Below are 72,089 nucleotides of genomic sequence, written 5' to 3'. Positions count from 1 at the left end.
ATCATAATTCTACTGTTTTCACTGATAAGCCCTTAAGTTTTTGAAAGAGCACCAAATAACAATCTCATACCATTTCTGTATCAATTGTCTATTGACACAATGATGCTGCATAACAAGCCACCCAGAACACGGTGATCTATAAACTAACCATTTATTATTGTACATATCACTTTTAGGGTTTGGATTATTTTGGATGAACTTGTCTGCTCAATTCTTCTCTTTTCCACTTGGGTTCATTTATGTCTTATCACTGGATGATTGTTGGCTGATCTAAAATAGCTTCAACTAGGATGACAGGCTCTGTTGCATGTCATTCTGTATCAGTCCAGAAGTTCAGACCAGGCATCTTGTTATGGAACACTTGATGGAGAGACAGGGAGAGAGACAGAGAGAGAAGAAACATGTAAATTCTTTATAAATTTTCTGCTTGTATAAAGTGTGCTACTACTCCTTTGCCAAAGCCAGTCATACATACAGAGTCAGTATGGGAGGGTACCACAAAGGAAGTTGATATAAGGAGGTATAAAAAATTGTGACCTTTATTTGAGTTAGTCTATTACACATGATTTTACTCTCTACTTTGAAGAATTTCCCCAGCTTTCCAGCTTCTGATGTTGTTGCTATAAAGCCAACTGACATGCTAAGTTTTGTTCTTTTGTGTATTACAGTTTCTTTTTCTGGTTGCTTTTAAGATCTTCTCTTTCACTTATGTGTTCTTCAGTTTCACTAAAATATGTCTAGATAGGGATTTATTTTTATGATACTTGAAATTTGGTATTTTGAATGTGAGGATTCATATTATTTCTTTAAGGATAACACTGAACCATTATTTTTTCTAAAGCTTTTTGATTATCTCCCCCACTCTTTTCTTTTCTCCTTTGGGAAGGATGACTGGAGGAATGTTACAAGTGCTAGTTTTGTTCTCCATATCTCTTAACCGCTCTTTCCTATTTTCCATCTCTCTATCACTCTGAAGCATTCTGAATAATTTCTTCAAGTATACCTTCCCAAAACTGATCTCATCAGGTACATCAAAAATAAAGATGGAAGTTCGTATTCATTTATTTGTTTGTTTGTTTATTTAGTTCGGTACCATGTAGATCTGAGTATTTTCAATTGTATTGTTTACAGCTGCCAAACCTCTTTAAAATCCCATCAGTCGGATGCTGCCAAATGTGTGCTTATTTTAGACAAAACTTTTAAGTAAATAATACTTTACATGGGCACTTCTGGTGTGTGAACATAACCACAAACATATTTTCTTTTAGTTATTTTGACTGTAAATTTTAATCTGCATCTTTTTATACAGGAATATTTACTATATGAATTATTCTTCCCATTATGGGGCAGTTTTTAAATGTTTTCTTTGGCTTTATTTGCTTTTTCTCCATGCATATAAATCAGCCACTATATAAACACATTGCTCCTGGAATTAGTAACAACTAAGCATTAAATGTTTTATTTTTTAATATTTAAGTCATGGTGCACTAATCTGTACTTTTTTTTTTAATTGAGAGCCTTTCGCCACAAGTTGCAAACCTTAGAATACAAGGCTGATTTTACTAAACAAAAGTCATGTTAACAAGGTAAATCACTGTCCCTTTAATTTTTGCTTTTCTTAAATTTGGTATGCTACACTATTCCAGGAGCAACAAGAGAATTATCTTCTGTGCATATCTTTATTAAGCCACATTGGTGGCTTGGGTTTAATTAATTAAACTAGTAACTTTTTTCTTTACCTGAGAGGAAGAAATTTCAGATTTTAGTACAGTGATTCAGCATGATAGATAAGCTGTGAGTACAGAATGACCAAATGTAGCTTGTGTCAGAAAAAAATAAATAGGAGGGAAATTAGTTTGATTATAATAAATAAATATGTCATAATAGTGAGTTAATCTGTGATACATTCATCTAATATGTTTTCAAAATGAAGGCAAGTGTACAAATGATATAATTTAGGGAGGAACAATTTTTAAATTTGCTTAGGACTTTGTTTTAAGTGAACTTGATTGAAGTTTTTTTTTTATTATGATATGTTAGTGACCATACAGTGCATCATTAGTTTTTGATGTAGTGTTTCATGATTCATTGTTTGCATATAACACCCAGTGCTCCATGCAATACGTGCCCTCCTTAATACCCTTCACCGGGCTAGCCCATCCCCCCACCCCCTCCCCTCTAAAACCCGCAGTTTGTTTCCCAGAGTCCACAGTCTCTCGTGGTTCATTTCCCACTTCATTTTCCCCTTCCTTCTCCTAACGATTTCCCTGCTATTCCTTATGTTCCACAAATGAGTGAAACCATATGATAATTGTCTTTCTCTGCTTGACTTATTTCACTTAGTTTTATAGAAAACTTGATAGGTCACATATAATTTTTACAATAATCAGCTATATAAGGTCCTATGTTATAAGCCCTTGCTGGGCTTAAACTGTATTTTGGGGAACACTGAACCAGCAGAGGGATTCAAACTGTCTGTATTCATTGTTTGGTCCTTAGGATCACAGCTGTTTTGTACTAGAGATGGCCAATTTTCAGTCTCATGTTATAGAATCTCTCACTTTGGACTTCTTGCTCACTTCCTTTTGAAGCACTCTTTTCCCTATGTTTCTATTACACTATCTCCTGATTCTTGCCCATCTTCTTTCATTTCTTCAGCTCCTTTTAACTGAACTCCTTCACACTCTCTTCCCTTAAATACTGTGTTCTTCAATGTTGCATCATCATCTCTCTTCTCATTTGATCTTCTCTCTCCCTGTGATATTCCCCCTGATTTCTCATACCATTCACATAATAGCAACACCCAGTATGTATCTCCAGCAATTTCTCTTTCCTGTGATCTTGATTCATGCATCAGTTACTCTCTAGATGAGTATTCCTATATGTTATATAAATATTTGTCAACATACCCTAAACCAAACTCATTATATTTTCTCTTTTCTACTCTTCCATTTTCATTCCCTTTATTGACAGATCTTATTACCTTCCTGTTTTTTCTATCTTGATTAATGGCAGCATCTTATCAACTAGGTCAGAAACTCAGAATGGATCTTCAATCCCGTTCTTTTCTTCCCACTCACAATTGGTTTGTCACTCTATTAGGCTCCCATTGTTCCTGTAACAAATTAGCACAAATTTAGTGGTTTAAAACAACACAAATTTATTATCTTACAGTTCTGGAGGTTAAAAGTCCCTTACTGGGTCAAAATCAAGGTTTTGGCAGAACCATGTTTCTTTCTTGAAGATTTAATCAAGAATCAACTTTCTTGCCTTTTTCAGCTTCTAGATGCTACTCACGTTCCTTGGCTTGTGGTCTCCTTTGGTCTTCAAATCAAGCGATGGCTGGCATAGTCTTTCTCATATTGCATAACTCTGACACTCTTCCACAGTCACGTATCCCTCTAACTCTGACTCTTTGGCTTTCTCTTCTACTGTTTAGACCCCTCTGGTTATATTGGGCCCACCAAGATTATCCAAGATAATCTCCATATTTTAAGTTCAGCTGATTCGAAGCCTTCATTCCATCAGCAACCTTAATTCCCTTGTGCTATTTAAGATAACACAGTCACAGGTGCTGGGACTTAGGACATACGTATCTTTTGGGGACCATCATTCTGTTCTACCATATCACCAAATCCTGTCGCACTATCTTCTGAATCTGTTTTTTATTCTGTTTTTCCTGTTACTATTTTAGTTCAGACTTTATAAATTATCACCCCTATTAATGCAATGTATTCTAAACTAACTTGATTCTATACCTCTGGTAGCTGTCTCCTCTGGCTCATCTTCTACATAGTTGTAAATTAACATACTATAACACAAATCTGATCATGCTGTCCCTATTTTAAGACCTTTAGCCTAGCATGAAAGACCATTTATGACACAACATCTGCTATTCCCTTTCCCCATCCTCACCACCTACTACACTCAATCATATCAAACAATTTACCTTTCCTTATAATTTTTTGTTTCTGGATTTACTTCTTGAAATTCTTATCCCCCAATTGCCCTCCAACTCTTTTATTTATCTGCTAGCATCTTCACATCTTTTATCATCCATCTCAAATATCTCTTCTTTCATGTGTTCTTGCCAGTAAATCAATATGTCATTTCTGATTTTCTATCATTGAGTAAATTCATTTACTCTTATCCTATTGAATTGTAATGATTTACTTACACTGACCTATAAGCTTCTCAAAGAAAGGGACCAAGTCTTACTCATGTTTTCTCCCTGAACAACTACTGTGGAAACTTTTATTGGGCGTGTATTATATACTGGATTATGCACTAGGTCCTTTTGAATACAGTTTCTCTTTTGATCCCCCACATCCACTGGGGGTAGGCATTAAAGCACAAGTAAGTCTGGGATTTGAGAAGTTAAGTGACTTGTTCAATTGCATACAAATAGGAAGTATTGGAGCTGAAATTTGAACCAATGTCTCTGTGACTCCTAGGTTATTTCAACCTGAGTTAGGAAAATTTTTTATGATCTTAATGTGGGATGAGATGACTTCATGGAAAGCCTGAGGGGTAATTATGCCCTCAATGTTATTCTCAGTTTCAGCAATGTAAATGTGCCTCAGTTGGTGCTGTAGGCTTTTGCCTGAAACTTTGGAATACTGTAGAATGATCAAAGCCGCTCCATAAAAATTGGGAGTATTTAATAACCACTTCTTTTTTTAATTTCTCAGGCCATACTGTGCTAACCAATACTACATCTACTTCAGGTTTTGGTGATTTATTCATTTTCAAAATGTATTGAGAATATCTTTGTCAGGGACTATGCAAAATATTAGGAATGCCACAATATTCCGATGTGGTAGGATAGAGTTGGTCTGTGTTGTCTTAGTGATTACTGGGGCATATGGATAAGTATATGCTATAATGAGGGAAATACAGGATACTGTGCAACTACAATAAGAGGGTCACCTAACAGATATTGGTAGTGATGGGTAGCATTATGGAGGAAGACTTCATTGAGAATTAGATGTTTAAGCAGAGATTTGAAGTATTTGAATAATACTCAAAAATAAAGATAAGTTGCAAAGAGGCTGGGGACAAAATAGTAGTTAAGGTAGAGGCAGTAGTATGTGCAAGGGGTCTGGGGCCAAGACAGAACTTGACACATTTAAGGGACTCAGATGTAAGGGTGATCCTGAGAGGAAGACTTACTTAGAAAGATAATTACTGATATAACAAATCTCAGAATTAGTCTTGACTAAATACCCAAGATCTGTTTATTTAGACCAATTGATATGATGCAGGCAAAGTGAAAAATTAAATAAATTTTATGGTTATGTGGTCTACTCAGTAGCATTGGTATTTGGTAAGGTCCAGAGTACTATGTTTGGTTAACAATCCTTAATGATTATTCCAAAATTAATCTCATGTATTGAGTATTCCAATTCTATCAAATTCTACATAGGGTGTGAGGAGGCAAGACCTGGGGGAGAGTGATTTTAATGATGGACTTGAAAGATAGTATTGTAATTAATTTTATTTGTCAATATACTTACTGCCTTCTTTCTACCTCTTATGTGCTATGTTCTAATTCTCTTTCAGCTGACTTTTGCTTCTTTATTTCTTTTTCCCTCTTTTTCTTTTGTTTCCCCCAATCCTGATTATTCCCCACTGAGTACTGAACAGGCAGTCAACTGGGCATGAGAGTGAGGAAGGGAGAGAGAAATCTTCCCTTTTTTCTCTCAATCTAGTTATTGCTAACAGTGCTCTTTGGCTTCTCTGGTCCCCCAAATCATGAAGCATAAAAATTCACAGGCCTAAGTAGAACAAGTTGTATCTTCATTTGAGGCATAAATATGAAGAGCCAACAGCCCCTTTAGTCAGCTGGAGTTTTCTTGAGGTTTTCTTGTTCCATGGAGAAGGTATCTCAGGCTTAAGACTTTGAGTATAAATTGCCAAAGTACGTTGTGAATGAAATGGGCAGAAAATTCACTAGTGTCATCTGAGTTGCAGACTGTTATGAAACATGCCAATTTTATGTTACTTGCTTACCATCAACAGTAAAAATGTAGACCCTTGATTTTGAGGAAATATATGCTCCATTGAGGGTTGTCTCTGTATGTCTTAAACATCTTAACACAAGGACTAGCAATTTTAGAACTTGGCTGATTCCTCATTCCCACATGGGAGTTTATGGAGCAAATTAAATGTGATTTTCAGAATTAAAACCTTTCTAAAATTGAGATTATTATATGTTTTTTACTTCTTAAGCCTTTTTTCTAATTCCAATATACTTAATATACAGTGCTATAATAGTTTCAGATGTACAATATAGTGATTCAACAATTCTATACATTATCCAGTGCTCATCATGATAAGTGTACTCTTAATCCCCATTATCTATTTCACCCATTCCCCCACCACCTCCCCTCTGGTAACCATCAATTTGTTCTCTATAGTTAAGAGTCTGTTTTTTTTATTTGTGTTTTTTCTTCCTTTGTTCATTTGTTTTGTTTCTTAAGTTCCACATATGAGTGAAATAATACGGTATTTATCTTTCTCTGACTAACTTATTTCACTTAGCATTATATTCTCTAGCTCCATCCATGTTTTTGCAATTAGCAAGATTTTATTCTTTTTATGGCTAAATAATATTCCATTCTCTATATATACCACATCATTTTTATCCATTCATCTATCAGTAGACACTTGGGCTACTTCCATAATTTGGCTATTGTAAATAATGCAGCAATAAACATAGGGGTGCATATTCTTTTTGAATTAGTGTTTTCATATTCTTTGGGTAAATACCCAGTAGTACAATTACTGGATGATAGAGTGGTTCTATTTTTAAAGTTTTGAGGAAACTGCATACTGTTTTTCATAGTGGCTGCACCAGTTTGCATTCCCAGCAACAGTGTATGAGATTTCCTTTTTCTCCACATCCTCACCAACACTTGTTTCTTGAGCTTTTGTGTTAGCCATTCTGACATGTTTGAGGTGATATCTCATTGCAGTTTTGATTTACATTGCCCTGATGATGAATGACGTTGAGCATCTTTTCATGTGTCTGTTGGCTGTCTGGATGTCTTCTTTGGGGAAATGTCTATTCATGTCTTCTGAACATTTTTTAATTGGATTATTTGTTTTTGGGTGTTGCGTTGTGTAAGTTCTTTTTTTTTAAATTTTTTTATTATGATATGTTAGTCACCACACAGTACCTCATTAGCTTTTGATGTAGTGTTCCATGATTCATTGTTTGCATATAACACCCAGCGCTCCATGCAATATGTGCCCTCCTTAATACCCTTCACTGGGTTAGCCCATCCGTCTACCTCCCTCCCCTCTAAAACCCTCAGTTTGTTTCCCAGAGTCCATTTTCTCTCATGGCTCATCTCTCCCTCTGTTATATATTTTGGATACTAACCCTTTTTCAGATATGTCATTTGCAAATATCTCCTTCCATTCGGTAGGTTGTCTTTTAGTTTTGTTGATTGTTTCCTTTGCTGTGCAGAGGCTTTTTATTTTGATGTAGTCCCAATAGTTTATTTTTGCTTTCATTTCTCTTACCTCAGAAGACATATCTATAAAGATGTTGCTATGGCTAATGTCAGAGAAATGGTTGCCTGTACTCTTTTCTGTGATTTTTTTTTATGGTTTCAGGTCTCACATTTAGGTCTTTATTCCATTTTGACTTTATTTTTGTGTATAGTGTAAGAAAGTGGTCCAATTTCTTTTTCATGTAGCTGTCCATTTTCCCCAACACCATTTGTTGAAGATACTGTCTTTTTCCCATTGGATAGTCTTTCCTGATTTCTCAAAGAATAATTGACTATATAATTGTGTGTTGTTTCTGGGCTTTTTGGCCTGTTTCATCAATCTATGTGTCTATTTTGTGCCAGTACCTTACTGTTTTGATTACTACAGCTTTGTAGTATAACTTGAAATCTGGAATTGTGATACTTCCAGCTTTTTCTTTTTCAAGATTGTTAACGCTATTCAGTCCAGGAAGTGCTCTCCTTCACCTGGCTTTCCCAGAGCCAGGGACACCATGCAACTGAGGGCCACCAGCCAAGATGATCATGCTGCAAGAGGACCCAAGGATCCTCTCTACCCACCCCCCAACATGCAGGGGAAAAGCTACCACAATAAATGTCCAACCAGGGAATCACTCTTCATCTTGTAGTATAGAGATTCTCTTTCCCCACCTAGAGGCACAGGGAACCTATCCTGGGGAACTTTTTTCTTCCCCCTGAAGCAGCCTCAGCAGAGATCATTGAATTTAGGAGCCAACAACATGAAATACACCAAATAAGCCAAAATGGTACTACTCAACTTCTGAAAATTAGACTGTTCTTGGAACCACAGACAACAAAATTAGTCTGGGACCTTTGTTCCAGACCTAAGCAAGAAGATTGCCTACTAAAATAAAAACAAATAAGTAAGATGCAGGTCCTCTAACATATTAGTCAAAATGTCCAGGATTCAATAAAAAGTCACCCATCATACCAACTATCATGAAAATCACAACACAAATGAGAAAAAGCAATTGACTGATGCCAACATCAACATTAGTCAAATGTTGGAGCTTTCTATCAAGGATGTTAGAGAAACCATCATGAAAATGATTTGAGAAGCAACTAGACAATAATTTGAAATAAACATTTTCAGAAAAGAAATGTGTTATTAAAAATCAGTGAGGGGTGCCTGGGTGGCTCAGTAAATTAAGCGTCTCTCAGTTTCAGTTCATGATCTCGTGGGTCATGAGATCGAGCCCCACTTGGGCTCTGTGCTCAGCAAGGAGTCTGCTTGAAGATTCTCTCCCTCTGCCCCTCCCCTCACTCACACTCTCTCTCTCAAATAAATAAATAAATAAATAAATCTTTTAAAAAGCCAGTGAAAATTATGTAACTGAAAAGTGCAATGACAAAAACAAACACAAAAACCTGTCTGGAATGTCTCAGTAGTAAAATGGGAAAGACACAGTATAAAATCAGTGAAATTGAGGACAACTCAATTGACTTTATACAATTTAAATAACGCAAAAATAGAGTACAAAGTGAACAGGGCCTTTGGGACTAAAATTTAGAAATCCAACATTCAAATAACCTTTGTACCAGAAGTAGAAGAGAAATTAATTGGGACTAAAAAGTACTCAATGAAATAATGGCTGAGAAATTACCAAAATGGTAAGACATGAACTCATGGATTCAAGAAGATGAGCAAACATGAGGGTACATGATGTAATGAGCACTGGGTGTTACATGTAACTGATGAATCACTGAACTCTACCTCTGAAACTAATAATACATTATATGTTAATTAATTGAATTTATATAAAATTAAATTTAAAAAGAGAAGATAAGCAAACTACAAATAGGATAAACCAAAAGAAATCTGTGCCAAGGCACATCATAATTAAACTTCAGAAAACTAAAAACAGAAAAATATCTTGAAAGAAGCTAGAGAGAATTAACACATTGCCTACAGAGAAATAGCAATGGATTTCTCCTTTGAAATTATGGAGGCCAAAAGATGTACAGAGAAACTACTCTTTAGAAATAAAAGGAAAAAGTAGACATTATCAGATAAAAGAAAACTAGAATAATTTGTTTCTAGCAGAACTAACCTTGAAGAATAGCTAAAGAAAGTTATTTAAACAGAAAGAAAGTGATAAAATGAAGAATTACAGCATCAGGAAGAACAGAAAAAGAAGACATATGGGTAAATACAATAGACTATCCTTCTCCTAATGAGTTTTTTAAATCATATGTGATGATCGAAACAAAAATTATAACACAATTAGGTACCCATGATGATGATATGTAAAAGTATGAAGGGTAAAGGGATCTAAATGGAAGCAAGGTTTCCATATTTCACTTGAAGTGGTAAAACACTGGCATCAAGTAGTCTGTGATAAGTCACAAATTAATATTGTACTACCCAGAGCAACCACTAAGTAAACTATACAAAGTCATAAAAACCCAAGACATTATAAATAATTCACACCAGACTCCTAGAAAATGTTGAAGTAGGCCACAAGTAAAGATAAAACAAATAGAAAACAAGGCAGAGGAAACAAATGGAAACCAAATAATAAAAATGACAGTATTAAGCCCAAGGATATTCATAATTATCTTAAGGGTAAGTGTTTTAAATGCACTATTTGAAAGGCAGAGATTGGCAGAGTAGATTTAAAAAATACAACCCAACTGTATACTGTTCACAAGAAACTCAACTCACATTTAACCACATGCATAGGTTGAAAATAAATAGTGGAAAAGATATAGCACATAATCAGGAATCAAATAAAGCAGGAGTGGCTATATCAATAACACGTAAAATAGACTTAAGAGCAAATAAAATTGCTAGAGTCCTAAAGAGCCAGGTGTGAGATGAGATCTCATCTTGACAGGTGTGAGGTGGTTTTGATTTACATTTCCCTGATGTTATGCACCTTCTCATGTACCTGTTACTCATTTGTATGTCTTCTTTGGAAAACTATCTATTCAGGTCCTTTGCCATTTTTAAATATTGGATGATGATTATTATTTTACTATTGAGTTGTGTGAGTTTCTGATATTTTTTGGTTATCAACCCCTATCAGATACATGATTTGCAAATATTTTTTTCCCATCCTCTAGGTTCCCCTTTCATTTTACTGGTTCTTTCCTTTGCTGTGCAGAGACTTTTTAGTTTGGTGTAGTCACACTTGTTTATTTTTCTTTTAGATGGTTGTGCTTTTGATGTCATATCCAAAAAATTATTGCCAAGACCAATGCCACAGAGCTTTATTCCTATGTGTTCTTTCTAGGAGTTTTATTGTTTGAGGTCTCAGATTTAAGTCTTTAATCTATTTTAAGCTGATTTTTGTAAATTGGTTGAGTCCAATTTATTTTTATGCATATGGATATCTGGTTTTCCCTGTATCATTTATTGAAGAAACTATCCTTTCCCTATTGTGTATTCTTGATGCTCTTATCAAAGGTAGATGGTTGACTATACTATACATGGGTTTTTTTTTGAGCTCTCTATTCTGGATCATTGGTTTATGTATCTGTTTTTATGCCAGTACCATATTGTTTTGATTCCTATGGCTTTGTAATGTAGTTTGAAATCATTTTGATGCTTCCTGCAGACACAGGGCTGCTTCAGAGTTCAAAATGGAGACCAAGCTTTGTAGGCTTACCTCTCTGGGGGCTTGGACTAGTTTGTATCCTGCCAGGTTTCTGGGCAGCCAAGACTTCTGCTGTCCTGCAGCTGAGCTGGGCTAGAGCCAAAACATAGGGCCGCTTCAGGATTGTAGTCAGACTGGGGGCACAGAGGAGCATCTATCCTGCCAGTACCCTGTGTTGAGTGTTTCAGGACCACGGCTGAGAGGGGCTAGAGCTGTTACAGAGCCATTTCAGGATCGCTTTTGGACCGAGATCAGCAAGCTTGTTACTCAAGGCACGGGCAGGCATGACTCCTCTGGCGTCCCCTGGCAGATGATGGTGGTGGCCAGATCAAGGCCAAATGAGGTTCTAGCTGAGTCCACAAGGGGTTAAGTCTGTTTTTGACCATAGTCAGTGAGCCTACCACATGGTAATGAACCTGCCTTCTCAAAATGGCCCTCCTTGGTCTTGGACTCCATTGGAGTTTCACAATCTATCTGAATCCCAGAACTCCCACAAAGGCAGTTCTGTTCATTGACAGCTGAAAAATTATAGTTGCTGAGGGGGGATATGAGTAGGGGATCTTCTATTCTGCCATCTTGCTCATGTCACCTCTCTCAGTGTTTTATAGTTTTCAGTGTAGAGGTTTTACACATTTTTTATTACATTTATTCCTTAGTATTTTCTGCTTTTGAATGCTTCTGAAAATGGTATTTTAAAAGTTTATTTTGAAATTTTGGTTGCTAGTAGATTAACAACTACAGTTCTTATACTGACTTTGTGTTTTGTAAATTTGCTAATTCACTTATTAATTTTATTAGTTGCTTGTAGATGAATTAGAATTTTTTTATATAAACCACCATATTGTCTGCTAACAAAATTTTACTTCTGTTCCCAAATATAAACCTTTATTTAATTTTCCTGCTTTATTACATTGGCTTGGCTAGGACCTGGAGTAAAACTATTTCCTTTTTGGAAGCTTTATAGAAAAATGTTCAGTGTTTCACAATTAAGTATGACATTAGCCATAGGTTGTATAGATTCCTTTTATTGGGATGAGGAGGGTCCCATCTATGTCTAGTTTATTAAGAGTTTCTAAAATCATGAATGAGTGTTGAATTTTGTCAAATACTTTTACTGAATCTATCCAAATGATCATGTTTATTGTTTATTTATTTTGTTAACATGGTGAATTACAGTGGTTGATTTTTAATTGTTAAACCAACTTTTTATTCCTGGGGTAAATCTCACTTGGTCATTGTTTAGAAAAGAGTTAACATTGTGGTCTGGAGACTACTATCATTAGGAAGACTTGCTTGCATGGGTGGCCACTGGCTGGTGTTCAGGAACTTGGATTTTGGGAAGGCTCTCTCTAACTGATAAAAGTGGCTTACTGTGCTTAAATTGCTTGTACAAATAATGTAGTTATGCTGAATGTCTGCTTTCTTCTTTGGAGTCTGGAATTTTGATATGTGCTAGGCAGAAGGTGCCTACAAGATCAGCCCCCAATAAAAAACCATGTCATTAAGTCTAATTAGAGACAGAATTTCACATACTTTGTTAACAGCTCTCTGCAGGAGTTACACATATCTCGTGTTTAATTTCCAGAGAACTCTTGGAAGCTTGTGCCTGGTTTTCTCTGAACTTTGCCCCATGTGACTTTTCCTTTTGCTGATACTACTTTGTATCCTATGCCAATGTTTGTACATGTATTCATGAGGGATGTTGATCCTAGTTTTCTTTTCTAATAATAGTCTTGACAGATTTTGATGTCAGAGATATGCTGGTCTTCTAAAATAAGTTGATAAATATTCTTTGCTCCTCTACTTTTGAAACAATTTGTGTAAATTTGGCATTATTTCTTCTTTTTTAAAAGATTTTATTTTTTAAGTTATCTCTACACCCAACATGGGGCTCAAATCCACAACCCCAAAATCAAGAGTCACAGTCTCTGCTGCCTGAGCCAGCCAGGCACCCTGGCATTATTTCTTCTTTAAATGTTTGCCAGTGAAGACATCAGAGCCTGGGTGTGTGTGTGGGTTGGAGGATATTTTTAAAAATTACACATATATTGTTTATTTACAAATTTAACTTTTAACAGAATTGAGACTATTTCTCAATTCCTTCATATGTAAAATTTCATAAGTTGGATATTTCAAGTAATTTGTCTTTATTTCATCTGTCTTCAAATTTATTTGCATAATTTTTTTTATATTCCTGTATTATCATTTTACTGCCAATAGGATTTGTAATGCTTTCCTCTCTTTCTTCCCTGACATTGGAAATTTATGTGTTCTCTTCTTTTTATTTTAATTTTATTAAAGATGTATCAAGTTTATTACTCTTTTCAAAACCTCTTTGAATCCTTCCTTATCATAACATAAAGCAGAGATCTACATGTTTTTATGTGTAGGTTTTTGTTATTCAATTCTAAGTGTTTTGTAAATTCCAATATCATGTGTTTTTTTTCTAATACATGAGTGATATGAGAGCAAGTTTCCTACGTCCCAAACTTTTAAAATACTCTTAATTTTCAATTTCTGCCTTTGTTACTTTTTTCTTTTTTGTGGCATGAGATCTGTAAGACATCAATTTTTAAAAATTTTTTGAAATTTTCCTCATGACCTGAAACAAGGGTTAAGTTGACAAATTAAGGCCTGTACAGTATATTCATCTGGCTGCTTGTTTTTGTAAGTAAAGATCTTATGGCACACAATCACACTCATTCTTTTAGGTATGGTGTATTAGTAATTTGGTATTACGATGGCAGAGTTGAGGACTTGTGAAGGAGACCTCATAACCCACAAAGCCTGAAATGTTTACTAGATAGCTGGCTCTTTGCAGAAAAATTTGCAAACCCCTGACCTAACACATAGTCAATTTTTGTAAATGTTCATTGTGTGCATGTAAAAAAATCTCTCTCCCTTACCTTATCTCTCCTTCTTGCTCCTCTCCCTCTATTTCTTTCTACATACACACACACACACATAGACATATGCATGACCAAGCATATTAACAGAATTGTTCAGATAAGTTTTGTCATTTTATTTTTGTATTTTTCAGCTTTGAAGAGAATTTGTGTTAAAAATCTACCCTATTGATTTCGCTTTGTGCTTTCATCAAATTTTGCTGCCTGTATTTTCAGACTATGCTATCCAGTTCCCATAGGTTCAATCTAGGTGGATATGATTTTTACCATGGTGAAGTGTACGTCTTTATATCTGTCAATCTTTTATGCTTTAAATTCAATATATTCTGATATTAATATTGGTATATCAGTTTGATTTGGTTAGTATTTACCTAGCATTTCTGTTTATATTGCTAATTATTTCAACCTGTTTGTTGCTCTCTGTTTTGCTTTTAAGTACATTTTTTTTTATTTTACCCCTAGCTTTACTTTATTTTTTTAAGATAAATTTCCTTTATTTTTTTAAAATTTTTAATTTTAATTTTTTTTTTGATGTAAAGTTCTATGATTCATTAGTTGCAGATAACACCCAGTACACCATGCAATACGTGCCCTCCTTACTATAAGCAGTAAATAGCTGGACTTTTAGATTCTAATATAATTATCTTTCTTGCCAGGTGAGTTTAATCAACATTCATTGTCATTATTTTTGTATTCTTGGACTTATTTATATGATTTTATTTTATTTAGTTTACCATACTTATTTGATCTTTTCTACTTATTTATTTTGGAGGATAAAGCTTTTTCCTTTACTTTTATTTTTATTCTGTTTTAGAAATTATAACTTATATGTCTATATTTCTGATGGTTATTTTTAAATTTTTAGCCATAGTGACTTATATAGTTTTTCTACTAAATTCTAAAGTCGTTCAACATCCTCAGCTTCCTATAATGCAAGAAAGAGGTCTTAGAATGTTCAACAAACCATTGAATCTCCACCTCCTATTACCTTTGTTATTGCTTAAAACTTAAGTATTCTTTGGTAGGTACCAAGTATAGTTTTTTTACATCCTCCTTTCTAAGAGCAAGGGGCCTCTCCCAGATTCAGCTTCAACAAATGATCTAGTTTTGATCCTCTCTCATATGCAGGGTGTTTTGGTTTCTTTCACCTCAGAGGAGCCAAATGAGTCTCTTTTTTTCTGTGCTGTAACTTCAGCCCCACTTACTCATTGTTATGGGGCTTAATTGTGTTTCTCCTCACCTCCTACTACAAAATTCATGTGGTGAAGTCCTAGCCCCTGATATCGCAGAATATGAATATATGTGGAGATAATTTACCTTGATCAACTCTTTTAAAGGTACTAAGGTAATATAGGTAGGGCTTAATCCAATATGCCTGACATCTTCATAAAGAGAGGAGATTAGGACACAGACAGGCACCTAGGGAAGATCATGTGAAGACAAGGCAGTGAGAGACATTTGTAAACCAAGAAGAGACACCTTCAGAAGAAACTAACCCTATCAATCCCTTAATCTTAGGTTTCTAGCCTCCAGATCTGTGAGAAAATAAATTTCTGTTGTCTAAGCCACCCAGTCTGTTGTTATATTTTGTTATGGCAGCCCTAGCAAATGAATACACTCACTCCATATTTCTGTTTCAGTTTTATTTTTTTAATCCAGTTATACCTTTTTATTTAAAATAAAAATTTGATTGTTTCTGTGTGTTTAAGAGGGTGGGGATGGATAGTTTTTAACTTGAACTCCCAGAGGCATTTTGATATAATCTCAGCCTTTCTTCTTTGTCTATCTTTCAACCTGGATAGTTAATGTAATCTCTGAGTAAGATGGTATTATTAGGACACATTTTAGGCAACATCAAGAAGGCAGGAAACATCATGGTCATTTTTTTATCCCCCCATATGCCTAACACATTGCCTCATATCATTGGTGTTCAAGACATCTTTGGTAAATTGGCTGATGGGAAGAAGACTAGACTGGGAATCTGGAGATCTAGGTTCTATCATAGCTGTGTATCTCACTAACTGGGTAAGTCAGTTAACTTCTCTGGGCCTCATTTTTGTTCTGTACCATGTGGGTTTGGGTTAGGTCCTCTTGGGTTAGAATTATATAAATCTATATATGCCTGAAAAATATATCCAATTTACCCAAGGTCATGTAGATGGACATAAAAGTTCCTGGAGTGCAATTATTCCCTTGGTTCTCCCCACTTACTTTGAAATCAATAACTGGTCAAAGTACTCCTTAGAAGCAAGTCTGTAGCCCACATTAGTCCCCAATTGATGAAACAAATCTAGACTTAATAAAACTTTTTTCTAATGGCAGGTAATGGAAGAATCAGAATCTCCCAGGGACCACAGGCTTCATTTCCCCTCTTACTTTACTAACGGGATCAGCAGTTACTGTGTACTTGAGCTGTCTAAGGCTAATAACCTTAAAGTTGAGAAAAAAATACCTCACTTACTCTTTTATAGCAGTCACTGTGTGATAATCACAAAGTGGTTTCTGGGCCATTATGCGTCCTCAAGGTAAGACCAAAATGCCAGGCTCAAATAATAGGACAATGGAGTACCTTAATAAAGAGCTTTCTATAAAATGCTCAGAGGCACTGGTCTTAAAATTGCAACAGATTTTCTTTTATGCCAGCTCCTACCTAAACTGGGTGATCTTTGACATATATTTATTTTAAAAGTGTAACTGAATTCCACTGATATTGGTGGCAAATATAATATTTGAATGCTCCCATTAAGGTAAATACTATTAAATGACTTATGAAGATGTGTGCAAAGACATATATATGAGCTTATATATAATTTTATATGTATATATGATTATTGCAAGAGCCTTTATTTTTACCTGACGTGTCCTTTTTTTTGTCTAGTGATGTGTTTTTTTTTCATTCATTCATTCATTTATTTTAACAAGCATGCAAGACTGCTAGAAGAAGGCTTGGAGTTAGAAAAAATTGATCCACAAATGGTTACAGATCTCTACTGTGTGTAGAGCAGCTGGCATCCTGGCCTCATCTGTGCCTCAAATCACACTGAAACTGGCCTCCTGTGGAGTGCTTCCCAGAACAAGAAAGAGCCTTTTGCGTATCCTGCGGAAGGCATTCTCTCATCCAAGTGGTGTTTATTTTTGAATTAATAGCATTTCATAGTTCTTTGAACATATGAATCCTATTAAAAAAATCTTTCTGCATTTAAAAAATAAATAAATAAATAAATAAATAAATAAATAAAGATAAAGTAGAATAAAATAAAATTTCCATATACACACAGCTCCAGTACCAGAAAGAGGTTCGGCTGGAAATCTCTTCTTAGAATAAGGGATCAAAAGGTCGGATATTTTTTAGTTCCTTTTTAAAATCAGTACTCAATAATAAACTTAATTAAGGTTTAATGAAGATTTTTTTATCCTCCAGGTAATTTCTTTACAATTCACAGATTTAGAAACTTTAAAAGAAAGGAGCTTCTGCATTAGAGTGCATTGTCTCCTAGTCAACTGTGAGTTTAAGAAGATGACAGCAGAGTACAAGTATTTGAGGCCTCTGATATTCCAGTGTAGGAGCTATAAGGATATTGGCTGGGGAAATCTTTAAAAACAAATTTTGCAAAACTTTTGAGTTTCAGTTTGATATTCGACTTAGCTCTTTGTAAGTCAGATCTAGCCTGTAGGAGCCATCAATCTGCCTCACGAGTTTAGTCCCAGGTTAGCGAGTATCTATAGGAGAGCAGCTTAACAATCTGAAATGAGAGAAGAATCTTTCTCTAAGAGAAAGAGATCTCAGGTACCACTTGCTCCCTAACCAGGGGAAACTCCACCTTGCCTGTTTTTATGTCAGAAATTCCCACAGTTAAAAATTAGTTATTTGGCTTCATTATTTTTTCAACAAATATTTATTGAATGACAGCTATGTGCTAAGCACTATTCTAGATGGTGAGGTTATAGCAGCAAAGAAAACAAATTTCTAGTAGGAGGATATAGCTAATAAACAAGATAAATAAGTAAAATAAAAAAATAACTATGTAGGAGGGCTTGTACATTGGTTGGGTAGAGTTTAGATGACGTAGGGTAGCAAAGGAAACCTCACTAAGAAAGCAATGTTTGAGTAAAGTTCTGAGGGAATGAACCGTGAAGACATCTGAAGAAGAACATTCTAGGCAAATGGAAGACAATTGCAGAGGCCCTGAAGCAGGAGCAAGCCTGATGTTTTCCAGGAATAGCCAGGAGGCCAGTATAGCTGGACCAGAATGAGTGAACCAGAGACTAGTATGAGGTGCATTCAAAAGATATATGGAAGCTCATGAAGAACCTTATAGGCCATTATAAGGACTCTAGCTCTTACTATGAGTGAGATGGGAATCCACTGCAGAGTCTGAAGCAAGGGGGCAAAATATGGAAGCAAGGAGCCAAGTGATGACATGATTGTACTGTTCCAAGTGAAAGATAATGGTGCTTTGGACCAGAATAGTAGCAATGGAGATTGTGGAGAAGGTGTCAGATTCTAATGTATTTTGACATTAGAGACAACAGGATTTGTTGATGAATCAGATATGGGTTGTGTGAGGTGTTTGGGAGTTGAGAATGACTCCAGTATTTTTGCCCTAAGCAACTGGATTTACTATTCCCTGACATGGGAGAACTCTGGTAGAACAAGTTTGGTGGTGGTGGTGGTGGTGATGGGGAACAGGAGCTCAGCTTGGAACATGATAAGTTTGACGTACCTATTAATTGCTGGCAGTGACGGCATGTAGTTCAGAACACAAATTCTGGAGTCAAACTACCTGAGTTCAAATTCTCACTCCAGTCTATGGCCATACCACCCTGAACGCGCCCGATCTCGTCAAATTCTCACTCCACCACTCAGCAACTGTGTGCCCCCGAGCAGATTACTTTAGTCTGTCTGTGTGTCTCTCTTTCCTCCTCTTAGAATGGGGGTGATGGGGTTGTTGTGAGGATTAAGTGAGTTAATATATGAAAAAGTGCTTAGAATAAGGTCTGGAAAATAATGAACACTATATAAACATTAGTTTTTACTATTACTATTATCATCATCATTACTATTATTTACTGTTACTATTAGACTTTTCAGTTAGGCTGTCAGGAGAGCGATCTAGATTTGAGACAAATTTTGGACTCATCACCGTATAGATGGCATTTAAGCGAGGAGACAAAGAGAATACCAAAGATATGAGTGTACGTAGACTCTTCAAAGGCAATGGGACACATTTTACCATTTAAAAGTCTGAGAGATAATGCAGAATATGAGAAGGGGACTGAGAAGGAGTGGCTGGAGAGGTGGGAATCTGAGTGTGTGGTATCACATGAAGGAAGTGTATCAAGGAGGAAGGTATGACCAATGTAGTCAAATGTTGCTAAGTCTAATAAGATGAGGCCTCAGAAGTAGTGAGTTCTAATTAGTTTCAATTCAATCAATTCATTTGTGACACTCCTTATTGGAGTGGTAGGAGCATAATATTTATTTGGGTTAAAGAGGAAATAGAAACAGAGTAGAGGAAAATCTTTCTAGGAGTTTTGCTGTACCGAGAAGAGAAATGGCCATGAGGCTGAACAAGGAAGTGAGGCCAAGAGAAATTTTTACTTAAGGTGGTAGAAATAATAGTATATTTGTATCTGATGATAGTGATCCAGGGGAGTGGGAAGTGTGATGGTATCAGGGAGAGAAGGGAGAATTGCTGGAGTGATATGATTAAAGTGTGTTTCTCAACATTATTGGGTTGAAGAAGACATTACTTTTCATTATCCCTGAGGGCTTTAACTATCTAACAAATAAAATGGGGTGCTGGTATTGATATCACATAAAGGGGGAGATAAGTTACCGGGAAAGTTTTTGAACAAATCATGGAAGGGGTGTACTTTGGAGCTGGCTTCCCTCCCCACATTGATAAGCCTTGTAAACTATTAATAATGGTTGTAGTCTTAAAAGGGCATATGTTGATATAGGCACATATCAGCAATATCTGAAACCTAAACATCAGAATTGTATTATGAATCCCTGTACTTTTTTTCATCTGCACTGACTCTGTCTTAATCCAAGTCCCCATCACCTCTCATCAGAACTACTGTATTGGGCTCCTAAGTGGTCATCCTACTTTGATTGTTGCATCCTGCAGTCTCTTCTCCACACAACAGAAAGAGAATATTTTTTTAAAATATTTTTTTTAATTTATTTGCCAGAGAGAGAGAGAGAGAGCACACAAGCAAGGGAGCAGCAGGCATAGGGAGAAGCAGGCTCCCTGCTGATCAGGGAGCCCGATGTGGGACTCCATCCTAGGACCCTGGGATCATGACCTGAGCTGAGGGCAGATGCTTAACCGACTGCGCCATCCAGGTGTCCAAGAGAAGTCTTTTTAAAATAGAAGTCATAATGTCAACATTCTGCTCCCTCCAATGTCTTTTCTGAATGAGAGTTTTATCCCAAATTGGAAAATCACAATCTGTTAATTGTTTGATATATCAATATCATGCTTAAGCATTGTTCTAAGAAGCCTGCTTGATTCTCATCTGACACACAGTTTGAGTGTAGCCTTATCATAGTTTATTTGACTAATAATCATCCGCAGCTGTTAATGTTGAAATCAGTTTGGAGTTCTGCCAGGTTCAAGGTTAGAAATTGATAAATTGTTAGGATTATGTAGCCTGGTGGGAGTGTTAACCCCAAAACTGTTATGATTTTGCTTTCTTATAGAAAGAGAGGCAAACCATATATCTAACATTGTAGCCTTATTTAGGCATTTCTTTTCTGCCTGACTAAATAAATCCTTATTTGTCAAGTAATCTTTGAAATTGCTCTTCTTTCTTACCTATTGGTTCCCTTCTTAATGAAGTTAATAAATGTTCACACATGCTCAATATCTTTTTAGATGAAAACATTGTAATACTCCCCATGATATATAAAATAAAATGCAAAGTCCTTATCATGGCCACAAGGACATGTGATCAGCTTGCTACCTATCACTCTAACGTCATCCACTACCACATTTCTAAGCCATGCTGGCTTTCTTGCACTCCTAAAACACACCAAGTCATCTCTGATATTAAAGCCCTTTCAATGTGCTGTTCCCTTTTCCTGGAAATATTTTCTCTCAGATTTCCATTTGCATTGACCCCTCACATGAGTCAGGCCTCTGCTCAAATGTTAGCTCCTCATAAATGCTTCACTGAGCCAACCTATCCAAGATATCACAAATGCATACAACTCTTTAAACCCTTTAACCTGCTTTTCCAGCTTTTCACTATGATCATTTTCAAACATACAGCATAATTGAAAGGAGTTTAGAGTAAACTCCCATCTATCCACCACTGAGATTCTACCATTAACATTTTTAGCATTGTATAACATTTTATAAATTCTTTTTATTGTGCTCATTGTTTTTATGTCCCCCCACAATGGCAATTTACAATCCAGAAGTGCAGTGGGTTTGTCTGTTTTGAGCACTGCTGTATCCTTAGTGCTTGTAACAATCCTTAATATGTAGCAGATGTGGTGGCAGATTAAATTAGTGACCCTAATTATTCAGTCACTTGTAGTCATATTATACAACCATGTCCTTGCCATGGCCTTGTGATAGATAGGGGGATTATACTTATCCATCCCACTTCTTTGATCTTGGCCATTTACTCTCTTTGTTCAATGAGATGTTTGCAGATATGATGTGAAGACAGGTTTGAATCGTTATTTTCAAAGTTGGGCTCATCTTCTCATCTACTGCCATTGCCATGAGAAGAACCTGCTCTAGGTCCCTGCAGTCCCTTCAGCATGCAGACTAGTGTGAGAAACATCATGAAGCTGGCTTCAACTCAATCTGCAGCCTGACTCAATTCTGCCCCAGCTGACGTGCAGACCTGTGAGTGAGGAAATGAATGTTTTTGTCCGCCTCTGAGATTTATGGTTGTTTGTTATGCAGCATTATTGAAGCAATAGCTGATTTAGACACTAGTGGTCAATAAGTATCATTAAGTCAGTGAACTAGTAGTAAGTTGTCGACGCATACTGCGTAATTACACAGCATTTTATTAAACTACCATATGCTTTGCTTTGGGATTCAAACTATGTTCATGCTTAGAATGTATTATTAGAGGAAATTTTAGGATATTAGAGTGTTTTAGCTGTTCCTGCTGCCTTCATGAATGTCCTCTAATAGTTAAGCTGAATGTGACCACTTGAAAGCTCTAGCAAGGGAAGCAATATTCTCAGACTCAAAGACTATGGCTTGACAAGACCTCTGGCTGGGGTTCCTAGCTGCTAGAACTGATTAAAGTAAATAGGCTGAGAGTTTATTGAATTTATAAGTGTGATATACTGCCAAAGAAACAAATTGTAGCCAAGAACTTCAATCCCTAAGTTTCTATGCTTGCAGCAATACAAAGTAGACTACTAAGGCGGTGCAGTCCCCTGTGAGGAAAAATATCTGGTAACTGCTCATCACAGATTTGACTTTGGAGGAAAACTGATGAGAGAGATTTTCTCTGAGAACAGATCCAGGGGCAGCCAGCTTGGCCGATTAGGGAATTCAGTTATCTTTCTTCTAGTACAAGGCATCCTCTCTATTCCTGACTAGCAAGACATGATATATTGTGTGGAAAGGTTACTGCTTTATTTCCCCTCTTTCTTGTTTTCCAAAAATCATTTGTTTTAATGCAGTTTTCCTATTCTTTCTCCATCTTGATATGCCAGTGTGTTTCAGATAGGTGCATGATATCACTTCACTCTGAGTCACTGATGCATCATCTAGAGATCATGGGCTTAGATCTGAGTGCAGTAACCAGATTAGACTTTAGGTAGCCTCTCTTTGGGGATGACTACAAAGTCATTTCATGTAGGTGTGAGCACTTATGAAAATGTATATATTAGAAGTGGGTAGAGTATGGATATTGGTTGCCTACAGAGCACCTATTTCCCCCTTCTCTCTTCATAACAGAACCCCAATTATCTTCAGGCTTTTTCCTTCCTACATGAAGCTTATATGATTCAAAAAGGTGTCCTCATCTCCAGCTTCAGAGTGGATGATAAGCCAATCAATCATGGTAATGTCCTTTTGCCAGCAACTATTTCAGGAAGCTAGGTTTAAGCTAATATAATAGTCTTTTCTCCCATAGAAAGTGAGCAAAAAAAGTATTTAGACCTGACTGCTTCTGAAGCCATCTTATAACTATAAGGGATGCTAGTATTGATATGAAGCTGATATTGTGGACAAGTGGACTAAGAATTACAAGGACTAATTACATCATTAAGAAATTGATCCAGCCAATCCAGAAGCCTTACCCTCACTTGGAATGCCTCTTGTGTGAGATAATAAATGCCTTATTGTTTGAGTTGGTTATTTGCAGCTGAAAGCATTCTAACTGATGCAAGTCCTTATTGGTGTGTGATCTTGGACTGGTCACTTAAGTTCTCCAAATATCAGTATTCTTAAGTGTGTTCTGGAAATAATATTACATCTGTCACTTTTGTCTTCCTAGTATCTAAATACCCTTTTTTGGGGTAATACAAAGAGAAATATGAGGCAGGGCCCCACTTCCCACTAGGAAACTGAAAATGGAGGACAGATATTCTTATTGGCCAGCTTGTTGGCATAGACCTGGGACATAAGCTTAGCGACCTAGACTGCTTTGTTCAAGAGTTTGACTCTTCAGGGTGTAATACTAAAGTGTAGAGAAATTCAAAACATATTTGCAATGTTCATGGCAGAGGCTAGGGTCCAGTGGTGTGGCAGAAATTATTCAGTAGTGATAACGACTGCATTAGGGTCTTAAGAAGACTGGTTCTCTTGTGTGATTGATTCCCTTCCTCCCTTTGGGTATTCCCAACCATTCTTTGCACCTGTTTCTTTGCTCTTCTCATGGATTCTACGAGCTATCTGATATATCTTTAATAAAATGTTTTTTCTGCTTACATTAGCAGACTGGTTTCTTTTGTTTGCAAACTAAATCACCACATGAAATAATGATCTGCCTAACAGGGATGACTTGAAGGTGATACAAGATAATATCTACAATAGATGTTGAATAAAATTAAATTTCTTTTTTTAGAATTGACAAAGTTATGCTTTAGTAACAAATGGCTCCAAAATCTCAATGCATATAATTGTAAAGGTTCATTTTTCACTCAATTTGGGTTGGCTACATCTTTTGACAATGCCTTCTTTGCTCTGGGAAATAGGCTGGTGGAACATCCTTTCTGTAATACTGCTAATCATCATTGTGGAGAGAAAAGAAGCAAAGTGAACCACTCTCTTAAACCTTTTGCCCAGAAAAGACACCTGTCACTTCCATATTTCACTAGCCAAAGTAGGTAACATGGCCTCTCCTGAATTCAATAGGATAGGCATAAATCCTTTCAAGTGAGAAAGACTAAAGGAGAAACACCAAGAACATTTGGTGAACAGTGTACAAATTATCACATAGTCTTTCCCTATTTTCTAATATATTCACATAGGGACTTGATTAGTTCTGTATTGCTCTGCTGAATCAGACCTTCTTTCTTAGGTCCTTCAAGAGTTTATATCAAATTTTCTATTGGACTATCTATAGCAAGACCTAGACATTCTCTTCATTGTTGGCCTCTGAGGATTTTCTTGATTGGTGATATATTTGAAAACTTTAAAAAATAAGTCTTACACTATTTTTAAGTGTTTCATAATGGAGGGGAGTTTAGTTTGCCTTAATGCTAGAAGCAGAATGTGGGATTTACAGTAAATGCATGTGTATGTATACATAGATACATATATATGTATATGTCTGTGTGTATATACACACATGTGCACACATGCACGTACACACACACACACAATACATTGCTGCAGTTTGAGATCTCCAAAAACATACTCTGTGATTGGGGGTTTGGGGTACAAGATATTTATTGAGGATCAGTAGCTATAAGAAGAAAGGAGAAAGAGCAGGATTGAGCAGAGGAAGAAACTGAACTTCAGTGAAGTCTCAACAAAATCTCATCCAGTCTTACTGGGAACTCTGAAGAGAGTATTGCCTTTGTATCTGCTCAGGCACCAGGTGTCGACTGCTGTGGGCATTACTTCAGGCGAGGCAGCTCTCAGCAGCTGAGGTAGACCTTGAAGAGGCTGACAGCTAGAGGCTATGTGCTGACCATACTCCTTGTAGGTGGGCATCATGTCTTTCCTTGAAGGGCAATCTGGGCAGTACATCTTTTGTCTACCACATATCTAGCATTCGATAAATGTTAGAACTGCTTTTACCCAGATCTTTTGAAATAAGTAGGCCTTAGAAAGAGATTTGAAGTTTGGCTTAAAGGGATTTTCACTGTAATGGTGGCTATTGCAATGGCATCTGACTTGCTTACAGTTGAACCTGAACTATCAGGCCAATGTTGATGACTGAGGTAACACTGTTTCATTGTCACTGGACAGATTCTGAGGAATTAAACACAAAGAGCAAGACAAGACTGTCATCAAACAGTAAAGTTAGGTAGCAGAACAAGACATCTAACCTTAGACTGACATCATTTTCATAAAGTCTGGAAAGCCGTATTGAGGACTTGACTTCCGAGCCTTATTTTGCAGCATGTACTCTCTGGCACCTGCCTTACCGATAGCTAGAGACCAAGGCAGTACTGGCTCCCACATTTGCCAGAGACCTTTTGGTGCGATTAAACCTGCATCAACCCTTCTTTGTTTAACCTGGCTTTATCTGGCCAGTCCTTCTGGATGTTATGACTTCTCCATGGAGTCTGTTTAGGCTCCATACTACAACAGTTTTGGAGAGAAGTTGAGGAGGAGTCCCATAAGCCCTGGCAAATTAGACCTGGTGTCCATAGCTGCAAAGTTATTGTCACTGCTGTGTCCCTTAGGTCTAGGCAGGCAGGGGCCCTTCATTAATAGGAACTTTGAAATTATTAGAATAAAAGAATTTACATGCCTACTAAAATTAATGTTTAGCAATCAAGAAATGTTTTATGTAACCCTTAGAAAAACATTCAACAGTGCAATAACTACCATTATAATAACACTTAACTTTTAAAAAATTGATTATATTTGATGATATAATTTAAGAAATAATGAGGTAGTAAGAGTTATGAGATAAAGAAAAAGAAATATATTACCCAAATTAGATTATGTGTCAAACAATGGTAGATTAAAGACTTCATTTATTGGAATGAGCTAAAGAGAAAAATCACATGTGAAAGGGATAAAACTGTACGTTTTAGCTTTCATTGCTAAAATGCTAAAGAAGTAGTCATTTATTAGTTCCCTTGATAGTCATGGTGGTGATATTAATCATAATGAATTCACTAAATGATAATGTGACTAGGAGATGCGGTGTTAGAAATTCTAATTTAATTTTTAAAATAATTAATAAAATATACTCCGAAGAATTGGCCTCTTGTTCTAGGGAACATTTTAAATGGAAAGATGTTAATTTTATTGGTGTCATAATTATATTATAGGATTAATGATGATAAGGTTCACTTAGATGTAACAAGGAATTTTAATGTGATTTAAATTACTTATACTGCGTTTTTGAGGATTTCAGTTTTATTTTTGCTTTGCAGAAATCAAACCAAACATAGCATATTTTGATAACATTATGGAAAGTGGTAAATAGTGCAGTTTAAATACTTCTGAAAAACAGAATGTAATCCTTTACTTGCAAATAAAGCCTCTGCATAAATTTTCCTATAAAACTAAAGTGTAAAGGAAAGATGTGAACTAGTACCTCTAGATGTATAGGTGGTGCCTTAAGGGAATGGTGAATGAGAAAGCGTTTCAAATGTTGGTGAGATTGCAAATGGCAGGAGATTCTTTACGGAGATTCTTTCAAGGGAATTACAGTCTCTCTGGAAGAGGAGGTGTTCCTATGGATGAGGCTGGTGTGCTTTAAAATTGCAGGGACATTTCAATATGGTCATTGGGTCAGATTGGTAAAGGGTATTCCTTCATGGGGATAAATGTGTTAATTTAGTATTTTGAAACTCTGTATAAGACAGGGTTGACTTTATATTAATACAGGTTCCTTCATGGAGCTGGTGTGTCTGTAGGGTGACAATTGTCCTGTTAAAGGGTCATTGTAGATCATTTATTCCAACTCCCTCATTTTATACCTGAGGAAAATAGGTCTTGCTCAGGAAACAAATTTTGAAGTGGTGATGTGTTTCAGAGGGCTGCTCTGTAGAATTATATGTATTATCTGTATACATTTCTGATCATTTCCAGATATAGGATATAGAGATAAATCTGACTTATCTAATTCACAGTAAGATATTTAGCAGATCCAGATTGCCAGTCTATTATGTTTCTCATTGTAGGAACTATGTTGCATTTTCTGAGAAGATGACATTTTAATGGAATAATACATTTTCTTTATTTAAATTAAGAGATTTAATCTTAAGGATTTAAATAAAGTATCCTGAATTAGTTTATTCTGAATTATTTATGTGTTTAAAATGAGAGTTTTAGTTTTATGTATTTAAACTCATATATGAATTGTATTCCTAGGTAAATTCAATGTATGTTAGTTTTATAATCAGACATTAGAAATTATCCATGGCGTCATTATTAAAAATAGAAAATGAATCAGTTCTTCCCCTCCCCCACAGGCCTTTATCATTCTTATTAGACCCAGTGGGAATTTTCCAGCATATTGTTGAAAAAAGTGGGCTAATTAAGAACGTCCATAAGAAATTAATTTTATGGCATTCATTGTTTATTATTTAATTATATTTGTGAAATAACATAATTTTTTCCTGATTACCAAAGTAATACATATTAATTACTCTAAATGTAGCCAATGCATGAGTCTACAAAGAAGGAAAATAAACCCAATTCTGCTTCTGGAGATAAGAACTGTGAACAAGCTGGTATACATTTTTCTCTTATTGTTTGTATGTGTCTAAATATATAGCTATGATTTAATTAGATTTTATTCTATGATGCTGTTTAGTGATTGCTTTTTGGATATAATATGTTATAAAATTTTGCTATAGGAATGTTACATTCCTCTAACGTGGTTCTTAACAGCTCCATCATTTACATGTAATAATGCCTTAGGCTCTGATCAAAGAAGAATGTTAGATCCACGAAGCCCTGAGCAAAAGAGCTCCTGGGCTTTTATTCTGCTGTCAGAAGGGTCACATCAGTGTCCCAAAGCATCATATGGAAACTTAAAGGACAGTATTTTTGCTAATCAAGAAGGACCATTACCAGGACTTTAAACTTCCAATTCCTTGAGTGACAAGAAAATGGTGAAATGGGAGTTTTCTAATATCTTCCCGCTGAAAAACACCTATTTTGACAATCACTCATAGACTAGAGCACTTTTGTGGAAGTCCAGGAGTCCAGCAGAGAAGTTCCGGCATGCTGTTGGAACAAAAATATCTGAGATTGGAAACACTGAAGAGGAGAGGACCAGTTTCCTTTTACCTGCATCTCCCCTCCCCCACAGCAGCACAGCTCTGTACCAAGAGAGAAATTCCCAGCTTGCTGTCTCTGCCGCTTGAGAAAGTGAGCGTGTAGGTGAGCACCCAGCTGCCCCAACTGTGCAGGACTCAGCCTGAGAGGCTCACTTCTTTCTCATCCTGTCCAGAATAAAGAGATTGCTGCACAGCTGGAGTGGTGTGGCTGGGAGAACAGCAAACAGGCTTCTTCAAGAGCATCAAAGGGATGTAGATCCGACTAAGCACTTTGCAGAATTCATCAGGAAGCCTGCCCACAAGCCACTGGGGATGACTAACCTGTGGATCACCCCACAGGCCCACAAGCACCCCCAATGCTCTGTGCACCTCACCCACACACACCCCCACACTGCGGCTGGCTCCCCGTGCATTGCCCTCGAGGGGCTGGTGTGGACGCTTTTACAGACGGCTGGGGAGCATGCACAAAAAGCTGGCTTGACTGCAAGATTTGGAGAAAGCACACAAACTGGAGCTGTTAACACCATCCTAGGGAAAGCAAGTGAGAGAGTGTCAGCCCTCAGCCTGGCTTTGCAGGATGAGAGAAAGCATATGATCACAAGAATCCCCACCCCCTAAGCAGAAACAAGAAGTGTGGAAAAGGCATACCCATAGAAAAGGTCTGACCAACCTGAGAATCCCTAGCAGGGCTGGTAGAAGATATTTTTCTCCCAAAGCTATTCAGAAAATGATTGTTTCCTTAATTTCTCTTTTCAATAGTTCCTTGTCAGTGTATAGAAATGCAACTGATTATTGTATACTGGTTTTGAACTCTGCAACTTCACCGAATTCATTTATTAGTGCTGATAATTTTATGGTGGATTCTTTAGGGTTTTCAGCATATAAGATCATGTCATTTGTAAGCAGAGGTAATTGGACTTCTTCCTTTCTGGTTTGGATGTCTTTTATTTCTTTTTTCTTGCCTAATTGCTATGAGTAGGACTTCCAGTACTATATTGTATTGAAGTGGTGAGAGTAGGCATCTTTGTCTTGTTCATGATCTTAGAGGAAAACTTTCAGCTTTTCACTGTTGAGTATGATAGCTGTGAGTTGGTCATGTATGGCCTTATTATGTTGAGGTACGGTCCTTCTACAACGAATTTGTTGAGAGTTATTATAATGAAAAAATGTTGAATTTTGTCAAATGATTTTTCTGTACCTATCGAGATGATTGTGTGATTTTTACCCTTCATTCTGTTTATGTAGTGTATCACAGTGATTTATTTGGGTATGTTGAACAATCATTGCATCCCAGGGATAAATTCAACTTGATCATGGTTTATGATCTTTCTAATGTGCTGTTGAATTCTGTTTGGTAGTATTTTGTTGAAGATTTTTGCATCTATGTTCATAAAGGATATAGACTTGTAATTTTCTTTTCTTGTACTGTCCTTATCTGGCTTTGATATGATTTCAATCTTTTTAAATTTGCTAAGACCTCTTTTTTGACCTATCATATGATCTATTATGGAGAATGTTCCATGTGCTCTTGAGAAGAATGTGTATTCTGCCTCTGATCAATGGAATGATCTATATCTGTCCGTTGATTTCATTTGGTCTAAAGTATGGCCCAAGTCCAGTGTTTCCCTGTTGATGTTCTGTCTGGGTGCTCTACTTGTTGTTGAAAGTGGGCTATTAAAGTCCCCTACTATTATTGTACGGTTGTCTATTTCTCCCTTCAGATATGTTAGTATTTATGTTAAAGTTGGCATTGTCCCACCGTTTTTTTCCATTTCCCTCAATCATTCCTCATATGACAGGATTTGATTCCCTTTACTTAACATTGTGGTCACATTCTTAGAATACCCTCCAATTTGCAAATGTTCCCAGATAAGTGTACTGAGTATTGCAGAATTTACACAGTGGGAAAAAAAGTGTTGGTAGGTTTCCACCCCCAAACAATTCTAAACACTCAGGTTTAAAAAATGGAGCTATCTCTATTTGAAAGTAAACTTCTATGAAAATAAAATTTTTGGCATTTCCTTTACAATCTTTTAGTCAATTTTAAGCCATATGGCATATAAACTTTCACTGTTTATCCTGTTAGTAATTAGAGTAACACATTTTGAAATTGAAGACAAACTAGAGATAAAGTAAGATTGTTCCCAAAGACCTAGAAATGAAATAATGTGTTTTAATTTTTTTCAGGAAGAGAAAAGTGATATTTCTTCAAGTAGCAAAGCATGAAGCAAGATGCATGAAAAAAAAAATTGAGAAACACCCAAGGTTTGTACCTCATTTTCCTCCATACATTTATGCTTTAGAGTGATAGTTACAAAAACTGTACCTCTAAGAGGATGGTGTTTAGTGACTTTTGCAGAAACTACCTTCTCCTGACCAGCTACTATAATGTTAGGCTACATCTTCTTGGGCTCCAAAATTTGTTGTGGCATTTCATTAATTTATAGTTACTGTGACCATAAATTCAGAATTTTCTAGAAAGGTCTCAGTTGAAAGATTCTGTAATATTGTTGAGCCATATTTTGTAGCACTGGGCTCAGGTATATGAGTTGTATGTTGCATTGGAATTTTGTGGCAGAATTTTTCCAAGGTTATAGAGGATGAACATCTATTAGCTAGGTGATGAACAGGTAATGGATTTGGAACCTCTAGCCTGCTTAGCAATTCCTTCCATGTAAAATGATCTGCCTTTTATGAAAAACTAGTCTTGACAGTGATATTGGGGGGAAAAACCTAATTTGAAATGGACAGTTTAGTCCCTAATGTCTTACCAGAAAGTGTCTCTATTCCTGTTTTTATCTGTTCTGACTTGCCACTGTGAAAATAATGTTTAATCCCAATTATAAAGACTTGGAATAAATGAAGGCCAAAAATCATTAAAAACCTATTGGGTTTAATATAACATTTTATTTAAATGTTCTTTTTGCTTCTTTTCATTTAACCTTTCCAATGACCTGGTGTGCTCAGGCATGGTATCGAATAACCAAGGGATATAGGACACTTAATTGAAGTTCATAGGACTTCATCTGAAAAAGCATTTTCTGCTTTTTGTAACTTATTGGATTATTAAATGTAATATGTTAGAGTTGCATTTTAATTACTTTTTAGAAATGTGTCAGGGACTGATTTTTCTAGTATACAATATGGAGCCATGCTGTTCAGTAGAGTGGGAACTAGCTAGAACTAGCCACGTGTGGCTATTGCACACTTGACATGTGATCAGTTCAAATGGAGATTTACTGTAAGTGTAAAATACATGCTGGATTTTGGAGACAATAAAAACAAAATAAGGTGTGATATATCATTAAAAATTTTAAAATTATATGTTGAAATGATAATATTTTAGATATTTTAGGTAAAATCAAATATATATCAAAATTAATTTCAGTGGTTGTTTAATGTTTTTATTGTGGCTATTGGAAAATTTTAAATTACATATCTGCTTACATTTTATTTCTGTTAGCAGTTACATAAAGAAGAGAGATCAGTGTGCTGTAGTCAGCCCCTCATGTCACATTTTGCTGCTTATGACTTACTGTGTTTGACCCATCTCAAGTGCTCCATAAATATGTGTTGAGTCGATAATGACTTAGTTGTATTTCACTGGCTTATGAATCAGGAATTTTGAGTTTTGTCTCCAGCTCTGCCTCTAACTAGCTCTGTGACCTTGCACAAATCATATCCCCTTCACTTGTCTGTTTTTTCCTTTGTAAAATGAGGGAATTTAATATGGTGATTAAATAATTTTCAGTTTAGACATGCTGTGGTTCTATTGTGTGACTCTATATTGCTAGTCTACGTGGCAGTTAGAATTTCCATTTCTAAAGTGGCACAGAAGTTTTTACTCTAATCAAGATGACTGTAGTTTACATGTGTCTGCCCCCTGAGACTGATTATTCCTTTTTCTTGAATATGTTAACACAGTCAGGTTCTGGAACCTGCAAGGAACCACTCTTCTGTGATCCTTATGTGATAAGTGAAATATTCCCCCTCGTCTCTCTCTTCTCCCTTCACAGTGTTCAACATTTTAATTATTAGTCATGCTGGCATTTTAACTTTGATTTTGCATTAGAATATGCCTAATGTGTCACAGTAAGAGCTGTTTAGCCCAGATGAGCACATTAGGGCTTTGAGGCATAGTGATAGCTTCCCAGATGACACTGAAAACCTGTTGCCACTTGGTGCCTTGGTTTATTACTCTGTAGAATCCAGTCAATAATACTCTATATATTCCCGCTGACCTATGTGAAGGAAAGTTCTGCTCTGGCACCCATACTTTCAAATGAGAGATAAGGAAGAACTAAGCTGAGCAGTATACACCAAGAAAGAAAAGGGTCTTTTGAGGAGCTTAGTTAACACAAAATGTGCCTTTCCATTCATGCTTCAAACTTTGCTATCTGTATTGGTCCATCCAGATTCCCCACAGCCCTGTTTTGCCATCTGTATCCCCTAACAATGGAGGGTACTAGAAACACTGCTGAGTACTTAGAGCTCTTCAAGGAGTGTAAATTGCTTGTTTCTCTATACTGAATAGTTCTTTGGCTTTGTCAGACTTAGGTCCTTTTACCAAAGAATTAATAGTGGAATAGAGGTCATAGATAGATACAACAAACATATACAATGAAGTGGCATTAGAATTCAGAGAAGACAGGCTAGAGGCATTAAGGAAGGCATTTAGGAATATTCATGTTGGCCTTATAGGGATCAGTAGCAATTAAAAAGGGAAGGAGGCAGGAGGGCAAAGGATTAAAGGCAGAAGGAATAATGTAAGAAAGGCAGAAGTGGGAGCCAAGGTAATGGAACAGCAAATACTCCCATTTGGATTGATCACAGATTAGAAGATTGATGAAATGGAATTTGTCAGATTATTTTAGAATTGCAAGGGACCTCTAATAGGAAACGCTGCAGATTTGAAAGATATTAAATGTCATGCCAGAGTCATTGACATTATCTTCCTTTAGTATGACCCTCCAACTCAAAGCTGGCTGGTGTAGTGAATACTGTGGCTCTCCACTCAGGTTCCAATCTCAAGGCTATGCCATCTGCAACAGGAAATTATAAACCATTTGAAAAGCAGCTACTGCTGTGCTCCTCTACTGGGTGGTAGAGTCAGAATATCTAACCAGTGGAGTCTATCAAAGGCATTAGATGACACCCTGTATCTCCTGCTCAAGGACTTTTCTCATGCAGCTATCTTCTCTCTTCCTTTCATAATTATTTTTTTTATTTCATCTTTCTAATATACAAATATACTGTCCTCCTTTCCATTTTAAGACAGGAAAACATATTCTGACTTAATCATGCCTTTTCTCTGCCTCCTTTGCTTCCATTTGAAACTAAAGCCTGAAAAAAAATCTGTGCTTACCGTCTCCACTTGCTCTCTTCCTGTTACCTCTTGAAATGAAAGTTGTTCAGTCAGGATGTTATGCTCACTACTGCCCTGAAGCCACACTTGTCAAGGCTGCCGGTGACCTCCATCTTGCTTAATCCGATGATCAATTTTCAGTTCTCATCTTATTCCACCTCTGAGCAGCATTTGACATAATTGGTCACTTTTTGAAGAATTTTTTTTCACTTGGCTACCAGAATATGACACATTCCTTGTTTTCCTCCTACCTTTGTGACTTTTCCTTCCTGTCTCATTTGCTGTCCCCATCCGCATTCTTCCCAGCCACTAAAAGTGTACCAGGATTCAGTTCTTGGCTATCTTCTCTCACTTTAGATAATCTCATCTGGTCTTATGACTTCAACTGCCACCTATATGCTGTCAATTCCCACATTTATATTTGATTCTCAACTTCTTCCATGAATTCCAGGTTTTTATGTCCAGTTTATTGCCTTATATCTCCAATTGAGACATCTAATAGGCATCTTCATCTTAATATATCCAAAACTGATATCTTGAGCTACCACCACAATCATCTTTTGTACAAACCAGCTAATTACCTAGTTAGCTCATTTCAATAAATGAAACACCATTCACCTGGTTGCTCAGGTAAAAACTCCTGAAGTTATGCTTACCTCCTTTATTTCCCTTAGGTATACATTCAATCCATAAGCAAAACCTGTTTTTTCCACTTTTAGAATATACCCACAATTTCAGCATTTCTTACCTTCTCTGCTCTCACTACCCAAGTCCAGGACAGTACCATCTTTCAACTGGACTTTTTATAAAGCATCTTAACTGTTCACCCTGTTTGTATCCTTGCTCATTTATAGTCTGTCCTCAAGAATGAGATATCTTACTAGTAGTTTGGGCTAATTTTTCTATTGATCATTTAGAGAGGTATATTAAAATCCCTCTCTCTAATCGTGAACTTATCTTTTCCTTCCTATAGTTCTCTCATTTTGCTTTACATATTTGGTAGGTATGTTATTAGGTGAATACAAATTTTAAAACTGTCATATCTTCTTGATGAGTTAAACCTTCTCTAATTAGGAAGTTCATCCACTCATTTATTTAACATCTACTTATTATTTATTGAGCATTTACTGTGCACCAGGCACTATTCTAGGTGCAGTGACCAAATAGAAAGAAAAAATCCTACCCTAATGGAGCTTACATTTAAAGATACTTTATCACTCAAGCAATGCGTTTTGCCTAACAATCTATTTTGTTTCGTAGAAATAGCTCTAATTCTTTTTCTTTTGGCTAGAATTTGTTTGGTAAATGTTTTTTCATCCTTTTGCTTTCAGAATTTATATTTTAGATGTCTCTTGTAAAGAACATGTACTTGGAATTTTTGTTGTTGTTGTACTTGGAATTTTTAATCCTGACTGAAAATATTGGCCTTATAACTGGATAATTTAGTTCAATTAAAATTAATGTAACTACTGGTATATTCGCATTTATATCTTCCCATATAATTTTGTTCTTTTATTTGTCTGAGCTATTTTATATTTCTTCCTTCCTTCATGATTTCTCTTAAATCAAGTTTTTTTATATTTCCATTTTTTCTTTCTACCAATTCGTGGGTACACAATTTTTCTATTTTTAGTGAAGTGTCCTTATCATGGATTACAAAGTCTTACATGATCTGGCCACCCACTGACTCCTTGTCATAATCTCCCAGCATTCTCTGCACTGTTCACCCCTTTGAAGACACACCGGCCTCCTTGAACATTCTTAGAACATTCTATTCCTAGAATTGCCTCAGGGCCTTTGCACTTTCTATTTCCTAGATATCAACATGGCTTTTTCCTTCATTTCATTCTGTTCTAGTACTACTTCCACAAAGAGGTATTTTCTGACCACTCTTTCTAAATTAGCATATCTTTTCTACATTTTCATTCTCTGCTTTATTTTCTTCATAGTACCTGTCACAACATGACATCCTATTATATATAGTTTTACTAATTTTGTTTATTTTCTCTCTGTACTCAAAAGAATATAAGGTGATTGAACCCAGAACCATTGTTTCCCTGCTGTACCATAAACATTTAAAACAGGGCTTTTCAATGTTAACAGGATTTGTTAACCAACTATTGACATTTTGAGATGAATAATTATTTATCATGGATGGCTGTTTTGTGCATTGTAGGATATTTAGCAGTATCCCTGTCCTTTACCCACTAGATGACTGTAGCACACCCCCTGTTGAGATAACCCAACATGTCCCAAGACTTTGGCAAACATCCCCTATGGAGCAAAACCAGTCCTGGTTGAGAACCGCCAATCTAGAACAGCTCCTGAAACAATATTTATTCATTAATAAATGAAGATCCATAGGGTCGAATCACAATTTTGCCTCTTAGTGGCTGCGTGACTTTGAGTCTGTAAAATAACAGTTATAATAATTGGCTTATGGTTTTGCTAGGAGGATTAAAGAAAAAAATGCATATAAAGCATTTACCAGAGTGTTTGACACATAGTACTCAGCAAATGTTGTTTTCATTATCTTTAGTATTGTTTAAGATCTAGATCAAATATCACCTTCGATCCGAAGCTTTCTCTAATTTCTTCCTTACAAAATTCTCTCTTGTGAATTCTACTAAAACTTTGTCTTTAATAGTCCATGCCATATCAATGTTAATTATTTGTTTTAGTGTCTGTTTATTCTAGTGGCCTGTGAACTACTCTTCAGGAAAAGAGAGAGTGACATATTTGTCTGAGTATCTCTTGAACTTGCATAGCATTTGACACAACTTAAAGAAAATGTATTAAAACATGTTCCCTCTCCTTTAGAATGGAGGAGGTTGAAATCCATTAAGATGATGGGATATTGGGGAAGGTCTCATCATTGATCTTAGTTTAGTAGGAATCTTCTTTCCTGCCCCTGGATAGAGTAAAGTTAAGTATCAACCAAGAGCACCAGGGCAATTAGAGGCAGAGCTGACATTAAGGAGAGTTTTCAAGCTCCTAAACCATGCCTTGCCTCATCTCACCACATTAACCTCCAAAGACAACAATAGAATTAGGGAAATGGACCTCCAAAGTCATGGTGTCAACCCCTAGCCATACGACCAGGAGACCAGAAGTCATACACTTTATGTAAAAATGTTTCTCTTGAGAATATTCTATGGAAGCTAGCCATAGGAAACAATTATTCCCTTTAATAGGATTAAAAACTTTACATAGACTCCATATAGAGGCAATAGACCATGGGAGGAAAGAACTTTGAAACCTAGCTTTACCTTTCACTAGCTGTGTGACCTTAGACAAGCTACTTAACTTCTCTAGGCCTCAATAACCTCATTGTGAAACAGGAAATAATAAGACTATCCGATTCATACAGCTTGTTTGCAGATGAAAAAGAATAGTGCTTATAGCAAAGAAACGATCTAAGCATCTGTCAACAGATAAGTGGATAAAGAAAATGTTATACTGTATTTATTATGATATAGAATATATAATGGAATATTATTCAGCCATGAGAAAGAAAAAAATCCTTTCATTTGTGGCAATATGAATGAACCTTGAAATAAGTCATAAACAGAAGGACAAATACTATATGATTTCACTTATATGATCTCACTTGTATGTAGAATCTAAAAATCCAGACTCATAGAACCAGAGAGTAGAGTGGTGCTTACCTGGGGCTGGGGGGTGGGGGATATAGGGAGATGTTGGTCAAAGGTTACAAACTTCCAATTACAAGATGATTAGGTTCTGGGGTTCTAATATACAGCATGGCGATTATAGTTAATAATACTGTATTATATACTTGAAAGTTGCTAAGAGAGTTGCTTAAATGTTCTCAATACAAAAAAGAAACAGTAATGTGACAATGAAGGTGTTAGCTGATGGTATGGTGATAATTGTTTTGGAATATATGTGTATCAAGTCAAAGTGTTGCATGCCTTAAACTTACACCGTTATGTGTGAATTATGTCTCAGTGAAGCTGTGGGATAAAGGACATTGCATAAAGCTTTGGTCTGCCTGGAACACAGTAAGTGCTTAAAAATGACAGCCTATTGATATTGGTGACTTAATATTTCAAGTTGCCTGAGATAAGGATTTATTTCATTGGATTCTTCTCTACTTGCTGCCCCCCTTCAGTTTTCCAAACGTATCTTCACTCCCAGTATGTATATTAAATAATACAGAATCAGGATTTTGTAAACTAGAAAGGAGATTAGGTGGCAAATAACTGAAGGGGACATTAATACAGTTTTACTCAAATATTCTTTTAAAATTTTTTCAGAAAGCCCCTAATTATTCATTACTACAATAAACATAAACTGTAATGATTAACATTAGAAATCCTAAAGAGTAGCATTTTATATACAAAAAACAGTGAATTATGATTGTGACTTAGGTTTTAAAGCCAGTTTCACATTAAACACCTTTGTCTTTGTTCTCCATTTTCTACCAAGAAAGAACTGTTTCCCACTAATCAAAGGTGCTAGTTTTCCTTTTTCTAAACCTGCCCTTTCCCTGACTTAGGTAGCACACAGGAGAAATTACCAAGAGGAGAGAAAAGGCTGTAATTTCTGGTTCCTTTTATGCTATTCTTATCCCACAGTGCAAAGCTTTTGACTAGTGTGAAACTCTGTGATTGTGTTTCTTCAATCAAACGTTTCAAGGTGTCTTGCTTTTGTTTTTCTCGGTTGTTTTTTTAACCACATACTATCTGCTGCCCAAAACTTCCTACAGCCCATTGCTCCCATCAGTACCCTAAATAGGGTATAAAAAAATGAAATGTGTGGGGGCACCTGGGTGGCTCAGTAGTTAAGCGTCTGCCTTCGGCTCAGGGCGTGATCCCAGAGTCCTGGGATCGAGCCCCACATTGGGCTCCTCTGCTGGAAGCCTGCTTCTTCCTCTCCCACTCCCCCTGCTTGTGTTCCCTTTCTCGCTGGCTGTCTCTCTCTCTCTGTCAAATAAATAAAAAATCTTTAAAAAAAAAGAAATGTATGGAACAACTAGATTTTAATCTCCCAATTACAGACTGTCTTCAAAAAGTCATTTAAAATTAGACCCATAAAATCACAACGTATATATAAACTTATGGTTTCAAAATGTATTTATGAGAGAGATAAAAAAGATATTTTGGAGAAATTTAAAGTGGATCTGCCAGAACACATAAACTACAGGTCTGATAGATGTTACAGAAAGTCAGCTATGAAAAAGTAAAATAGGTTTCTCATAAATAGACAATGACATTGATATTTTTTTTTCCTTTCACAGTTTTAGCAGTAGGAACCATGATCATTTTAATGCATATGGCCGGGCACATAGTAGCATCTCAATAAAAGTTTGTTGGGCATATGGATATTAGAATAAATATAATAATGCAACTTTATGGGTAGGGGCAAAAAGGTACGATATATACAGACATACACGCTAGAAACAAATGTTTATAAAAGTGCATTGAAATATTATTGACTATATTCCCTATGCTGTACTTTTAATCTCTGTGACTTATTTATTTTATAATTGGAAGTTTGCACATTTTGATCCCCTTTATTTCACCCATCCCACTGCACCGAACTGAATAACGTATGGAATTGTTAAATCACTATGTCATACACCTGAAACTAATATAATATTGCATGTTAATTATACTTCAATTTAAGAAGGAAAAAATACAAATGCATTGATTATATACATAATTGTGATTATATCCCATAAAATATTAACCAAAATCAAGTGAAGTAGACTTTTATTTATATCTGTGAGAGATTTTCAAAGGATTGATGTAAGGACAGCAAATAGCAGAGAAATATATATGGTATGATTTGATTTTAAAAAGTGACTACAGAACTTCCACTTCTGCCCATGAAGGAATAACCAGTCCAGAACTTTCTATACCTATGGAAACGACTAGAAAACTAGAAGACATACATTTGGAACAATCTCTTATCAGTCAAGCAGAGAAAGAAAATTATCATATGGTTTCTCTCATCTATGGCACATAAGAACTAGGAAGATCGGTAGGAGAAGAAAGGGATAAAGAAAGGGGGGGTAATCAGAAAGGGGAATGAAGCACGAGACACTATGGACTCTGAGAAACAAACTGAGGGCTTCAGAGGGGAGGGGGGTGGGGGAATGGGTTAGGCTGGTGATGGGTATTAAGGAGGGCACATATTGCATGGGGCACTGGATGTTATATGCAAATAATGAATCATGGAACATTACATCAAAAACTAAGGATATACTGTATGGTGACTAACATAACATAAAAAAAAATTATTATAAAAAAAAGAAATCAGGACAATGGGCAGTGCAAGACTGTGATCACTAAGAGAAAGGAAATGAATGAGGTGAGCTCTGCAGTCACTCCAGCTCCCTCCCAGGAGGGACATTTTGAACTGTGGCACAAGAAAGGGGAATCCAAGTAAACCCCTGTTATTTCACTAAATTGAAGAGTAGAAATTGGAGTTCAGGCAGGTTGAAATAATTGGAATTTGCATAGTAGAATAATGGAGAGGAGGGAGCTATGTAGAAAAGGAGCTCCAGAAATCTTCATGGGGGCCTTTGGAATCTTCGGCTGACTACTAATCAACACGTGTGTAGGATGAATTCCGTGAGACCAGAGAATGACCATTTGTGAGTTATCAGTTGAAAAATTCCCAGAACTCACTGTCATTGTCCTTCAGGAACACACCTATAGATGAAGAAGTTGGGTTTATTACTCATTGCAGTGAGGAGAATGAACACCAGGGCATCTCGGTAAGAGGCTGTTAGAAAGAATATATTACAGGATTTGGGCTTTGGTTGGGCAATTTGGAAGAGGGTCAAAGGAAGTGGGGGTTTGCTCTAGATTAAATGCTACCAGAATATAAGGCCAATTCTATGATTGGATATCAAAATAAATCTTATATAGAAGAAAGGCAGAGTAGAACAAATATAAAACTATAATTGGAAAAATAATTAGCAGCCACTCATATTAGCAGGGAGGGAGGATATTCATATTTTGTGGGTTATACAGAGATCTTATTTTTATCTGTGCTTAGACAAAAATTATAAAATGGCCTTATTTATTTCACTTTATCATTGTCTGAAATTGGTGTCTATGAAATCAGTTATGTCCCATAAGAGAATAATATGGCTTAGCTGTGAGTGCCAGGCTAGCTTCTAATAGCACTGAGGCCTAGCTGTAAGTGTCAGGCCAACTCCCAGATGTCAAAGACTGTTTTTTTTTTTTTAATTTTCTACACATAGGATTGAAAAAGTCTTCAAAATCCTGCTAGTGAAAGTGGAGAGGTCTCACTTAACACTTCAAGAAACCAATAGACACCAGAGGCTAAATTAGTCCAAGAGTAAAGGCTACTGAAGACTCACTGTAGCAAAGCTTAAAAACAAACCTTAAAATCAAGATTTTAAAAAACCAAATTAAAAAGCCTTTTAAATCAAAAGCCAAAAATCTTCATTTAACTGCCTAACAAAACAAACTAAACAGTAAATTGTGAGCTGTAACAAGGAGGAAACCAGCGATAATGGAATTAGCTGAGAAGGGCTTTAAAATAGTTATTTAAAATAATGTGACTATGTTTTACATTTTAAAGAAAAAACATGAACATAATGAGGAGCTAAATAGAAAACAAAACATGAGAATTTGGAGCTAAAACATAAACTATCTGAAATTAGAAACTAAGTGGATGAAAGTTCCAGAACATTAGACACTGGCAAAAGAAAAAAAAAAAAAAAGAAACTGTCTAAACCACGTGAAAACAGAAAATTCAGATGATGACAGTATAATCTGACTGTATTACAAATGTATTAAATAACCTCACTGAGGAAGGTGGGGAGAAAGGTGGCTATCAATGGAGTCTATAAGACTAAAGGCAAAAAGAGTTTTATATAAACACTGCACTCCACTGGATAACGTTGTTTCCCACTGGGGTACAGACTAACAATTCTGAAACCCCTTGATATCATACTGGAACTGAACAAATAAGAAAATAGATGATGGATTTGGGGAACTCAGTTTCTCAATGTTGGAATGCGAAGTTGTAGACAAGCAAGGCAGAAGGCTAGAATGATACATATGGTAATGGATTAGAGTTGAAGCCGTCAGTAAAAACTCAGGTTTAGTGTAATATAGATATAAATGGCTACATATAGAAATATTTGTAAATACGGATATATACACAATTGAGTATACATACATATACTTTCTCACTGTATCAGTTGAGAGGGCCTAGAATTGATGACAACTGAGTAACAACCAACACACCTAGGACTCAGACCTTGGCTTCTAATGTCATTTTCCAATAAAAGAAACCAGGACTCCTTGAAGAAATGACTGATTTGAGGGCTGAGGCAGGAAATAAACAACATGAGCCTAGAGCATCTTGTAATGCTGGAAAATTTTTTTAAAAATCTCAAAAGCAAAAGGATGGGGGCATGGAAAATGGGCACAGAAACCAACAGAAAGAGCCCCTAATGACCAAAGCTGGAACAATATGAAAGGCAAAATTAATAAAGAGGGTTGACTTATAATGCAAACTATACAATAAATATCTAGGAGTCCGTAGCAATATAAATTATTGGGTGAATAAATAAGTGGAAGAAAAGAAGGTGGAGCAAAATTCCCCTCTGCTTTGAGTGTTGGCTGCACTAAATGATTTGCTTTGAAACTATACTGTGGAGGTAACTTTACTGTGGAGAAACCTAGTATACACTACTGTGGCTAGGTGATTAAAGCTGATGTCATTAGTGATGTGTCATGTGCTATCATATAGCCCTGATATGATGTGATAAGAAAAACAGTTCACAACTGTAGCATTCTTCCCTAAAACTCATAGCCTCAGTCTAATAATAAAAAAGAATCAGGGGGCACCTGCATGGTTCAGTTGGTTCAGCATCTGCCTTTGGCTCAGGTCATGATCCCAGGGTCCTGGGATGGAGCCCTGCCTTGGGCTCCCTGCTCAGAGGGCAGTCTGCTTCTCCCTCTCCCTCTGCCCCTCCCCCACCGGCTCATGTGCTCTCATTCACTCACTCTCTCTCTCTCTCTCTCTCTCTCTCAAATAAATACATAAAATCTTAAAAAGCATCAGAAAAAAATCCCAATTGAGGGACATTCTGCAAAATACCTCACCAGTACTTCTCACAGTTGTCATGTCATCAAAAACAAGGAAAGTTGGAGAGACAGCTAAGAGAGTATTGGCTCATTTGTTGTGATATATATGCCATACTAGTGTAAGATATTAACAGTAGGGAAAACTGAGTGTGGGGTTTTCTTATAGGTGAGCTTGCTCTACTATTGTCACATCTTTACAGTAAATCTAAAACTATACTAAAAATGTTTACCAAACAATTTACAGACCACTAGCAACAAGTAGAATAATGTTACATGATCCAATATGTGTATATTAGAAATCCAAGAAAGAGAAGGAAGAAAGGTGGAAGTAAATAATTATTTGAGGATAAATGGATAAAATTTTATAAATTTGATTTAAAAACCATGAAGTTGTAGAACCAGGGAGTTCAACTAAATACGGGAGGACAAACACAAAGAAAATCAAGCCCGAGGCATCGTAATCAAATTACTAAAATAAGTATGGGGAATAAAATTAAAAGTAGGAGAGCAAAAAAGACATATTACATGTAGATGAATAAAAAGAATTATTACAGCTTTCTCATCAGAAATTATGAAAGCCAGAGGACACGTTAACAAAATTGATGAAGGTGTTAAAACCAACAAAACTGCCAACCTAGATGTCTACATCCAGTGAAAATATATTTTGGAAATGAAGAAATACAGAAATTTTCAGAAACAATAAAACAAAAGCAGAGATAATTTTTCACAAGAAATCCTGAAGTAAAAGAAATACTAAAGGAAGTTTTTCAGATTGAAGGGAAAAAAACAGAAATTTGGATCTTTACAAAGTAAAGGGCTTAAAATGATGACTATGTGTATAAGTTTTGAAGATTTTTTTTCATTTATTAGAAGAAAAAGATAGAAGATACAAATTACCAACATCAGGAAAGAAAGGGAGAATGCCACTATATACCCTATAGTCATTAAAAAAAATAATATGCACGTCAAACAACTTTATGACCATACATTTGCAACTTAGATGAAATGACAATTATTGAAAAACACAATACCTAAATATAACAGAGAATTGTAATAGGTGTACATTGCATGCCTATATTGATTGCATATAGATCTACAATTCATATACACTAAAAAAACACTGAATAATTTAAGTATGGTACTCACATTAGTACACTTATCAAGATGAGCACTGAGCAATGTATACAATTGTTGAATGACTAAATTGTACACCTGAAACTTATATAACACTATAAGTTAACTATACTGGAATTAAAATAAAAAATAATACTGACATTGTTTTCCCATTTGTACTACATAAGTGCTATTAATTCTATTTTTCATACATCTACCATTAAATTTTGTTATTAAAAAAGAAAGTTAACAGTATTTTAACCATGATACAAAATATTTAGCATAAAAGAGCTAAGATCATCTAGCAACCCTTCTGCTTCACCAAGGTTATGAAAAGAGAATAAATTGTTCTGGTCAGAAGCCATTAGAAACAAATAGTTATGCTGAAAAATAATTCCTGGAGTGAAGTTATTTTTATAAACTTGCCCTTGAGGCACTTGACTTTGGGGCAGTCAGATTTCAGGAGTCTTGCTTGAAGGCTAGCATTTTTTCTTCTGGAGTTGGCATAAGATAAAAAACAAGAGCGTTAGTCAGAAAAAGCTGGCTAAACTGCACTTCCTAGTATGCAGCCTAGGTTTAGTTACTTAGCTGAGTCTCACTTTCTTATTTATTAAATGGGCCATAATACCTATCTCTCAGAGTTTGAAAATTAAAGGTATTTAAAAATCTAAAACTGATAGATGCCCAATAAATAACAATTATGATTAGTTTTACATGATTATTTTGTTGTTTACAGTTGTGCATAGGGCTGGTTTAGGGGTAAACAGTATTGTTCCCTTAGTGGATTTGTATCTGTTGTAGTTAAGGAATGCCATTTCTGTAGCTACTAAAATTCTTTCATGGATAGGGCTTATTAGCACTGTTGGCGAGTGCACTTTTAAACTTAACTTACAAAGTTGACAAGTTGAACAAACTAATTGCCTTTGTGTCTGGGGCTAGAGTATAAGAATTGTAAAGGGGGCAATTCTGCCTTGTTAAGTTTTTGATAATTAGTGTATTGACAGGTTGATTGGCAAAGTTAGTTAGTGATGTGGGTTTCCTTCTTTGTATTTGAATTAAAATGCAGTTTAATTTAAATGTCATCCAAAATAAATTCTTAAAAAGAACAACTTGCAATGATCCTATTTTGGCACATTATAATTATATCTTTCATATTACTCCTTCATTTCAATCTTCTTTCAGGTAGAAAAGTATAATTTATAAGTTTTCCTTATTATAAATGAAGATACAGTTATCACACAGAAAGAAAAAAGTTGAATTGAGGAATTAACCAATTTACATTCCAAATAAAACTTATTTATTTCTAGTTTGTTATATAACTATCTTACTGCTCCCTTTGCTGTAGCTCTGAGAGTAATGGTGTAAATGGAAAATAAACAGTGTGTGATCCAAGGGTGTGGGGTCCTGCTTAGAGTCTTTTAACACATAAGACATACCACCATCACATGCCACGATCTTGCAGGAAACAGTGATACAATCCACTCCTGAAACATGCATCTTTTACAATCCAAATCAAAGAGGGTATTTGTGGTAAGTCACCTTATTCTAACACGGCAAAGTGAAGATTTGGGAACAAGCCTCAGAATAAGATGTCTTCAGTACTGGAAAACAGGTTTTTTAAAAAAAATCCTTATTTTTAAAATTTAATTCATTCAACATTGACTACCTACAATGAACCAGGTGATATGCTAACTATGTCTGAGGTGGGGTTGTATAAAACAGAGTTGGACAGGACATGACCTTGGTTACCAATAAACTTTCAGTCTAGTAAAAGGTATGAGCCTTGTGTTTTAATTATTTATCTGCTATATTTCAAGTTGTGTGTTACATGTTTCTCCATATATTAGCTAATGGGATTTTTAAAACAATCCCAATTAGTGTGATATATATGTAAACTTTGATGCCAAAGGTCACAGATCTAGTAAATGAAGCTGAAATGTAAATCCTGGCCTTCATGTTCTAAGTCCAAATGCTGTTTCCACTTTACCACAACATCCTCCCTATATTTCATATGTGAAATGTTGTAAGAGAGTGACAGTGAAATGTAAGAGTTCAAGGGAAGTAAGCCAATCTCTAGTCAGAAGTTTTGGCCATGCTTCATGGAAGAAGGAACATTTCAACTGGGACTTGGGTGATAGTCATAATTTCAATAGATAGATATACAATGGAACAGAGGGGAGAGAATAGGCCTGTCAACAAGGGGATATCAAAGATGACAACCAAATTTGGAGCACAGAGACATAGATGATAATGGTACCATTAAGCATAATGGAAGACTCAACCAGGAAAATGCTTGGCATCATTGGTATTTTCCAGGACTGCTAATGATCTTGTCATCCATTTAAAATATTTTATTATTTAAAAATAATTCCCAAACCTATATTAGTAAATCTGTACCAGCATACCAGGGCCTAAAGCATAGAGCTGGAAAAGAGATGAGTAAGTAGACTTGAGGGAGAGAAACATTCAGATAACTGAAGGAAGAAAACTCTGGGAAAGGGAAAAATAACTTCAAAGACTGAAGTGAGAACGTGCGTAGAGTATTCAAAGAAATTAGGTGGCCAGTGAAGGAGTAAAGTGAATGAGCAGAGTAGTAGAAGATGCGTTCACAGAGGTAACTGGGAGTACAGAAGGAGGGTTCCTGGTGGACAGATTATAAAAAGGCTTTTGGCTCTGTCTTTAACTCTGAGGATGAGTGTTTTGAGAAAAGAAATGACTTGAACTGACTTGAGATTTATCAGGATTACTGTGTTTAGAATAGACTGAAGGAGGGAAATGGCTGGAACCAGGAGTCCAGATAGGAGGCTCTTGTGATATTCTAGACAAGAGATGATGGTGGCTTGGATATAGATATTGTCAAAGGGATTGGTGGTTAAGTGAATGAATTGTAGATATATTTTGAAAGTAGAGCCAGCAGGAATTTCTGTCTGATTAGATGTGAAGAGTGAGAGAAAGAGAGGGACTCAAACATGACTCCAAGTTTTGTGGCCTGAGCAACTGTGTGTAGAAAGTAGTCTTAACTAGGAGTAAGAATGCTTCATCCAGAGTAACCAGGATGAAGGGGGAGTGGTATATGGTACAGATGCAGGTGGGTGTGTAGATGTTGTGATGGGGGCCTGTAGAAGTTTATGCCCTTGACTACTTCAGTTGCTCCTATATAGAAGATCCAAGATGAGACCAGACTAAACGTTCTGCCTCTGTATTTATTCCTGTCTCCTGTAGAAATCATGACAAGGCTGAATCTAAGAAAGTAGTCACTGAAAAAAATGTGAAGCAATATGTGGAAAAGTCTCAAAGCAAAATGTGTGTTTAACAATGTAAAACAATCATGTTTAACAATAATAACAATAGTACTCAATTCTATATAAGAATTTTTACTATTCTGGGAATTTGATATAGATATTGTTTGCTTCCCATGATTTTTCACTTATCATCCTTTTGGCAGTTTAAAGTGGGATTTATATGGGTAATCTTTAATGATATACACAGAATAGTGACACTAATAAATTTGTGTCATAAAAGTTACCCATCCATTGAATAAACATTTTTTTGAGGACCTGCTATGTGTCAGATACTGTGAAGGTTCTCTGGATACAAAGATGAGTAAAGCTCAGTCCCTGCCCTTGAATAAGTATGGTTTAACAAAGACAGTAGGGGAGAAAGACAAGAAAGCAGGCAGTTGCAATATGGGTGGTATATACCATGATGGAGAACTAGTAAGTGTCATGGAAACATTTTGTAACTAATTGTGGAGATAGTTTACGGTGATTTTATGGATGGGTAACTTTTATGAGTAGTTAAGACTACTTTTTCCACAGACGACTTGGACAACACTATAAACCAACAAAACCTGACAGAAGTCTATTGAACACTCTGCACAACAATAATAGAATACACATTTTTCCCAGGTGTACACTGAACATTCTTTAGGACAAGCCATACTTTCAGGGTATAAAGCAAGTCACAATAAATTGACATACAGAATATGTTCTCTGACTACAAAAGGATGAAATTAGAAATCAATAAAAGAACAATATTTGGGGAATATGTGCAAATTAAACAACATATTCCCAAATAAGGTAGAGTGTTCAATAGACTTCTGTCAGTTTATAGTGTTGTCCAAGTCTTCGGTTTCTTCGTTGGTCTTCTGCCTAGTTCTTCCATCCATTATTGAGAGTGGGGCATTGAGGTCTCCAGTTACTACAGTTGAGTCGTCTGTATCTTTTTTTCAGTTCTGTCAGGTTTTGCTTCATGTATTTTGGGGCTCTGTTGTTAGGTTCAATTATTTTTATAATTTTTGTATGTCCCTGATGGATTAACAAATTTACCATCACAAAAATGGCCCTATTTGTCTCTAGTAATAATTTTTGTCTTTAGTCTATTTTGTCAATAGCCACTCCATTCTTCTTTTGTTACTGTTTACATGGAATATCTTTTCTCATCCTTTTACTTTCAATTTATTTGTGTATTTGCATTTAAAGTGCATCTATTAAATAATAGCATAGCCTTGGATTATTTTTAATCTGTTTTGCTAATATCTTCCTTTTAATTGGAATGTTTAATCTATTTACACTTAATGTAATTACTGATAAGGTAGGATTTGTATCTGCCATTTTGCTATTCATTGTCTTTTGTATTATGTTACTTTTGTTTTTCTATTAATCCACTACTGCCTTATTTTGTGTTAAATACACATTTTGTAGGGGTGCCTGGGTGGCTCAATCGTTAAGCGTCTGCCTTCAATGGGCTCAGGGCGTGATCCCAGGACCCTGGGATTGAGCCCTGCATCGGGCTCCCTGCTCCACTGGGAGTCTGCTTCTTCCTTTCCCACTCCCCCTGCTGTGTTCCCTCTCTCGCTGGCTGTCTCTCTCTGTCAAATAAATAAATAAAATCTTTAAAAATAAATAAATAAATGAATACACATTTTGTACTGTACCATTTTAATTCCTGTTTCATTTATTTTATAATATATTTTTAAAATTATTTTATTAGTGGTTCCCTGGGAATTGTGATTATCATTTTAATTAATAGCAATCTACTTTGGATTGATATTTATTAATTTATTAATTTATTTTAGAGAGAGCATGCACCCCAGCAGGGGGGAGGCGAGGGGCAGAGGGGGAGGGAGAGAGAGGATCTTAAGCAGGCTCCACGTCCATCACAGAGTCTGACATGAGGCTCAGTCTTGACCCTGAGGTTATATACTGAGCCAAATCCAAGAGTCAGACGCTTAACCAACTGAGCTGCCCAGGTGCTCCTGATACCAATTTATTTTTAATAGTATACAGAATCTTTGCTTCTACATAGATATGATTTCCTTCTTCCTCTTTTGTGCTCTTATGGTCATACAAATTATATCTTTGTACAATGCATGTCTATCAATGTGGATTCATAATTATTATTTTAAGTAATTATCTTTTAATCATAAAAAGATAAAGAGTTACAAGAGAAATGTATTTATGCTGTTTTTTATTTTTATCTTTGTAATAATCATTACTGATGCTTTTTATTTCTTCAAGTGGATTTGAGTTACTGTCTAATCTCCTTTCATTTCAAGCTAGAGAACTTCCTTTAGAATTTATTGCAGGGCATGTCTGCTGGTGATAACTTGCGTCAATTTTTGTTTATATGAGAGTGTCTTAATTTCTTCTTCACTTTGAAGGATAGCTTTGCTGGATATAAATTTTGGTTCACTGCTTTTATCTTTTAGCACTTTATATATGCCATCCTACTGTCTTCTGATCTCCGTGGTTTCTGATGAGAAAACATCTGTTAATTTATTGACAATTGCTTGCAGAAGATGAGTTGCTTCTCTCTTATTGCTTTTATGATTCTTTTTGTTGTTGTTGTTTCGGTCAGCTTGATTATGGTGTGTCTAGGTGCAGATCTCTGAGTTTATAGTACTTGGAGTTCACTGAGCTCCTTGGATGTGTAGATTAATGCTTTTCCTTAAATTTGGGAAGCTTTGGCTATTATCTCCTCAAAGGTTTTGTATCCATTATTCCTTCTCTTCTCCTGGGTCTCTCTTTATGCATATTTTGGTATGACTGATGTTAGTCTGTGTGTATTGCTCATTTTTCTTCTTTCTTTTATTCTTCAGATTAGATAATCTCACATTCACTGATTGTTTTGTCTTCTCAAATCTGCTCTTGAGATTTCCAGTGAATTTTTCATTTCAGTTATTATACTCGTTAACTATAGAATTACTATTTGGTACTTTTTAATAATTTCTATCTTCTTTTTGATATACTCTCTGTTGTGAGACATGATTTTCATATTTTTCTTTATGTCTTTATAAATGATTTCCTTTTGTCCTTTGAACATATTTAGAATAGCTTATTAAAACTCCTTTTCTAATAAATCCAATGTCTGCTCCTCAAGGACAATTTTTCTTGATTGATTTTTAATTTTTATATGGGCCATACTTTGTTTTTTTGCCTGTCTTATAATTTTTTGTCAAAAACTAGATATTTAAAATAATATAATATAGCAACTTTGGAAATGAAATTCTGTAGCTCAAGGTTTGTTGTTGTTGCTGTTTATTGTTGTTCTTGTTCATTTGTTTGTTTAGTGACTTTTCTGAACTAATTCTGTAAAGTCTCTGTTCTTAGTCATGTGTGGACATTAAAGTTTCTAATCAGATTATTTGTCAACTAATGATTGGACAAAAGTTTTCTTAAATGGTTGGAACCAATAAGTCTTCCAGTCTTTGCCAAGGGGCTCTGTGTATGTGTTGGGGTTGGCAGTTGACCACTCTGCCTTATCCTTCCTCTTTGTACAAAGCCTCAGGGTCAGGCACAAGTGAGAGCATAGGGCCTTCTTGGGTCTTTCCAGAACATGCACACAGCCCTGGCCATAAGCTTAGCCACATGTATGCACTTGGCCCCCTAGATTTGAAGTCTTTATAAAGCTATCTCATTCCTTAGCTTTTCCTTTTAAGCTTTTTGGCTAGTCTGTTGTTCACTTTGACTGTTATCCACTTCCTTGACAATCTTGAATTTGAACAATTGCCTTTAATGATTTTCTTCAAACTCTAGGGAAAGGGCTTTTCTTAGTAGATGATCTCTGAATGAGGTCAAATACAGACAGCCTTGGAAGTGAGATCTTCCAGGGAGACATCAGACACATCAAATAATGACATTCTTCTGGGAATGTAGCTTTGAAAAAGCTCTAATGCTGTTCTGTCCTGCCAGTGACTGCCAGACTACTGGTTTCACTGTGAATGCAGGCTGTTAGTTTTTAAGGCTCCTGTGGAGCTAGAGAACTGGTTATTAGACTAGGACAAGTTAAAACGCTACAAAGCTCATTTTTCTTTCCTGCATTCAACTATTTTTCTTGATTAAATAATTCTCATATTGTTGCTAGTCTTTTGTTAATGTCTGGAGTTTTGAAAGAGATGATACTTACAAATTTTTGCTAGTTTTCTCATTGCTTTTATTAAGGAGAAAATTTCTAGAGGTACTTCACTATTTTCACTGTCATCACTCCTTATCTGGGTCTTATATGACTGTTAGGAGTTTTCAATTATCATAACAAGAAGCATGGTCCTCCAGGCAGAGGAAATTTAGAATAAATGCACAGAAAAGGGACATAGAACAGCATCCTTAAGGAACCATTAATCATTTTTTATGATCTGAATGCTGAATGGAATTGGCTGGAAAGCTAAGCTTAGGGTGTGATTATGAAGGGCTTTGTAGGCCTTGCTAAGAAGACATATAGTGGTGTGCTAGAATTCCTGACCTAGTTGATTATTAAAAAGTATTAATTTTAGGTAATTAAATAACTAAAATTAAATTATGTAAGATATGCAATTAAACAGAATATATTAAAACCCAAGATAATATCTATTCAAATCTAATCATTTCCTAATTACTTTACTCCATTTAACTATTATCTATGCTATTGAGGATATTTACTTCTATTATATCTGCATAGTGGACATATTATATATATCCTGGTGTGCTACTGTGCATTTCTTCCCAACTCTGGGTTTAGTGAAGTCATGTTGTCAGTTTGAGATCAGTCATGATGTTAGTATATACACAATAGTTACAAATACTACAAATCAGGGCTTTTTTGAGAGCCAGTTGATAAACATTTACCAGTGCATTACCGAGTTTATACCTTGTTTTTCCAGAACCTCTAGACATTGAAAAAATTAGAGAATAAATAAAATAATTTAATTGCACTTTGAAAGGATCATTCTAGCAAAAGTGTGGATAATATGTTGGGGGAGGACTAGATGGGACAAAAGGGAAATATCTGTTAGTATGTCAGTGAACTAGATCTTTTTTTTTTTTTTAAAGATTTTATTTATTCATTCGACAGAGATAGAGACAGCCAGCGAGAGAGGGAACACAAGCAGGGGGAGTGGGAGAGGAAGAAACAGGCTCATAGCGGAAGAGCCTGATGTGGGGCTCGATCCCACAACGCCAGGATCACGCCCTGAGCCGAAGGCAGACGCTTAACCGCTGTGCCACCCAGGCGCCCCTCAGTGAACTAGATCTTAACAGACAGATATTAACTGGGTAATAAGTCAGTATAGAGAGGTTACATATTCATGCCCAGAATAATCCAGTTTAAATAAAACATCCAAGTAATATATGCATTAGGTTAAGAAAAGCGATACTCTAGAAGACTATAGAAGAGTTTGTAATGAAACGCAGTAGTCCTATGCCCACACTACTGCCCTCCTAGTTCTGTGCCCCAGAAGAAGCTACCTTGTTGACTTTCTGGTTTTAGTTCCTTCTGGTTGTTAATTCCTTCTCTCTAAGTAATTCAGTTGCACTACTCTTTAGCAAATTTAGATATTATCTGTTGATTCTCTGTAATGATTGATGTGTATTTAGATCTTCTGCAACTTCCCATTTCTCTGCCTCCATCCTCCTTTCAGTATTGTTATGTCATTTGTGCTAGATATTTCTAGTGTTCACCACTATCTATCTGTGTTTCCTCTCCTTTCAGGCACACAGAAAACTACATGGAAGATTATGCTTTCAAGCCACCTTGCAGTTTTAGGGCCATGTGATTAGTGTTGGCTAATGGGGTATCAAGAGAAGTCATATATTTGCTTCTAGCAAAGCATTCAAGGGGAAGCATGGAATTTTCATGTGACATCCTCTTAATACTGTGGCAAACTCTGAAACATTGTGTTGATATGGAGGCATTATAAGATGGTGGATACTCAGGCAGTTTAGTTCTTCTGAGTGACTACGTGGAGCAGGGTCTCTACTGACCTATGTTAAACATGTTGTGAGCAAGAAAAAAATCTCTTGTTAATGTTAGGTCACTTTGTTTCTGAGAGTAAATTTTTACTGTACCATAATCTAGTGCAGGAGTTATCAAAAATTTTTTATGAGGTGAGTCAGCTAGTAAATATTTTAGGCTGGGACTCTGTTTTAGGACTCTAGCAGCTATTCATTTCTGTTCTTGCGGTGTGAAAGGCACCACAAACAAGACATAAGGAAATGGGGTGCCTATGTTCCAATAAAACTTTATTTACAAAAATAGCACATCGGATGCTGACTCTGACTTAGCCTATTCTGACCAATATATTATTATTCTAGTTTCTCCCCTGGGCACCTCTTCTGCTTCAAACTGAGTATTTAAATCTCCATTTCTTGCTTTACCAACCAGAAACAGTTTCTCCTAACTCCCTATTTTGTAGAATGAAATTTTGGTAATTCTCTCCTTCCTTTTTCCTTATATCCCTCCTGCACCCATTCTTACCTCTTTCTAGTACCCAGGCTTTATATGCACTATGTTTATTTGATATTGGCAAGGCTGATCACTATATTTACAAAACCGATTGTATTAAGTATTCTTTGATTTACATATAGTTGTTTATATAGGTAGAAAACCATAAATATTGATATTATCTTGATTATATAACTATTATTTACTGTGAGACAATAGTATGCTTAATTAAATTTCTTCCTCTATGGTCATAATATCAGATCATCATTGCTACTCTAAGGAGTATATTTCAAGCAATAGGTTCAAGTAGATTCATTTTTTCTTACTTCCCCAATTGCTTTTACCATAAATTCAAGTTTTTCCAAGTCCACAATTATTTTACCCAGGTGTTTAGAACATAGAAAGTTTATGATAAGTCATTAGTGCTGTTCATCAAATATTCAGTTCCCCTCCCCTGTAGATTATATAAATTAGTTTAGGAACAGTTACATTGCAGTAACGAACAGCCCTAAACATCCATGGATCACACTAATAAAAGTTTATTTCTTACTCATGCTATTTGTTTGACTGCATGTTGGCTACAGCTCTATTTAATATCATCTTCATTCTAGGATGCAGACTGAATGAGGCGGTAAGACATTGCCACTTTGCAGCAGAGGAAACATAGAACATGAAGTATAATGCTGTGGGTTTTACAACTTCTGCTAAGTTATTTCCACTTACTTTTTATTGGTCCAAGCAATCATATGACCGAGCCTGACAATTAGGGTGGGGAAAGACAATGAAAGGCCTGACTTACTCAGATCAATGAATTGTAGCAGAAATGACAAACATCATTTCTAGGCCAGAATACTTAATTGCTGATGTGAAGTGAGTGCTCCGTGGCTCTGTTTTCCCTCTGCCACGCTTGCTGGTATGTAATCTAGATAGTCGGTGCCCTGTGGATAGGACTTTTTAGCTCACCCTTGATATTTAGTATGAGTATGAATTAAATCTTTGTTATATTAAGCCACTAAGATTTTGGAATTGTTTGTTTCTCCAGCACATACTAGTATATCCTGGTGGATAGTCATGATTTGCTTAGACCATATGAAGATCCATCCTTGAAGTATGGAATGAAGGGATATGTACCATAATTTACAATGAATAAATAGATATTGTTGGTACTTGAGATGGAGTACTGCACCCTGAACTCTCGACCCATATAGTCCTCGAGTGGGTGGAGAATAACTGAATGTAAGAAAACAATAATAGGTTTAGGAACCAGAGGTGAGAATACATACATATTCTTGAGAGGATAAGAGACAAAATTGCCTCTAGGCCAGAGTAGTGAGAGATTGAAAGAAATGTCCAAGTGATCTATCTGGGAAGATGGGTCCAAAACTGCCTTCTGTAGTTACCATGCCTTGTATTTCTGTGCATCGTGTGTCAGAAGTAAGAGTGCTACCTGAGAGTATCCCTCAGGCAATAAACATCCTCTAAAGGCCCTACCTTGTTTCTTGAAGAATCAGAATAGTGGAAGGAAGCAGTTAAATGTTTCCCATGTCCCTAAGAGGGAACAGGAAGTAACTTAAAGAGAGCTAGAATTAGAGAAGCTCTGTGGTTGGGATAGAGGGATGACAAAGGAGTGTTTTGCATGAATCAACCACAAAGGTCCAGATGGATGATGCACATCTCAGGAGACATCAGTTGGATACCACCCTAGGGAATATGACAGAAATCCTGAAGTAAGTGTTTGCCACATGCAAATTAGGCCCACCTATAGAAAAACGGCATTGTATTTCTTGCTCAGCTGAGTATTTGGACCAAGCATATTATTTATGTACCAACTATACCAATAAAAATGTCGTTCTCTCACAAATTCACTTGCATTCCAGTATGCTTTTTTGAGTGTAAGAGGAAGGGATGGAGTTATAAGTTAGGTTCTGAGAAATAAGCATACTTTGAATTCTATCATTTCTATTTTGCAGAAAGGTCCTGGCATTGTATATTGCATGCGAGAACATCATTTTCCTCATGGGCAATAGAGATTGGGAATCACTGATCAAGGCCATTATTTCATTTGAGAACCAGTGTATATAAATACCTGGCTATTGACTGAAATATAGACTATGCAGGCTGGCCCCCATAACCCATGATACAATAATGCTGAGTTCAGCTTAAGACAGCTTCTATTTGTAGATCACCCTTTAGAGGTGATCGTGCTTTTGGAGTCTTGTAACAGGGGGCATGAATTCATTTCAGACATCAAGTCTGGTCCTATGGTAACTTATGCTCCAGGCTAAATCTTAAATAAAAAGAAGAAGATGACGACGACGGCAGCGGCGGCGGCAGCGGAGGAGGAGGAGGAAAAAAAGAAGGAAGAAGAAGAGGAAGATGAAGAGGAGGAGGGGGAGGGGGAGGGGGAGGAGGAGGGCGAGGAGGAGGGGGAGGGGGAGGAGGAGGGGGAGGAGGAAGAAGAAGAGGGAGAAGAAGAAGAAGAAGAAGAAGAAGAAGAAGAAGAAGAAGAAGAAGAAGAAAGTGAGAAATGAAAGAAAGAGAGAGGAAGAAGGAAAAAAGAAACATCCCTAAACCTGAATTTGAAGAAAGCTTCAGAAATCTATTGACAGCTATTTAAGAATAAAGTTATTAGAAAGTCAAGTAGCTTAAAAAAATGTTTCTGAAAAATGTCTGGGCAACTGGAAAATGCTTCTGGAAAATACTCAGTGAAGTAGTAATAATGATTCTTTCTTCTTCCTTCAATCATTTACTGTATATTTTAAACCAGATCATGTCTTTCCATTGATGAAATCTCCAACAACTTTGATTAGAATGAAATCCAAAGTCTTATTAAGGCTCTACATGAGCTGGTCACCTATTACGTCTCTGACTTCAATGCTTATTATTCTCCTGATTGCTCTGCTCCAGTCACAGTGACCAATCTGTGATTCTGGTGACCCACATGCTTATAGGTCCATCTCAGGGCCTTTGCATTCTTCTGTCTGGAAGGTTCTTCTCTAAGATAGCAGCTGTGCATTATCATTTTCTTTAGGTCTCTGCTGAAAAGCCTCTCTATTAGAAAAACAATTCCCAATTTAATGGTGAAAGCATTAAGTGGTACTTGTATTTCATCCAAAAAAATGTGATCCTTTTTACCAGTTTCATCTTAGTACAGTGCCTAGAACATGTAAGCTTTCAAGAAATATTTAGTGAATGTATGCATTAATCTAAACTTAGTAGCCTTCAATATTAGAAAACATTGGCATGTAGAAGAAAGAATGCTGAATTCCTGGGAGGAACATTTAGAAACCAGTTAATTCCTTTGTCTATAAAATGATGATATTTTTCATGCTATTTATTCACACAGTAGTGGTAAGGGTTATCAAATTGCCAAATGTAATACAACTGAACTTATATTAATGTTATGCTTCTTATTATTACTCCTGTTACATTCAATGGAGGCAATAAGCACAAAAATAAGGACACGGGCCTTGTTCAAATCTGGGTTCTGCTGTTTCCCAGTTGGTCAAGTTTCTTAACCTCTATGCATTTATTAACCTCTATGCATTAACAGGAGTAATACTAACATTTACTTTCCAGGGTTGTTGTGGGAAATAAGTGAATTAATATATGTAAAAGTCTTAGCACAGGGCCTGGTGTATAGTGGGTGTTCAAACTCCACCAATATAAAAATTCTAGAATGGTATCTCTATCAATTTCACTAATGTGCATGGAGCTGAGATTTCAACTTAATTTCATGAGTTTAATCATTTATAGAATTTTTATATTTTTATATTTTGTAGATCACATGGGATTTTGGAAAATTTTTCTAGAAATGTTAGTGATGCCTTCTTATGATAGGGAAATGATGTCATAGCTGTAGTTTGATTTACATGCCATTTTCCTCTCCAAGTGATAGGAGTGAGTTTGCAGCTGAGGTAAGCAAACATTCCAATTCAGGTATCAGGTCCTTGGAGAAAGGAAATTAAAGTTTGACTATCAGTTAATTCCAGAACATTAGTGTATCAAACAGACATATAGGATGATGTTTACAGCAGAAAGACTCCCCACCATCACTGTGTCTGTCCTTGGTAATTGAGTGACCAGTTACTGCTGTACTACGGAGAAAGTTGCAGCTCTGGTTCCCTGTAGAGATGAACTGTAAATTACTCAGTGGAGTGGGCTTCCAAAACATATCAACCCTGCCAGTGTGGCCATCGTACATTGTGGGAGTCACTTTTCTGTGGTAAAACCTTGCTGGGTAGATGACATGTATGGCCTTTTCAGTTCCACTATGAAGTCATATTACTTAATTATATATAAAGCAAGAGGGTTTTTTTTTTTAATCCTTAGTGGCAATCATTTCTCTTTTAAAATAATTTCTCTTTGTTCTTAAGGGAATAAAGCTTATTTATTCCCATTTTTGTCCTGGGGGCACTTGGGTCATACCTCACCCCAAATGGGAATACCAGGGAAGGCTTTTCAGAGACAGTAAAAGATTATTGCTTCAACTGGTCCTTTTAGGACTAGGAGGAATTAATTTCAGGAGAAAAGATATTCCTGGCATATACACAGAGGCAGCGGGAATTGAGAAAAAGATGTATTTGGAAACTGTAAAGGGTTCGCTTTTTATATGAATTTGCATGTTGAGATGGCAAGGGTTGAGCTGAGGCCAGGTCCTCGAATGCTTTAAAAATTATGCTAAAGAAACTTGAATGTCCGCCTAAAAGTTTTTGAATTTATCTCGAAGATTATGGGAAACCCTTGAAAGGTTTTGAATAGAAAAGGATCATGAATAGTCTTTTTTGAGGGATGGGCCAAGGGACAGATGTGGAAAGAGATGAAGGAGGTGGCTGTAAGTACGTTTCATACTTTCAAAATAAGGCCTTTCAAGATTTAAAAAAAAAAAAAAGTCATTCCAAAACCAAGTGAATTCAAGTTTGAAATCTTCTGTCCACAAATAAGAACCGTAGGGATGGTAGAACCTGTGTTCATTTAAAAAGGCTAGAGAAATTTTTATTTCTTATTTTACTTATTTTTGACACTTTTGTTTTAATATTAAGAGCCCAAAATGTTCCCATAAATTATTTTACTTTTTTCTTGTGAATACTGTGTCCTGCATGAATTTTATGTCCTATGTTGTAGTTTCATTTGCTTTGGCTCTTTCCTGGCTAGGCCCCAGGCTATAATCATTCAGTACTAGTAGTATCCACACCTTTCTCATACCATCCTGAATGAAACTTCATGTTTCCTATCATTTAAGAATAAGAAATGCTTTAAAAAAAAAAGAATAAGAAATGGGGGGGGGGGAAGAGTAAGAACAAGAGACAGTATGTGTCACAAAATAAAGAAAGTCATTTTCCTTATTGTTTTAGCCAAGAGGAGCCTGAGATGGATACAATTTTTAAATAACAGCAGTTAAGGTGCTTTGTTGCTGCTAAGACTGACCCAATGCTTTTAAGTGTAAAAACAGTCTCTGAGGACATTTTCTATCAAAATAGATCAGTCAATCAATTTCTTAACATAGCCCGTAATCTTACTTAACTCTTTGATATCATTTGAATAGATACTTGCTGCGTTCTCCCATAGGCAGTCATTTGAACACATATAAAAAAAAAAAAAAACCCTTGGCTTCATGGAGACACTTCATTATTCAAATTAAAGGTGATTTGATGATGAGATCAAGATGTAGAGCATATAAATTTGGTTTCATCACGAAATTATAATACAACTCTAATGTTTGAATATTTTTTCATAAAAAGAAACTGTCACCAAGGATAATAGTGATGTTACTATTTTTTTTATAATCATAGGGGATGTTAACTAAAACATTAAATCTGAGTCTTCATCTTTAGGTTAAAAATAGGATTATAGAAAATTCCCTTGTATTTATGAGGATATTTTAAAAAAATCACACCTCCTTGAGTGCACTTATTCTTTATCTCTTTCAAAAATATTTATTGATCATCAGCTATGTGCTACTCATTTCCCTAGGAAATGTTGATAAAATGTGGAACAAAACAGACCCATGTCTGGACCTTATCTTCTAATTGGCAAAATATATATTAATCAAATAATCACATAAGTAAATGTATCATTCCAATCTGAGAACAATGCTATTCATGTCAAGAACATGGCTAATGGAGTATATTATGAAGGAACCTGACCTAAACTAGGGGGCAAGGTTGACCAGGGAAAGCTTCCCTGAAGAAATCTTACTTTAGCTGAGACCCAAAACATGAATAGGCCTTGATTAGGTAAAGGGGCTAGGTATGCGGGAACAGGCAATGTAGAATGATACATGGAAGGAACTCAAATCAGGCCAGAGTGTTGGAGTGTAGAGGTGAGGCTGAGAGTGCTGCAAGAGGAGCCAGGAAAGGGAAGGGAGCAGCACCATGTAGGGCACTAAGAACTCACTGAGAAGTTTGGTTTTTAAGAGTGGTGAGTCACTAATGACTTTTGAGCATGCAGTTGTCATGCCCATGTTGGTGTTCTGAAACCATCTAGTTGCAGCAGAGAATGTGAATTGAAGAATCTGGAGTAGTATCAGGGAGACCTGTTGGGAGGTTATTTCCATTTACCCAAAGAGAGATAGCTCAGGGTAGACTTGCAACAGTTATGACTAAGAGAAAGATTCAAAAGGTATCAAGGAAGCAACATTGACAAATTGATAATGAATTGGAAATATGTGACAAGGAAGAGAAAAATGTCAAGAATAACTCTTGATTGAGCAGCACTACTGAGTGCATATGATATGCATACTTTAAAGACTTCTGGACAAGATACTTCCATTTAAAAAAAAAGAACAGGGTTCATTTGGAAACAGAGGTTATAGTATAAGAAAACCAAAGTGGTTCCAAACGTCTACAAACAAATTATAGTCCATAGATCCACTCTACATATTAGAATAGAACGTGACTATCCTGTAGATGCTTTGCATTGCCATGTAAGTTGATTTTTTAGAGGTTAAAATGATTGATTATTAGTAACCCATTCATCCATAAGTCACAGTGATTGCACTATCTAAATAACTTTTATATCTACCTCCTTTCCTCTGTCCTTCTTTCTTGTTTCTTTTTTCCGTCCTTCTTAGATTCTTTCCTTCCTTCCCTCTAGTCTTCACTCTCCACACAGAGTCATGGGGCATTTATTAGGACTCAAGCATTATGCTAGGCACTAGGCATACAATGGTAAATGAAGCATATTTGCTGACTTTATGGAGTTTAAAATCTATCAGGGTAGATACTTTAAAACAAACATTAAGAAAGAAAGAAATATTTGATTATATCTGTGATAAGTAGCATAAGGAAAATGTACAGGGTGCTATGAGAATGATGATCAGCACATTTGGTCCAACAGGGACACAGAGAAGATAACTACCTATGTGGTGAAATAGCCCATTGCCTTTTTTTTTTTTAATTGTTAGCAGAACCATTTTTTTTAACGATTTTATTTATTTATTTGACAGAGGTAGAGACAGCCAGCGAGAGAGGGAACACAAGCAGGGGGAGTGGGAGAGGAAGAAGCAGGCTCCCAGCAGAAGAGCCTGATGTGGGGCTCGATCCCAGAACGCGGGGATCATGCCCGAGCCAAAGGCAGACGCTCAACGACTGAGCCACCCAGGCGCCCCCAGCCCGTTGCCTTTTGAACTGTGTTTCCTAAAGACAGAACAAAATGGACCATCATCTCCACAATAGCCCTTAACATGGAGAAATTATTTTTGACCCTTTGTATCTTTTTATTCTTCATTTATTTATATAATTTTTAATCAAATTTATATATAATTTCAAGTTTACAACATGATGATTTGATATACATATACATAGTGAAATGATTACTATAGTCAGTCTAAAAACACATTACTTTCTCACATAGTTGCCATTTTCTGGTGAGTGATGAGAGTACCTGAAATCTACTCTTAGTGTATTTTGAGTTCAGTACAGTATTGTTAATTATAGTCATCATGCCTGTACACTAGCTCTCTGCATTTATTCATCTTACATAATTAAAACTTTGTACCTTTTGATCAACATTTCCCCATTTCCCCCACCTCACCAGCCCCTGGTAACCACTGTTCTACTCTCTGCTTCTGAGCTTGACTTTTTATTTTTAGATTTCACATGTAAGTGAGATGGTATAGTATTTGTCTTTCTCTGTCCGGCTTATTTCATGTAGCGTAACATCCTCCATGTCCATCTATGTTTTTTGCAAATTGCAGGATTTCTTTATTTTTCACGACTGAATAATATTCCATTATGTTGAAGATGTGGTATATATACATATATGATTAATATATGCTAATATATTAATATACACATATCTGATTAATAGATATACACAATTAATATATATTTTGCCAATCAGATGATAAGGTCCATAAGAAACAGGTCAGTTTTTGTACATTGTATCAACATTTTCTAGCATAATGAGTACCACATAGCTGATGATCAATGAAAGATTTTGAAAGAGGTAAAGAATAAATGCACTCAAAGAGATATAATTTTTTTAAATAGGGGAATTCCCTATAATCTCATACTATAATATGCTATTGTTCCTTTGAATGCAGTTCTCTGTGGGACTGGGTCTTGAGGCTAGCAGCTGGCCTTAATATAGGTTATGTAGTTTATGCCCCAAGTTGACTTAGGGGAAGATACTTTGTACATTTTATGCTGTATACCTGTCTCATAGCCCAGAACATTTCTCCCCTCCAATAACATAGTTCTCCTTGTAGGAGTTTGAAGGGAATATAATGGTACCAGGATAATATCTTCTATCAGATGAAGGGTAAGAAAAATAAGTGTCAGCCATAAGAGCACTACCCCTCTGTGCTGCTCATCTGCCATTTTTTTTTGCAGTTCTTCATAAGTTGTACATCTGTAACTTAACAGATTGTAGAGATTTAAAGGAACCTCATCAATCTTTACATTTATGTATAGGAAATCCTTTAAATGACAATTCCCTGTTATTTTTTCATAGACGGAAATAATTCTTTCGCAAAGCTACCTGTTTTCTAAGAGATTAAAGATCCTATTAACTTTCCAGAAAATATACTCAGTTATTCAAAACACACTACAATATTTGACTCTGCAAGTACAGATGCCAAGGACAAAATGGGTTGAGATGAGAGCAGATGGGAAAATGGCAATCATGTTTCTCTAGGCATCCTGATGAGATTGTTATTTAGTACAGGCCATGCTGCACTGGGGACTGCATGCTTGTGAGGGTCCAAGGTCCCAATATTGTATATTTTCATTCCTATTCCTTTCAAGAGATGAAGGATTTCATGATTTTTCATTATTTTGTATTCTTTACTTATGTTCCTGCATTTGTATAGTAACCTTTAAGACAGCAAGGTGTATCCTTGGAAGTTCCCAGTGGTCTTGCTGGCCAGCACTGTGACATATCTTGTGATGACGCTGTTCTTCTAGGGCTAGCTGCTCTGCCTCTCTCCTCCTCCGACCATCTGACCTAGAAGGCCTGCAAGCCACAGTTTTCAAACCTCTGCCCCAGCTGAGTCAGTTAATATACACTATCATGTGTATATTTAAATTCAGCTCGATGTAGAATTACTACCAGTGATTTTATATTCTACTAAATAATATTTTTATGTTACCAACCTAATCAGAAAATCCCAGTTCAATCAGACTTTCTCCGAGCTGAACTACAAAATGTCTTCCTATTCCAATTTTTAATCTCCACCTTGAGATAAATATGCAGAAATACTCTATAGGCAGCAGGTAATCTGACAATGATTTCTTTACATCAAAAATTAGTTTCTAAAAATTATTTCAAAATTTTAAAAATTCACCTCAGGAAGTAAGAATGCAAATGGTCTTTGTAGATAGCCTTTGGTATAAGGAAAATTTCTTCAAATCATGTGTTCTCTTTAGGAGGAAGGAAAGAAGGAAGGAAATTGACATTTATTGAGCACTTACTACATAACAAGTGATATGCGGGATGTTTTCACTGGCCTTGATAAACTCATCTCATTTAAATTTCATAGCAACTCCCTGAGGTAGTTATTATGCCCACTTTTACATATGAAGACAGACTTAAAGAAGTTCAGTCACTTGCCTAAGTTTGCACAGACCTCAAGTGGCAGAACTGTTTTTTTTTTTTTTAAATCTGTGTCTGCCTAATTTTAGAGCCTGTGCCCTTTCCAACACATAGGATTGTCTCCCTGTTTCTTGGACATCTTACCTTCCTGCTTCTAGATAACTTTATAGTTTAACTAAATTTTAGCCTTGCATACACAATTTGTTTCTTTCATAGGTCATCATTATGCTTATTGTTCAACTGCTATCTACTTTCAGCGGATTAAGGCCAGATACACCAACATCAATCACCTAACGCATGGTTCTCTGTAGCTTCTTTTTTGTTAACACAAGAAATAACCCTATAAGCCATGTTCATTTTAATACAAATTCTTTATCTGCTCCTGAATTTCATAAGAACTTGTAAAGAAACTCTTAGGAGAAGTGAGTCAATGAAATTGCAGAAAAAGACCCATTCTTATCAAGCCTGTTTTTAAATAGCTAGGACAGGCAACATGATCAAAAAACACAGAAACATAAATTCTTGGAAGTGGAAGGCATTTTGGAGATCATTTACAAGGAGGGGAATACATTTCACCTAGCATGTTGACTCTGATGGTCTGGTAGCAGCTGCCTGGATTGCTGAGTTAGGATTGTCACGCTTCATCCAGGTTCAGGAAAAAGGGTGCCATGATCCATTATGAGTATCTGTCATGACTGAAAGATGAACTAGTTGAAGGATGTTTTCTCCAAATACAGCTTTCTTCAATTTCTTTAAATCCTCCTTAATTTCAAGATACATAAACTGAGACCCAAAGAGGAGAAGTAATTTATTGAAGATTCTATAGTCAGGTGGTGGCAGTGTCAGAACTAAAACCCGGGTCTCCCACATCATAGCCTGATGCTCTTTCCACTTGACTACCCTTTGCCTAGTCAGGCACTTTCCTACTTTGAACATAAATCAAGCATATTAGGTTATATTTTTGACATTTTGAATGGATTTCCTACCAATGAGATCCCCAAATTCATTACAGTCTTCTTTAGGGGATAGCTTAGAGGAATTCTTAGAGAAATTCTTTAGAGGAATAGTTAAGGTTTGTTTCTTCAACTACAATATTGGATATCTATTGTTAATTTAAGAATAAGTTAAGAATGAATATATTTTGGAGGGATTGAGAGGCAGCGTCTCATTTAGGTGATGGGATTCAGTGTGCATGTATTTCCAGGTTAATATCTCTCTTAGGATTGTCATGTATATGACCTCATTGCTATCTGAGACCTAAAGTGTAATGGCATCCTCTCATAGATCTAGAAAATTTGAATGGATTCATATCTCAAAACTGTGAGTTTCTTTGCCCTTTCTCCTTTTTTTTAAACGATTTTATTTAGTTATTTATCTGACAGAGAGAGAGGTAGCGAGAGAGGGAACACAAGCAGGGGGAGTAGGAGAGGGAGAAGCAGACTTCTTGCCGAGCAGGGAGCCCGATGCTGTGGGGCTCGATCCCAGAATGCAGGGATCATGACCTGAGCTGAAGGCAGAGGCTTAACAACTGAGCCACCCAGGCACCCCTGCCCTTTCTCCTTTTTGATGGTATTCATTCCATTCCTGCCTCTGTGACTGTGTCAGGTCACACGTGTAATGGTTATGATGCCCTCCTTCTCGTCTGCTGCATTACATTTCTTTCCTTCTCCATGAAGACTTCCTAGATACCTATAAAAAAATGTCAATTTCATCTATAGCTCAGATTGGGCATGTAAATTGATGTTTTCATATCTACCATTTCTTTGTAGTGAAAAAGGAATATATTAATTTCGAGTTATATCATGCTTGATTTTTGCACAATTGTTTATGCAGTTTAAGCTGAACTCAGCTAATCTGAGCTGTCAAGTTCACTACAATATACTGCTGCCTCTAGAGAAGCTCCTTTCCACAAAGTTTCTTTTTCTCTTGCTGGAAAATTCTCCATTAAATGTATTATTTTGGTGCTGATGAATTAAAGGCTCACTCTACTGCACTTCAGACCATTGCTTCCTTAAATCTAGTGAGAAATAATGGTTTAGATGTTTTTCTTACCTGATTAGAAGTGTTAACACCTTCCCACAACTTTATTGTCTCTTCTGATTCCTCAAAATAGCATCACTAGTTAGTTGACAATCATGTTGCCTAGGACTTGTTACAGAAAACACATACAATGCCATCTTTCTTCTTTTCCATCTACATTCTCCACAAATTTGTTATCCTACAGTTGTGGAGTTCAGAAGCCCAAATTGGGTTTCAACTGGGCTAAAATCAAAATGTCAGCAGGCCTATGTTCCTTTCTGGAAGGTTTCTCAGGAAGAATCTGGTTGTTTTGTTTTTGTTTTTTTGTGGGGTTTTTGTTTGTTTGTTTGTTTGTTTTTTTGCTTTTTCCAGCTTCTGGACACTTCCCACATTCCTTGACTTGTGGCCCTCTTTCACAAAGCCAGCAATGGTTGGTGGAGTCTTTGTTATGATGCCATCTCTCTGGTTCTAACTCTTCTGCCTTCTTTGTCCCCATTTAAGGACACTTGTAATTATATTAGTCCCACCTGGATAATTCAGGATAATCTCCCCATCTCAAAATCCTTAACTGAATTATACCTGTAAAGTCCCTTTTATGATGTAAATTAAAATACTTACTGTTCCTAAGAATTAGGACATGGAAACATTTTGGGCAACCATTGTTCTAGCTACCATAGTCATTAATAGGGGGTTAGGGTAGCACACCTATGAAGTCATATGTCTGTTTTCCCAACATTGAAAAAATATGTTGCATTGTGTACCTGGGTTCATAATAGATGTAGGAATTCAAGAAATCTACTTTATATATATATATATATATATATATATATATATATATATATATATATATATATATATAGAAACAGACTTGACTACACATTTGATTATTTTAAGTTGAGAGAAAGAAATTTCTTCAGATGAAGCACATATATCATCTGTCTTAGAATTGCCATTAAATAATATCATTCAGAGCTTGGCAAAAACACATTCCAATGACATTGGCAAAATCACTTTCCACCGACTTGCTTTAGGCATGTCACTGTGCCAGTGAACACATTAAATGTGATTAATCTCTTTGGAGATGGAAGTTGGAATCACTTATCAGCAAGGCCTGAATGAACAAAAAATTTTGAACAAAACATTACCCAATTAATACATCCTATTAAAAAGAGAAATTGCATTTGACCTTATCTATAAATACTTTACAATTTAACACCTTTTGGCCAACTTATTGTGTATTTTGTTTCCCCAAATATATAATGATAGAGACAATCTCTGAGTTTACATTGTAATTTCTTTTGTTAGACTTAATAGCTCTATGATAGGGTAAATACCTACCTCTTTGCTTTTGCTTTTCATCTCCTCTGTATAATCAAAGGAACCTTACCTTGATTGTGGTGATGCTATCACAGATGTATGTATTGTCCAAACTTACCAAATTTTACACATTAAATGTGTGTGGTTACTTTTCATATATCAATTATACCTTAATAAAGCTGACCATTTTTTTTAATTTACAGAAGAAACCTAGACCTTAAGGATGGCTCCAAAGATGACAGAAACCTTTCCCACAATGGCAACAGCAAAGCAAGCATTCATTCAATGATTATTGCATGCTTCCTTAACTGATCCATTTACTCAAAATTTATATTGGTTATGAATTACAATTGGTTGTCAGTTATCAATAACTGCCAAGAACTATTAAGGAATGGGGGGTGAGAGGGAAAACAGACACAATATCTGTTTACTTCTTTGTGAGGCTTACAGTCCTCAGAGAAAGAGATCCTAGAAATTTCTTTGGTGATCATTCTTAATGACCGAAATGAGCAGAGTTGGTAAAGCATTTTGGCCCATTCACTAAGTGCCATTCCAAAAAAAAAAAAAAAGAAAGAAAAGAAACCACGTTGAGCATGCTCGTGCTTCTTTTGTTAATGAGCATAACCAAACCATATCTGACCAACTAGATTATATAACAGACCAGTCCCATCTCTCTGGCTATGGAAGTTGTCTTAGCTTTTTATACAAGAAAAAGAATATTCTTAAAATATGCTGATGGTTTGGTGGACCAAATGAATGGCATTACAGGAGAAATGTGAGTCATCTTGTGCTTCTAAACAACATAAAGAGAAGAGGTAAACTGCTGCTAATTATCTGAATATGACTCCAGAACTTTCGCACAGTATCTACCTTATACCTTTGGGGCTATTTTCAGAAATTGAATGCCTTATGACTCTGAAGGGGCAAAGTGAAGCCTTCATTTTATTCAGGCAAAGTTGTTTTAGGCTCTCTCTTGCCATAGCAAGCTTACATGACTTTGCTCAGTCACCATTTCTGAAAAAATCAATTTAGCTATGAATGAGGTCTGCTCATGCCCATACCTGCCAATTCCACCCTATTTCAGTCTACTCAGTTAGCATGTGTTAGAGTCTTACCTTGTTACCAATGTGATATCAAAGTAATTGGCTAACAATTAGAAAATTCCATTGATAGGCACTAATTTACCAGTTTCACCAATTTATTTTTTGTGAATTGATTTAGGTTTGTAGGACAGATGGCTTGATCTGCTTTGGATTCAGGTGGATCTACTCCTGTAATGTCATTATTGCTATTCATGCTTAATAAAATTAATTTTAATGATAACTGAATAATATTGATTAAATTTATTTACTTTCTAAATTGAAGTCAGGTGTATATGAAGGGTCACCAACTACTTAACTCTCATAGACACTTTAGTTATCTTTTCTGAGGCCTTTTGATGAGACATACGCAGTGTATTCCTAGGTAATCCTTCTAACCTTGTGGGGGAATTTTATCTACTAGTTCTACATTTTCTATTTTTTAAAGATACTTCATTTATATTGAAAAACTGTACTTTTTCCCAGCTTTATTGAGGCATGATTGACAAATGAAAATTTTATACATGTAAGGTGAACAATGTATGGTTTTGATATATATACATACATTGTGAAATGATTACCACAATCAAGCTAATTAACATATCCATCACCTCAAATAGTTACCATTTTTAGGTGTATGGTAAGAACACTCGAGATCTATTCTTGTAGCAAATTTTAAGCATACGATCCTATAGTCGTCATGCTGTATGTTAGATCTCTAGAACTTACTCATCTTATAATTGAAAGTTTGTACCCTTTGATCAACATCTCTCCATAACCCCCATCCCCTAGCCCCTGGTAACCACCCTTCTACTCTTTGTTACTATGAGTTTGACTCTTAGATTCCACATGTAATTGAGATTGTGAAGTATTCATCTTTCTCTTTCTGGCTTATTTACTTAAAGTCCTGCAGGTTCATCCATGTCATTGCAAAAGGAAGGATTTCCTTCTTTAAGGCTGAATAGTATTCCACTATATATTTTAATTACATACTTATATTTTCAGATTATTTATATATATATATATATAATTTTCTTTATTCATCTTTCAGTGGACACTTGAATTGTTTCTGTATCTTGGCTATGGTAAATAATGCTGCAGTCTACATGGGAGTACAGATATCTCTCAGGATACTGATTTCATTTCCTTTGAATGTATACTTTGAAGTGGGATTGCTGGATCATATAGTAGTTCTATTTTTAATTTTTTGAGGAACCTCATACTGTTTTCCATTCTGGCTGCACCAATTTACATTCTGACCAACAGTGTACAAGGGTTCCCTTTTCTCCACATCCTTGCCAACATTTATCCTCTTTTTGATAGTAGCTGTTCTAACAGGTTTGAGGTGATATCTCATTGTGGTTTGGGTTTGCATTTCCCTAATGATTAGTGATGTTGAGCACCTTTTCACGTACCTGTTGGCCATTTGGATGTCTTCTTTGGAGGAATGTCTATTCAGGTCCTTTGCCCATTTTTAATTAGATGATTATTATTATTGCTATTGAGTTGTATAAGTTCCTTATATATTTTGGATATTGACCTATTATTGGATATATATTTTACATATATTTTCTTCCATTCCATAGGTAGCCTTTTCATTTTGTTGATCATTTCTTTTGCTGTGCAGAAGCTTTTTAGTTTGATGGAGCCCCACTTGTTTATTTTTGCTTTTGTTACCTGTGCTTTTGGTATCTTATCAAGAAAATCATTGCCAAGACCAATGTCATGGAGATTTTCTCCTATATTTTCTTCTAGGAGTTTTATGGTTTCAGGTTTTTACATTTTCTTTAGTACCTTTTTTCAAGAAAGGGGAACACTGGGTTCATAGTACCTCTAGTTCTAACAAGTTACTTACAGTCATCAGGTGTTTGCCTTTTCATTTGAAATTGCTTCCTTCAACCCTCTTTTTGGTCCTAATTGAGGAAGAGAGCAATCTCAGGCCTGTAGGCTGTGGTATGCTGATAAATGTTTAACAAGTGTTTCTCTGAAAAAACATAAAGGCCAAATGTTAGTGGTTGAATTGTATCCCCCCAAAATTCATATGCTAAATTTCTAACCCTATGTACCTCAAAATGTGACCTGATTTCCAAACAGTTACATTATAGATATAATTATTTTACAGATATAATATATAATTATAAATCATGACAGATATGATATGATATGATATGATACGATACGATATACTGGACTAGGTTGGGCCCTTAATCCAATATGGTGACCTTATAAAAAGAATGCCATGTGTAGAGAAAGAGACACACATTGAGGGAAGATAATGTGAAGAACACAGGGAGAAGACATCCATCTATAAGCCAAGGAGAGATGACTGAAACAGATCTTTCTCTCACAGCTTTCAGAAGGAACCAAACTTGCCAGTCTTGATTTTAGACTTCTAGCCAACAGAACTGTGAGAAAATCAGTTTCTGTTGATTAAACCACCTAGTTTTTTATAATTGTTACAGCAGCCCAGGCAAACTAATACACCTGATTTATAGCAGTTGCCTAATTCCATGGAGCAAATGCTCCCACTATGGCTATTTTCAGCCTACCGACATACTGTCATCAAACACAAAATTATGAAGAGACACATAGAATCAACTCTCTCAAGCAGGTCTGTGCCTGCACCAGACACCACTGCCTGTGAGTCAGCAGATCACATCCAATCTGGGATGCCTATAAAAGCAGGAAACACATGATCCTGGGGTAAACAGAAATGGCCCACTAAAAAATAATGTTTCTATTCTTATTCGTGTTCCACTCTCCAAAATCTCATGGCATTACATAAAGAAAAGTGTGATTTGAAAAAGAACAAGAGTAGAAGGAGGAGCTGGAAGAGGAGGAGGAGGAGAGGAAGTTCAGAAGCAACTAAACTATTTACTATCCTTTCCTTTACAGAAAAATTTGCTATTCCTGGAAGTAAAGAATAGTAAGATGCAGAGCAGCACTTGGTCAAGTTAATTCCATTTTGGGGAGAGATAATGGGAGGAATTTTGGTAGGATTTATGCCATTGACAACACAATGAGGCTATCAGGAACACAGTTGGTGTTCTATATACAAGCATGAACTTAAGTCTGCTGACTTCAGAGAGAGATTCGGGCACTGTTGACCTACCTCTTCATCCGTTGACTTGGTTTAAGCTAGTGAAAATTATACAGTTAGAAATATATATTGTCTCACCTGTTAATCTTTTGCAATCAATCCCTGCAAGGGCACTTGAACTGGAAAAAGGCAGAAATTCCTTCTTTTAGTTCCCTATGTAAATTGACCTGGAATCAGTTTAATTCCAGTAGCCTGCTAATTAAATTGTTCTTTCTACCATTACCATTGTCGACAAGGGCTGGGAAAGTAAAATAGGAATGCAGAAATCTATTGCAGAAGTCAATATTATTGATATTTTAGCTTTACTATTATTATTCTCATTGTGGATTAAGTGTGCTTCAAAAATACAAGGCTCTTCCTGCATAAAAATAATTAAAACTTCTCTATATAAAAGCATATATAAAATAAAAGGTAAATAACCAGAAAAAAGGGAATGCATGTATCATACAAGAATTGATTAATATATAAAGATTTTTTTAGGAAACAATAAGGAAAATATAAATCTCCCAATAGGAAAATGCGCAAAGATTTGGTTAGGTAAGTCCTAAAATAAAATACATATGGTCAATTAATTTAAGAAAGATGTTCTAATTTTACTGGCATCAATTGGATTAATTATTGACACATTACTTGATATATTTTTTCCTCATTGCATTTGACACTAATGAAAAGAGAAACATTTCCATACATTCAGTAAAATGGTAAAGTAGAGCTTATAATAAAACCTACTTTTTAGGATTGTTGGGAGGATCAGTTAAGGTAATGCATGTGAAGTGCTTAAAACAGGGTCTGGCATATGGTAAAAGCTCAATAAATG

This window comes from Ursus arctos, chromosome X (assembly GCF_023065955.2).
Source record: "Ursus arctos isolate Adak ecotype North America chromosome X, UrsArc2.0, whole genome shotgun sequence".
NCBI lineage: Eukaryota > Metazoa > Chordata > Mammalia > Carnivora > Ursidae > Ursus > Ursus arctos.
Note: the sequence above shows the minus strand (reverse complement) of the source record.